The sequence below is a fragment of the Miniopterus natalensis genome, chromosome 7 (assembly GCF_054644295.1).
Source record: "Miniopterus natalensis isolate mMinNat1 chromosome 7, mMinNat1.hap1, whole genome shotgun sequence".
Classification (NCBI taxonomy): Eukaryota; Metazoa; Chordata; class Mammalia; order Chiroptera; family Miniopteridae; genus Miniopterus; species Miniopterus natalensis.
The window spans coordinates 41,361,922-41,434,010 of NC_142087.1; the positions used below are offsets into that span (position 1 = coordinate 41,361,922).

At 37.5% G+C, this 72,089-nt stretch overlaps 1 long non-coding RNA gene across 3 annotated transcripts; it reads left to right on the top strand.

The window, feature by feature from the left end:
* The first annotated feature begins 464 nt into the window (after positions 1–464).
* Positions 465–45,539, top strand: LOC107535898 (uncharacterized). 3 transcript variants are annotated; one of them, XR_015714774.1, is made up of 4 exons: positions 465–572; positions 4,408–4,526; positions 26,810–26,896; positions 28,927–29,555. It is a non-coding gene; the product is annotated as an uncharacterized LOC107535898 (long non-coding RNA). The 3 variants fall into 3 exon arrangements; XR_015714773.1 differs by lacking the exon at positions 465–572 and having other exon boundaries at positions 4,328–4,526; XR_001603085.2 differs by lacking the exons at positions 465–572; positions 4,408–4,526 and adding an exon at positions 45,225–45,539 and having other exon boundaries at positions 26,007–26,896; positions 28,927–29,010.
* The last annotated feature ends 26,550 nt before the right edge of the window (positions 45,540–72,089 follow it).

Here is a 72,089-nt window from a genome sequence, read left to right on the forward strand (position 1 = left end):
CCTAGAGCTCAGTTAGATTAAAAATGGAAACTTGTGTTTTATTGATTGTGATAGGTACCTTATTGCATAAATCATGATCTCCAGAGTTTATATAGTAGGTTGCATTACTTCTTTTGTTTAGAGTTGAAAGACAAGCAAGTTTCAGATGGTTTGCCAATAGGTCCAAAATAGAAGCAGCATTTCCAGTATATAAGTTTGATATGAACTACAAATAAGCAGAGCATAATAGCAAACATATATACACACATAATTCTTTCTAATTAGAATAATTTTAATGAAAATGCTCCTGTTATATAGGCTTTTTTTAGGTTAAAAGAAAAAAAAATGGTGATTTATATAGGCTCTTGCTATTAGTCAGCTTTTCAGTGTCTAATAAATGAGATTCATGCTATTGAATAAAAGTATTTTGATGTCTACAAATCATCACATTTCTTTGATTCCTCACCATAGGCTATTTGAATATATTAACGTAATGCTAAATTCACCGAGGCCTAAGCGTGAAATGGTCTGCCCTGCCTGACAAGAACATAAAACAAAGGATAACAACAAATTCAATCAAATTAAGGAATAAGGTAATACAAATTTCTCCTAAAAATCTTAAGTTAGTAATTTTAGAATCAATAATTTATTGTCAATAATGACAAAGGATGTATTTTATTTGGATGGTTACTTGATTTAAAACACAGGTGAGCAATATACAAAAAAGAGATGATTTTTTTGAGGAGTGATAACATAAAAGTATCTTGTAGTTTTTTGTTCACTGATCATTTTACATAAGATTATTTTGTTTTATGCTCAACATACTGTAATATAGCCTATATACACTTACATTTTTTATTTTTAATATGTTAAAACATATTGGGTAAGGCATGCCCTAAGTAGTTTTTTAAAAGGAAGGCAGCCTGTCCTAGTAAGTGAAGAACTGGGACTTCTTACTCATGCAGATCTGAGTTTGAAGTCCGGCTCTATCTAGTCTAGCTCTCTTACGTTAGTCTATTTAGTTAAGCTCCCTAAGCTTTTGTTTTCTCATCTATAAAATTGGATAATGATACCTACCTATAGGATTGCTGTAAGGATTAAATTGATATATAAGAAGTGCTTGGCACCAGAATATCATCTCTATATACTCATACTGGTATGGGAGTTATTATTATGATTTAGAGGTTTAAGTTGGGGCATTTGTTACCTAGGAAATGTCTTGGCTTTGTGCAAGAAGAGAGTCTATCTTCAAACATAATTCCAAGTTGGAAAGTAATTCTTTTACACATGCACTCAACAAATATTTATTGAATATGTACTTTGGGCCATGCACTGTTTCAATTAGGATAGTGAAAAAAGCATTTAAAAATTAGTTCCTTTACGGTACTTATGTAGATAAAGAACAAACAAACATTGAATTGAGACACTTGAGTAATATCTAAATTATGTTTGATGGTGACAAGTGCTAAAGAGAAAATAAGAGAAGAGGCATAGGCAATGTTGGGGGGAACTTGCAATTTTAGATGGCATGGCCAGGGAGATCTTCACTAAAAAGATAACACTTGAACAAATATCTAAAAGAGATGATGGAGAGAGTTGTAAGGATATTTGGGGAATAATTCCTTCAAGGCTTTGAGGTGATTATAAAGTTGGTGTGTTCAGGGAACAAGAAGGCCACTGTGGCTGGAGTAAGATGGGGCTGAGATCAGAGAGATAGATGGGCCCAGGTTGTACAGAACCTTGCAGCCATTGTAAGGACTTTGGCTTATATTTGAAATGATATAGGAAGCTATGAAAGTGTTTTTGAGTAGAATAGTGACATGATATGACTTACATTTTTAAAGGATCACTCAAGGCTGTTGTGTTAAATATGAAACAGAGAAACAGGAGAGGAGGAAACTTTTGTAATAATCTAAGGAAGAGAGGATAGTGGCTTAAACCAGAGTGATAGTAGCAGAGAAGATAAGCAGTGGTTGGATCCTGGACAGGGTTCGAAGGTGGAGTAGACTGGATTTGCCAATGGGTCACATGTATAGTGTGAGATAGAGAGGAATCAAAGAGGACTCTGAGAAATTTGACCAATGTAACTGAAAGGATGTAGTTGCTAATTAGTGAGATGCAGAAACCCATAGGGCAGAAGTTTGAAAGGAAAAACCAAGAACTCATTCACGAACATGCTAAGTTTGAAATGTCTTCTGGATATCAAAGAACTGGTCTAGGCTGGAGATGTACGCTTTGGATTTATAAGGGCATAGATGGTATTTAAAGCCAATAGACTGTGTAAGATTACCTAGGGAGTGAAGGTGGAAAGAAGAATGAAGGCCCAGAACTTAGACCTACTGTTTTCTTGTTGTGGCAGGAGCAATATTCTTTTATGATGTTCTATACTCTAAGTATAAATGGAGTTATAGAGTTTAGTTTGATACCTTTAATAATTAAAGAAGTTGATAAAGTCCTTTACTAAGATACTTTGACAGTACTTACACTCAGGGTGCTATTCAAATCAGTATAGTAGAGGACAATTAAGACAGACATTGGCTAGTGAGAGGATTTCATATTTTAAAGTAGTGCTCTTATGATGAAGACCATGAGTATAAAGATAGGTTGACTGTGAAAATCCCATGAAATAGTGAATGAAATAAGCATTTTACTTATTTATTTATTATTGAATTTTAGAGAGATAGAGAGATAGAAACATCGATGAGAGAGAAACATCTATCGGCTGCCTCCTGCACACCCCCTGCTGGGGATTGAGTCCAAAACCCAGGCATGTGCCCTAATCGGGAATCAGACCAGTGACCTCCTGGTGCATGGGGTCCATGTCCAACCACTGAACAACACTGGCTGGGTATGACCTAAGCATTTTAAACTTTGTTTTTCAAATGAAAGTTTAACGACTACGACTCTCATTCTGAATGGCATTAGCAATATTAGGTTCAAAGTAACAATTTTTTAGTGTGCCTATTACCTGTCTAGTATGTGAGAGAAGTCATGCCATGAACCTGTATTTCCTACCTTTTGACCAGTTATACTCTAAACCAGTTATAGAGGCCTTTCTGTTTTACAGGCTGAAGTAGTGCTCTTGAAAATTTTATCAGTTGGCACTGTGTAAAATGAGTGCCCTGGTGGAAAAATAGAGGCTCAGCTTCCTTCATAGATCTTGTTCATAATGGGAGGCAGGGCTGTGATCTCTATCCTGCTGGCAGCCCAGCAATATAAATCATCTCTTTCACTTCAGTCGACTTAACCTAAGGTGAATGAAATCCAGGTCTTTAAATAATATATGGCTGGGCTCTGGTTTCATTGCTCTTGCAGATCATGATCTAAGCTGTCCATTTCTAATCTAAGGAGAGATAGGGAAATGAGGAGAGGATGACAATGAAGCATTTCATTTCTTTTGGGAAGAAGACAGATAAAATGCTCCAATCAATAACTGAATAAATAAAAGGAATATATTTAGGGGTTGATTTTAGAGTCCTTGCCAATGTGGCCATACCTACAATCTCTGTTGCCCATTGGATTTTAGTATCTTTAGTCTAAACTTCAGGATATTCACCAGGAGATTGTACTGCCTTTTTCTTTTTAACATTTTATATTCATGAAAGTACACATTGTAGGGCAGAATTTTGATCCTAATATCATACTTGAGTGCATTTCTTAATCCATGCTTTGATAAAATATACTATATCTTCAAAAGAGCAACAACTACCTACTACCATTACTAACTTTATATACTTAGTGCTATGCTCTGTACTAATATCAAGTAGTTCAAGAAAATGCTGGATGGAAATCTAACACCGTTGGACAAGTTTTGATAAATAGACACATAAGACAAGAAAAAAATTGTACTATTGGCAAGCAGTAGAAATCAATAATAAAATTCTATTTTCAGGTCAAAACGGTACTTTTGGAGGAAATAGGTAAGCACTTAGATAAAAGAGGCTGCTATAGCTCAATTCCACAGACAGGCAGATTTTAAATATCCAAAAAGCGACAAAGAAATATGCTTATATTGCCAAAGGTTTTGATGTGTACATTTGCATACATGACACAAATCATGAAGCTATGTGTAAATTTTAAAGACTTTCTAAAGAATTCTAAATACTTTTTCTGACGTTAATTCCTAAAGTGTTCATTTACGGTTTTACTGAGTGCTTTAATTGTCTGTACTTTCTCTGTATTTGTTTCCCCAGTGTTCTAGAATTGCACTCATCTTTCAGATTTTTTGTGGCTATGCTAGGGGAAGATGGGGTTCGTTGATAGCTGTATACTTAGAAATTTAAATGGAAACCCAGAAAAAAATCATTCTCTGTGACAGGGGGGTGATGGAAAACATTTGGACACTAGAAAATGGACAAAGGTAGTCTTTTCTGGGCAGAAAAGCTTAAATGCGTGACTCTGAGCTAATATTTTCTATTCCCCCTCTAGATCTACTTTTCACCTTTCCCCACTCTGTACTCCACTCCAGAAGGCTGAATGGTATGGCTCCTATTCCCTTTGTCTTCAGATGGGTTTGGCCAGTGGTGAGTTCTGCTAAAAGATCAGAGGTAGGAAGGAGAGTGCTGACTGGTATTTATTTCCATGGGTTCCTTCCTGTGATTTTGGCTCAATGCCTGTCAACAGAAGTCTCTGGTCCTCTCAAGGCTTTCTTCTCTACTTGACTCTGTCCCTCCAGATTCCAGTAATCACTCCCTACCCTCATTCATTCTGGCATAGGGATGGTCACAGTCAGGCTACTACTATCAGCTCTCGGGGACTCTCCCGGGTATTGTGGTTCCCTAATAGCAGTGACTTTATAATTAATCCCTTCCTAAATAGACTCTTCTAAAATTAGCCTATTTCCAGTACTCCACTTGTTTTCTGTTGGGAGTCTGGTAAAGATTCTACTAATCCATTAGAAAGCAGAATTATTAAGGATCTGTATATTAAGCACACAATGTTGATAAATTTACATTGGACCAGTGTTTAATGCTTAACCTCAAAAAAAGGAAAAACATAAAATGAAGACTTTGGATTTCAAAGACCACATGACTATCACAGTTTTATGAATTCATTCCTAAGGAAAATAAAATTTTGCATATGCAGCCAACAGCTTGGTGCTTGGGTACAGCTTTTATATTTTTCTTCATGGAGGTATGTCTGCTCTCAAATTTTTCTTGATTTCTGTGCAGAGACAGCTTTAAAAAAGTTAACCTACTTATTTCGTGAAATACAATTATGATTTAAATGTAAACACAATGATTATGCGCCATATTTTAGGAAGACAAGTCTGCTTCACCATGGAAATGTTAAATTAGAGATTGTGGAATTTTATTTCTGAAGGCATAACAGTGAAAACAATTTATTTTTCACTCCTGAAGTTGCCTTGAGTAGGCTCAGAGGTAAAAAAAGACAAAGAGGTCTTTTCCCCCCAACTATCTTCTTTCTAGACATATAGGAATCACATCAAATCAACATGCTAATTTTAATTAAGGAGTATTTATGAAGCATCTAATGTATTGGGGCCTGTACCAGGTGATAGACGCAGTGGTAAGTACCCAGTGTTGTCCAGGACCTCTTACAGCTTATAGGCTAGCAGAAAAGACAGATGTGGCATTTCCAGGGTGATGAATACTATGAAGGAAGCATTAGAAAGTCTAGGGTTCTTTTCAGAAGGGAAGCCAATCATATTTCCTAGACCATTAACACCTAGTTATCTAGTTTAGAAACCTGAGATTCATTCTTGAATTTTGACACCCAATAGTCAGGATCCCCAATAAAAGGATGGGAATCCTCTCAAATCCCTTCCCAAACCCCACTGCATTTAGAAAAGAGAAAGTAAGGAGCATAAAAATATCTTGATGATGTGGATTTGCCCGATAGTACAGAAAAGCAAGTCTCATGGCAGGCAGCGTGTCCCATCACGCAAGAGGATTATACTGAGCCTCAGTATAGAGATTTTACATATATCTTTACCTAAATGCATACATATTTAGAGAACCTTTGTCCAGAACAGCTGGGCTTTTCTCTCCCATTCATTCCTCTTCCAGAGGGAAAGCCAGTCAAACTCATGAGATGGTCATGCCAAAGACTCAAGTCCACAAGGCAGGTTTTATTTAATAAGGGCAAATATTTGCAATTTGAAAGCACTTGCTGTAGAAATATGTAGAAAGAGAAAATCCCCTGTGGGGCAGAGGTTGAGCCAGACTGGATGTGCGAATGAGTTCTGCCCTGAGAGTAGCTCTGTTTTGGGGGGAATTGGCCACACTATTCCTGGAAACCAGGGAGTTTTCAAGCAGACCTTTACCGCCCTGACTTTGTAGGGCTCAGACTTCTCACTGCTGAGGTCTGTGTCACCTAAAAGATGCTGATGAAACAATCCTTCCTCTGCAGGAATACTTTGAGATAGAACTGGGGCCAGTATCCTGCCTTTCCTTGGGTTCTTTGAAGTGGCTGTTGTCTCTGGGAATTGTCCCAGACCTCAGTGGAGGCCGGGGGAGACAATGAGGCACTGCTGTTCAGTAGACTAGATACCTGAGTAAGAGGTTAATTATTGAATATGTAGGGAACAGAATTAGTCAGCTTTGTTTTGTTTTTTGAAGTCTGGTTGTTGAAAATGTAAATTCAGATCTTCCCTCTGCTCTGACTTGGTAATTATGCTACAAGATGTTCTTGTATAAGAAGGTTGCATGATCGCTTTTCATTGTCTTCCACTTCATCAAAAGGAATCTGGGAGGTCTTTGATAATGTCTTTTCCCTTTGTTCCCTCTTTCCAAATGTGATGTGGCCTTAAAGAATGAAGGAAAGCATCAATCCACATAAAGCTTTGTTTTGTTTTGTTATATATAAACCCAAACACTAATGTGTTTATTGTATAAAGAGCCTATTTCTGGAATCATTTGTGTATTTATCATCCTAGGGTTTTGACCAAAATGCTTTTTAAAAAAATAACTGCATGCTTTATTGATAACTGTTTACTGAAATATGCTTTTCAAAAAAATATTTTTTATTGTTGACAGTATTACAGATGTCTCCTATTCCCCGACCCCTTTGGGCCCCTCCACCCCCAGGCCTTCATCACTCTATTGCCTGTGTCCATGGGCTATATATATTTGCATATAAGTTCTTTGGTTAATCTCTTCTTAGGATTTCCTGAGAAGCATACTGTTGAGAACTCAGCTTTTTAAAAAGATCTCATTAGGCTTATTTTATAGCCATTTAAAAATGTTATAAATATTCCATAAGAAGTAATGAATGGAACCTGACTACTTTTGCACCTTCTCTTATTCTAGACCCTATGAACTATTCGTAATTTGTAAAAATGTTTTCCAGTAGTATTATAAGTGTTTTATAAGTAACTGCTAAGCCTCATATCTTTATTGAAAAAAGGGCTATTAATTTAATAAAATAATTTTATATCCTTACACATATATTTATAAGAATTTTAAGGGTAAACTGTACTGCATTAAGAGGTAATGCTTGAGAAATTCTTGTTATGTGTCAACCTCCATTTCAAGTGTTTTATTTTTATTTATTTTATTTTATTATTTTATTTTATTTTATTATTTTATTTTATTATTTTATTTTATTTTTTTATTTTATTTTATTATTATTATTTTATTTTATTTTATTTTTTTTATTTTATTTATATTGCTGACATTATTACAGATGTCCCCAGTTCCCCCAACCTTTGACCCCCTCCATCCGGACCCCACCCTCCCTCACCACATTGTTGTCTGTATCCATGGGTTATGCATAATATTCTTTGGCTATTCTCTTCCCCTTCTCTTATCCCATCTGCTCCACTCACCTCCCCTCTGACATCTGTCAGTCTGTACCACGTATCCATGCCTCTGGACCTATTTTGTTCATCAGTTTATTGTGTTCATTAGATTTCACATATAAGTGAGATAATGAGATATTTAACAAGGGCCAATGTGTTTGTGATATAATAATCTCCAGGTCCATCCTGCTGTCACAAAGGGTAAGAGCTCTTTTTTTACAGCTGCATAGTATTCCATTGTGTAAATGTCCCGCAGCTTTTCATCCACTCATCTACTGATGGGCACTTGGGCTGTTTCCAGATCTTAGCTATTGTAAATAATGCTGCTATGAACATAGGGGTGCATATATTCTTTCTGATTGGTGTTTCGAGATTCTTAGGATACATTACCAGAAGTGGGATCACTGGGTCAAATGGCAGTTCCATTCTTAATTTTTTGAGGAAACTCCATGCTGTTTTCCACAGTGGCTGCACCAGTCTGCATTCCCACCAACAGAGCACTAGGGTTCCCTTTTCTCCACATTCTCGACAGCACTTGTTTGTTGATTGTTGATAGTAACCATTCTGGAAGGTGTGAGGTGATACCTCATTGTAGTTTTAATTTGCATCTCTCTGATGATTAGTGACTTTGAGCATTTTTCATATATCTATTGGCCATCTGTATGTCCCCTTTGGAGAAGAGTCTATTCAGGTCCTTTGCCCATTTTTAATTGGATTGCTTGTTTTCCTGGTGTTGAGTTATAGAATTATTTATATTTTTTGGATAGTAACTCCTTATCAGATGTATCATTGGCAAATATGTTCTCCCATACAGTGGGTTCCCTTTTCATTTTGTTGATGGTTTCTTTTGCTGTGTGGAAACTTTTTAGTTTGATGTATGTCAGCAGGGCTTATGAAAACAGATCAAGGCAGTTTTTTCTTGGTGGTGGTGCTGGCCTGTGTGAGGGGAGAAAGCTGCATGTCTCCTCACTTAGGTTTATTGGGGTGATGCTCCAACCAACGGAGCCACTGGACCAGGGCACTGTTGGAGCTTTTTATATCCCTGTACTAACTAAGGGAAAGTTGTCAGGTGATGGCAAGTAGAGCATTTTCTATTCCCCTAACCCATTTCTAATGCAGACTGTTGACTGTGTGTGGTGAGACAGTGGGCCACCTGTTTAATGAGTCTATTGCCAATATCGGAGCAGCCAAGAAAAAAACAAAACAGGACAACCAACTCAACTCATTATTTGTAATAATAAGTCACAAGTTGGATTCCTAGCTTTATTATCACTAGCATCTGTGTGACCTTGGGAGCATCACTTGGTTCTCTGAGTTTCCTCATGTATGCAATGGGGATAATAGTAATAGCTATTTATTACTGGAATTACTTTGTGAATTATATTTATTAATGTGTATGTAAACTTGGCAGAGTGTACTGTTTATTTTTTATATGTTTAAAGTATTTAATATATTTTAAATAAGAATGAGTCCTACTGTTCTAATTAGTGAATTGAATTATTAAACATATATTAGGTGACTCTTTAGATTTAAGGCTAACATCATCTCAAGTGTGTAAATGTATAAAAGCAAAAGAAATCCAACCCTTCCTCTGCCAAAAAGAAAAACCTGTAGGAGGTTAATAACTGTGTGCTCTTTCACTGCCCCAGGTGCAAACATCAGCCCATTCGATGGGTAACACAGCTGGGCCAATTTAGCACTCAGCACCCGTCTTTATCTCTGCTCTGTTGGAACTCGCAACACAAAGAGTAGCTTCTGAAAAAACTGGTTTTAATGCTAAGATAATGTTCCCAAGAGTTTAGGTTCAGAAATAAATAACATTTTCCACCCTTTTAAAACAGCAAACAAGATTTCAATCTAGTTTTTTAAAAGTGTTTTCCTACTTTCTTTAAAGAAACAAAAAAGTGGCTACACACAGAACTCAGATTTTGCCCTCCAAAACCAAAAAGCAGATACAACCATTGAGACCTTCTTAGTACTCAAAAAGCAGAAAGTCAAATATGTTAGCTTCCTGATACAGGGGATTTAAGAAAATATTCTTATGTGCTGAATGTATAATGGATGTGCAATTAATAATGAGCTCATAAGGCAACCCCTATCAGCAGAGGCTTTGCCATTTCAAGATAAAAATGATTTAAATTCATTCACACCTAGAACAGGTCAAACGGTGAGATAATGGATCTTTTGGAGGATGAGTCCCTCTTATGATAGAACATGCTCAGGGCACGCTGCCCTGTGCTTCTAGGCAAAAAGCAAGTTGCCCCTACATTGTAGAAGTTGGACTTCAATTAGGCCTACAGAGGTAAATCGAGGGGAGAACCTTATATATTATGAATGACCACCGCAGGGAAAAATGGTGCAAAGAAATGACAGCCTTATTTTGTTTTATTTTTCCTGATGGCAGTGTTGTTTTATTGTTGTTGGTGGTGGTGGTGGTGTGTGTGTATGTGTGTAGAAATATGTTTTTTTGACCCTAGAGCCTGTTAAGCGGAGCCTGTTAAAGTCTGAAGGAAGAAATGTAGTAGAGCAAGTTTCAACAACACAGACGCACTTGCTGCTGCAGGTAAATTACATGATGAAGGATGCCGGCCATAAGGGCTGTGATGCATCGAACACGCATACTTTCTAAAGGCATTCAAAGCACATTTCTTTTTTAAAAACATCATGCAATCCGAACAAAACAGCTATATGGGCTCAAATCCATTTCCTGGATTGAAAATTAGGCAAAAGTTGAAAGAGTAGGGGCTGTGGAATCAGTTCTGTAGGTTCAGTTCCTGTTAACCAGCCTAGGTGGTAAGTTTCATAAGTTATTGAACATCTGAAAACCTCCTTTTTCTTAACTCTAAAATGTAAGTAATAGTACATTTACCTTATGGGATTATTGTGATAATGTGTATACATAACATGCTTAACAGAATGACTAGTATCTAGTAAGCACTTAATAAATATTAGCTGTGTACACACACACACACACACACACACACACAAGCTATATATACAAATGATCATTTTCTTCTTCGAATAGCCACCCAGGGAAGCTAGCTATACACTTTTAAAATGAAGTCTTGTGGCATATTCTTTTTTTAAAAATTGAATTTGTTGGGGTGACATTGGTTCATAAAATTATACAGGTTCAGGTATATCATTCTACAACACATCATCTGTATATTGTATTGTGAGGTCACCACCCCAAGTCAAGTCTCCTTCCATCACCACTGAGCCCCCCTTTGCCTTCTCCTACCTCGCACCATCCCCCTTTCCTCCGGCTACCATCATACTGTTGTCTGTGTCCATTGGTCTTGTTTTGTTTTCTTTGCTTAATCCCTTCATCCCTCTCACCCAGCCCCCCAGCCTCCCCCCCGGAGGCTGTCAGTCTGTGATCTGTATCCATGAGTCTGTCTCCACTTTGTTAGTTTATTTTGCTCATTAGATTCCACATATACGTGAAATCATATGGTGCCTGTCTTTCTCTGACTGGCTTATTTCACTTAGCATAACATTCCCCAGGTCCATCTACGCTGTCTCAAAAGATAAGATTTCTTTCTCTTTTACCACTGCTTTTTTTATCTACTCATCTACTGATGGGCATTTGGGCTGCTTCCAAATCTTGGCTATTGCAAATAATGCTGCAGTGAACATAGGCGTGCATATATTCTTTCAAATTAGTGTTTTGGCTTTTTAAAAAAATATTTCCAGAAGTGGACTTGGTGGGTCATAAGGCAGTTCCATTTCTGATTATTCGAGGTAACTCACACTGCTTTCCACAGGGGCTGCACCAGTCTGCATTCCCACCAACACTGCACGAGGGCTCCCCCTTTCCACATCCTCACCAGCACTTGTTGCCTGTTGGTTTATTGACGATACAGCCATTCTGACAGGTGTGAGGTGATTTCTTACTTTGGTTTTAATTTGCATTTCCCTGATGACTAGTGATGTTGAGCATCTTTTCATATATTTATCAACCTTCTGTATGTCCTCTTTGGAGAAGTGTCTATTCTGGTCCTTTGCCTGTTTCTTAATTGGATTGCTTGTTTTTTTGGTGTTGAGTTTTATAAGTTCCATATAAATTTTGGATATTAACCCCTTATAACATGTACTGGCCAATATATTCTCCCATCCAGTGGGTGGTCTTTTCATTTTGTTGATGGTTTCCTTTGCTGTGCAAAAACTTTTTAGTTCGATGTCGTCCCATTTGTTTATTTTTTCTTTTGTCTCTCTTGCTTGAGGCAATATAATCAAAAACAATATTGCTATGAGAAATGTCTAAGATTTTACTGCCTATGTTTTTTTCTATGTTTTTTGTGGTTTTGAGCATGGCCAATTTTCTCACTTCTTTCAGGTATTTACTTAAAAGTCACCTTCCCTGGTTGCCTCATTTAGAAGTTTTATTTCCTCCTGCCATACTTTCCTTCCCAGCTTTATTTATTTTTCCTTAGAAATTGTTTTATTGTCTCTTGCTGTAGAAGGTAAAGTCCATGAAGGCGGCAAATTTTGTCTATTTTATTTATTATATCCCCAGTATCTTTAATATGTCTGGCCTATATGATCATTCAATATATATTTGTTAAATGAATGAATAAATCAATTAATTGCCTTTTTTGTTACCTATTTTTAAATGATGGAGGAACAATGGAAGAGATAGGCATTGAGGTACAGCAACGCAAACATTGGACTAGGAATCCAAACACTTGGACTGTACTTTTAGCTGTGCTACTAAGTAGCAATGTAGTTTTGGGCCTGTTGCTTTACATGGGGTAAGCCTTGATAACCTCATCTGCAAAACGAGGCAGTTAATTGAGATAGATGGTTGCTAGAATCTCTTCCATCTCTGTGGTTATGTGACTTTGATTTAACAAGAAAGATGCTTATTACAACAAAGATCTACGCTGTATTTCAAACCAACTTAGAACTTTCTGTGATAGCCAATAAGGGTGTATTTTGAGGTTAGCTCTAACAGTCTCTGTCTTTGAGGGAGGACTGTGGCCAGATAGAGGGGAAAAGAGAGTTAATTCCCCAGTGTTGGTCCTCAGTTCTCATCTAGCATACACATAACTGGTTTAACACATTCCCTCACCAAGTTGACAACTTATTTTGTATTACTTGCAGTAATGCTGATGCCATAATATCAAGTTATATTTTTTCCTAAGTATTTCTACATGTACTTATTGCCATCACAATATCACCATGCAGAAGATGAGTTAGGTTTTATTAACATCTTAGTTTACAGACACTGGAAGCAGAGAACCAGAGGGTGATTAATTGGCGTTGTCACAGAGAAAGTTTGTAGCAAGTCAAGACCAAAATCACATAACAAGAAGTGTTCTTTTTAAATAATAGAGTGCTACCATAAGATGTTAAGGTCAGAACTGGTAGCATTCTTGCCAAAACATCTCAATCTGAAGTGGTAAGTTGTTTAGAAACACTTTATATACATGTTTTTGCAATTCATGGAGTACCAAGGATGCAAATAATTTTGTGAGTCTTGAAGATTTTCAATGCCATGTGGAGTTGAGATAACAGAGCTTCTTGACTCTGGGCTTTATAAGATAAATATCTTTTCCCTTCTCTCCACTCAAATCATATGAAGATAATAATCCTACCCAGGTATTTTACCAGAGCAACAATAAATTTCTGTCATTTGAATTTCTGGTAAAAAACTGCAAATATGTGGAGCAAAATGTGCTTCATTATTAAGCAACCCAATAAATTCCTCAGCTGAGAGTAGAAGTGAGCAATGACAGATATAACTATACAGATATTAACAAATGCAGAATTTTTAAAGACAAGAATCCATATTGACTTTGGAGAACTGGAAAGTTTATCATGGCATAGAAAGCATAATTAAAAGACTAAGTTTTTCAAGCTCAGTATTTAGAATACAGTTGAGTTCAAGTTCAGATATTTTTTAAAGACCAATTTGAAATAAGCCCATCCTGGGTAGATTTGGCTTCTGGTAAGATAGGACTTAGAGCCTGGGGCATACTCTATAGGGTTCCAAGATCCAGTATGTAGAAACTATAAGTTTGAACCATGCTTCTTTTCCTGGAAAAGCTGGAGAGTGTTTTCGAAGAGCTGGATTCCTTAGTTATGCTTTTAAAATACCACACTTTTTTATAACAAGGTCAAGTATATCACACTGAGGAGAAAGCTCAGAAATCTGAGTACAATAAATTAATGTATGCAGTAGTGTCTTGTACCTTAAGGTAGGAAGTGGCCAGGGCATATGCATTGTAGGACTGACTGTTTATAGCTGGAGCCCCAATACCATGGAGAATCTTCCTGGCAAGGAAGCAGATTAAATCTTCCTCTTGGCCCCAGCACCTGAGAGAGAGAGAATATGCTGTCAGAGCAGACTTCCACACATGCAGTTCATATTAGAGCTGCCTAGGCCGGCAGGAAGAGAAAAGCTATTCCAAAAGTTGAGCAAAACAGGCTGCAAACATTTTGCAAAGCATATTAGAGTGAAACAAAGCTTCAGTAAAAATCAATAGGTAAAGAAGAACTTTGAATATTTTCATATACCAAGACTGATCATACTGAAAGGAAGCAAAATCAGTCCTAGGGCAGCATAGCACAGAGATACTCAGCAGATCTGGAGCCAAACAGGAAGATGGTCCTAGCTGAACCAACTGAGGTTGTGCTCTTAGTCATAGTCACGTGTACTTTCCAGTGCATTCAGAGGGACTGAAACTCAATTTCAGAACATCATTGCTTATTATTTATATTTATATGTATTTTTTTCTATGAGTATGGGTTGAGTCATTCCCAGTGAGTATTTCTGGCCTACTCATGGTCCTCAGCTAAAAGAACTCCTCTAGGGATTGTTATATTTAGATACCTGGACAAGGTGGACCTTGAATGTCCTTGATAATTGTGGAGATTCTGACATTTTTGAATGCTATATTAGCAGGGCTGATATCTGTTTCAGTAGCAATTTATAGCTTACCATTCTCTGAGAGATACCGGTGAGATTTCCTCTTTCCATACATTGCATCTGAAATTATATGCTCCAGAATAATCATATAACATAACTTACAAAAGTTATTTGTGAACATTCTTATAAACTTTTTTTTATTTTTATAAAGGTGGTTTCCCAGAGCTATAAGATACAGATTAATATGTCTCTTTAGCACACACACACGGAAAAAAACAAACTCTTTTGGACAGGAGACCATGGTAACATACAAGCTCATGAGCCCGAGAGCGCATCCACAAATCTTTTCTCTTTATCAAGACCTAACTAAAACTGACACTAAGCTAGTTCTTCTGCCCAGGTGACTCATTGTCCAGTGAGTAACGCAAATCTGACTATGTCATTCATCGGCACAAAGCCTTCAGTGATTCCTCATCACCTGTGGGATAAAGCTTGACGTCCATTATAGACCATACAAAGCTTCATGTGCCCTGTCCCTGCTTCACATTTTATGCTTTAGTGGCAGTACACTGCTTCTGGGTCTTTGCCCACATCACACTGTTTATTCTCTCCTTTCTTCTTTTTTTGCTCTTCCCTCTGGAATATCCTAATCTCATTTCCTTTTGACTGTTCATATTAAAGCTGAATTCGAATGTCAAGCAAGCCCTCTAGGAAAATGCCTCTACTCTGTCCTTCCCCACCTCTTCCAGGCCTTCTGTTCTCAACTGTTCAGGTGAGGTCCCACTCTGAGTTCCCATTGGACTCAATGCAGATCACAGTAAAACAGATTTTATTTATTTATTTGTCTGTCTCCTCCAATAGACTCTAAGTTTCTTGAAGGCAGAGGCTCTTTATTTTTTATTAAATTGCTCAATTTGTCTAGCTCAATATTTGGTATATAGCAGCTAAAATAAATATTAACTTTATTTAATTGAAATGATATTGTTACTCAAAAAATAGCAACCAATCTTAAGAAGTCCAACAGAATTTGTTATGACAGAACACATATTACAGTCCAGTTTTGAAATCTAGCGAGAATGATAACTTGTATCTGGTTTAATTTCCATCCACGTGAGTTTACTATCAAATTGACAAGCAAGTAGTGCAAAAAAAGTAAGAAATAAGGAGTCAGATGAATGAATTATTCTCATATACCTCCTCAGGTTCTTGATGCCTCAGTATCTTCTCAGTTCTTCAAGGAATTGTACTCAAAGTTCACAGGTCAGGCTGAAGAGATGGGAGCTCTTCAAAGGCTTCTAGCATTTGACAGTGGGAGGCTGAGGAAGCAGCCATCAGCACACAGGGGTTTATCTACAAATAGCAATTCTGCTTTGCCACAGACACACACTTTTAGGTCCTATTTGTCAGTTTGTTATCAGGACAATAGCTGGCCTGGCCAAAGCTCAGTCATCAACATATCTCTTCAAATGTGGGCAGAATGTAGCCTCAGTGTGTCATCAAATTATAGACCAAATAATATCTGAAAAGAAGTCATTATGTCCAAAGTGTTCTGCTGCTGTGGGTCTGCCACCATCCACATAGATACTTCATTAAAGATGTTCCATTGCATTATTCATGTGATTTACCATATAAATAATTTTCCAGGATCATGTTTCAATTACAAAAATCTCGAATTAGTTTCAACTCCTGATTACAGCAACTAAGAGAACATTAATAAAGAAATAACCCCCCCAAGAATATAATAAAAGTTTAGGTTGTAATTACAGAGAATTTATTTGGATACTTTGCTAATAAAAGCCAGAAATATGAAGAAAGGATTATAGAAAGAATTTTCCACATGGCACCAGAGAGGGAACATTTTGCAGGTTAGGAAATGGTATTGTGCATTTGTCATTTTTTTTTTTCTTTTAAAAGGTGTGTGTGTGTGTTTGGGGAAGAAAAGTGGTGACTTCTGGTTTAAAAATCTGTGCCTTTTGAACATATAAATCATCCCTTTTGGGATACTTAAAATACAGTGGAGTGCATATTATAAATGGTACAGTGTGATTCATGCTGTCTCATTGGAATTATATAGGCTTTTCCTGTTTTTAGGCACTTAGTTCTGGTCTAGTCACTCACTAGACCATTAATAATTCTATTTTTGGACTTCTGGAAGGTTAGCAAGGTTGAACAAAGTTAGTTGGAGAACTTAGACTATAGGATATCATATGTATTTAAAAATCTATGTCATGGTGTGTTGGAATTTCAAATCTTTTCCCTGCCATCCTACCAGTTCTATTTCCTGTTCCTTCCTAAAGACTACCCTCTGCTCTACTGAGTTTCTTCTAATTTTTCCCCTTCTGTCCTGAGAACTTGCTGTACTCATTTTTACGTGTGTTTCTTTACTCATGTTCTTTTCCTACAACAGGGCTATTCCTTCCCGTTCTGTTTTCCCTATTTAAGGCCTGGGCATTCTTCAGGTTGCTGCTCATTTACCACCTCCTCTACCAATTTTCTTCAAATCCTCAAACATATTTATTTCTCTCTTCTTTAGCTATTTAACAGTTGTCCATTTTGTTTATTTCAACTATAACTTCTATAGTTATAATTATTAACTGTTTCAGGTGTATGTGTTGGTCTTAACAAATCGTCATAGTAACTTCTGTCCTTGAGATTCTGATTCTAGATGACCTCCTTAACCAAATAGCAAGCTCTATAGAGGGAGAGGTTCATTTTTTTGGAACCCCATATAATATCTAGAACAAAGAAAATAACCTAGATGCATAATAAGTATAGTATGAATTGCTGAAAGAATTGAAATTGAGATCTTAAAAATCTAATAAGACATCTACTTTCATGAAGAAGGCATAGATAGGTGTTCAGAATGAAACCATTTGTACTCAACTAATAAAATTGGTATTTATATCTAATTTTTTGCTAACCTACTTATGCTTTATGCCCATAAATAAGAAAGTGACTGATTAAATGGATTCACAAATTGAATTCTCATCAGCAGCCTACATGGAGGCTGAATTCTAAAACTTACATTAAATCATAGAACCATAAAACCAAAACTCTTAAACTAGGTACCACTCCTTTAGTTTGTTTTGCATATCTTCTCTTCTGAGGGAATTTATCTGAGAAAGGATACAAAAGTCATAAGGGCACAAGGGCAAGACATAATAAAGACAACATCATCAGCCATAGAAGATGAAACAGGACAACTATTAATTTCAGCCATTGGAAACTGACTCTAAAGTTTTTGACATGTTTGCAGGTCACAGTAAATGGGCTTTTGGTTCCTTCTCTGCATCATATCCTTTGTTAAGCTCAGGGGGGCTGAGATTTCTTGTTAGAGAAAGATAGCACATTAGTATAGGCTTAATGCTTAGATGTTATCTTTTATTACGTCCTCTCTGTCTTTCCCATGGCCTTCTTTCTCTAAATAGAGTGTCCCTGTGCAGACATCTGAGTAGCTGGACAAATGCACTATCAGTGACCAACTTTGTTTTTTCAGTGTTTATTGTAAAGGAGTTGACAGCCCAGGAATACATTACTTTGCATTGTTTCCCATCTTTCCAGCTCTACTTATAGTTTTCCTTCGTCTTGATCCCTGGGGATTATATGTCCCAAATAAATCTTCAGAGCTCTGTCTTGCTTCTGGCTGTTTTTCCAGGGAACTTTGCCAAGACAATATAATAATCACTTTATATGCTTGTCCCTTCTGAGAGACTGTAAACTCCTTGAAAGCAGGAACAATGTAATACTTTCTGTTAGATCTGCCTCAGTACCTGACGTACAATAGGCCAAAGTCCATGTTCACATGACAAACTTCTACATGAAAATAAAGGAAATTGTAGAATAAAAATGTTCATTGTAAAGTGGGTACCCTTAAATATTATTATTAAATAAGCCTTTAATCATATTGGCTAATATTTAAAAATCATCTCTTTTATATAGAAAACATAATGTGCTATTTGAATCATGGAGAAAGAAAAATAAAGTTTTACTAAGCAGATAATTCAAAGCTCCAGTGGTATTTTTGCCATTTTGCTGTTGTCCCTGTGAGACAAAAGTAAACCCTAAAAAATTAAAAATCTGTGCAATACATTTAAATATCTTATGATTTGGCTGTCTCTTAAAAGTAAAGGATAAATAAATATCAAGTAATATGCATCTAAGAGCTTTGACAGGAAATAAAGGCAGAAAGCCCATTATGTTCACACAAAAAAAGCCTAAATAAACCTACATAAAGCCAGACTGGGAATAAAGCCAATCTCAGCACCTTTGGTTGAATTAGCAATAAACCACAGATGCCAAACATTCATCTCATTTAACTTAGTCCAACTCTAAGCTTGAACAGAGTACTTTAAGTATTTTCCAAATTGGATTAATGATAGTGAAAGAAATCCTACAATTACAGATAAGAGGATGGTGGGAAGATTGCAAACCCAGTGTAACTTATGATTGGGAATATATCTTGATCATGAATGCTTTATGTCTGGGGCTGTAAGAACTGGTGTGAGCCCTGTGTGAGTGCATTCAAGTTTGGCACAGATTAAACAGCAAGCATGTTATAGGAATTTACGTCTCTAATCTGAACACTGTTTACCCTTTTAATTTTATTTCCAGCTTTGTTTCAAAGTATGTAGAATGCATATGGAGGTGTTTTAAATTTTAGAATCTCAAGTTTAAGCATTTCAGGAAATCTATTGTTTTAAGTAGAAAATGGAAGTTAGAGAGGTTCAGATGGGAAATAGGAGGAATGAAAGATACCAATTTTCATTGAGCTAGAAGCTTTGCATGTATTATCTCACTGCATTTTGATAACAATCACTCTTCTAGAGTAGTGTAATTATTTCCATTGCATACCTGAGGAACCAAGGCTCAGTCAGTTTTACTTTGAGGGCCACCCAGTCAGTAGGTGGTAGAGCTAGAATATAAACCCAGGCCAACTGATGCCAGAGCCCTTGTCCTATTGGCTACACGAGGGTGTCTGTTTATCACCACTGGCAGAATTTAAGTTCTTATTGTTTCTTATTAAATGCCCGATTCTTATCTGGGGCAGCTGCCAGCTTGCCAGCCTTTTACTCTCTTTCATTGGATGTTGGTTTTAAAATAAACTGGATTGGCTTGGAGGATTGCCCCAAAAGAGTGAGAAGTAGGACTTGGATACTGTGATATTCAGGGTTCTCTAGAGAAACAGAACAAAATGGATCATCATAGATACTGTAGTCTCTGTCATCACTGGGTGTTGTTGAATAAACCCTTGATGTCTTCAGTGTGATCATGAGCTTAGTAATAAAGATGAGAGCGATAATTGAAATGATCCCTTAAAATTCTGCCTTTTGTTTTTGCCTTTGGTCCTAGGTTTGGTACCCATATTCATGTGATTTTTATTTTGATACAGTATAATGTAAAGAACATAGGCCACTAGCTCAATGAAAAGACAGAGAGATATTTTGCTTGGAAAAATCGAATCAATTATTCTGCTTTTTGAATACTTGTTTTGTAAATGTATTGCTATCAAAATATTCTCGACCAATGCAATGTCCAGTCACCACTGATAAGCAAAGTGCTTTGTTTTCTAGCATGGGAGATGTTTTATATATAGGAAATGTAGAATCTCACAAGCAAACAAACACTGAGGTGCTATTAGTTACTGTGTGTGGGGTTTTTTTGTGTGTGTAAATGCCTTGACATTGAGTCAAAAATCAAGGTATTATTTTTTCTCTTTTATTTTAACATACTTTTTTTTTTTTTTACTCTTTCTATTTCTTCCTTTAGAAACTGGAAATATCATCATGTAGAAATTTTACTTCTGTTTCCTGAGCTCATAGGTCACATTGCTTTTTTTACTAGAATCTCTACCTGGCTCAGTAACCAAGGCAACAAATCCCTGGTTAATGATTCACTAGAAATTCACTGTGGAGGTGGCTTATTAGTTTTTTCCCCCACGAGCTGGAATAAAAAGCTTGCTTGTGATTTTTTTCATCAATTTCTCCTTTCTCTCTTGCTTGCAATTCCGACAACCTAAAGTAAATTTAATTAAAATCAACAGACAAAAATATCCAGTACTTTAAAATACTATTTTGGGACTCAAAGTATTTATGTAAATATAAAATATTCATAAGTTTAAGAATATTTTATGACTTTTTTTCAGTTTGAATTTTTGACATGCAGATAAAAATAAAAAATAATTTAAAAATGGGCGGGAGTGGGGTGGAGAGGGTCAACAGGGAAAAAAAGGGAACATCTGTAATAATTTCAACAATAAAGATAAATTTAAAAAAGTATACAATAAAATGGTGGTTTTATTGTAAAATAAATCTTCAAAAACTGAATAAGGAAGAATCGGAGAGTCTGAATAGATTACAACTAGTGAAATTGAAGCAGTAATCAAAACACTCCCAACAAACAAAAGTCCTGCACCAGATGGCTTCACAGGTGAATTTTACCAGACATTCAAAGAGAAGTAACACCTATCCTTCTCAAATTATTCCCAAAAATTCAAGAGGAGGAAACACTCCCAAACTCACTTTACAAGGCCAGCACAATCCTGATTTCAAAACCAGTTAAAGACACTACAAAGAAAGAAAATTGTAGGCTAATATCCATGATGAACATAGGTGTTGAAATCCTTAACACAAAATTAGTAAATTTGATCTAGAAATACATTAACAAGATTATAAACTACGTCCTAGTTGAATTTACTTTGGGGATGCAAGGTTGGTAAAATATCCACAAATCAATAAACATGATACACCACATAAACAAAATGAAAGATAAAAATCTTATGATCATATCAATAAATGCAGAAAAAGCATTTGATAAAATCCAGCACCTATTATAAAAACTTTCAGTAAAGTGGAAATAAAAGGAACATACCTTAACATAATAAAGTCCATATATGACAAATCCACAGCCAAAATCATACTCAATGGGCAAAAACTAAAAGCATTTCCTTTAATATAAGGAACAAGACATGATGTCCGCTTTTACCACTCTTATTCAACATAGTACTAGAAGTTCTAACCACAGCAATCAGACAAGAAAAAGAAATAAAAGCATCCAAATTGGAAAGGAAGAAGTAAAACTGTCATTATTTGCAGATGACATGATACTGTATATATATAACCCTAAAGATTCCTCCAAAAAAATTACTAGAACAGATAAAAGAATTCAGTAAGCTAGCAGGATACAAAATAAATATCCAGAAATCAGTTGCATTTTTATACACCAATAATGAACTATCAGAATGGGAAACTAAGAAAACAATCCAATTTATATTTGCATAAAAAATACCTAGGAATAAATTTAACCAAGGATGTAAAAGACCTGTACTTGGAAAATTATAAGATACTGACTGAAGAAAGAAATTGAAGAAGATGCAAATAAGTGGAGGCATATAGCATGCTCATAGATAGGAAAAATTAGCATCATTAAAACATCCATATTACCCAAAGCAATCTATAGACTCAGCACAATTCCTATCAAGATACCAATGGTGTATTTCACAGAACTATAACAAATATTCCAAAAATTTGTATGGAACTGCAAAATACCCCAAATAGCCACAGCAATCTTGAGAAAGGAAAACAAAGTTGCAGGAACCATGCTACCTGATGGCAAACTATACTACAAGGCCATAGTAATCAAAATAGCACAATACTGGCATAAAAACAGACATATAGACCAATGGAACTGAATAGAGAGCCCAGAAATAAATCCACATCTTCATAGTCAATTAATATTTTACAGAGAAGGCAAGAACATATAATGGTGTAAGGATAGTCTATTCAATAAATGCTGTTAGGAAGATTGAACAGGTATGTGCAAAAAATGATACTAGACCATCTTCTTATATCATACACAACAATAAACTCAAAATGAATTAAATACAAATGTTAGAGTCGAAACCATAACAATTTTAGAAGAGAATAATCAGTAAAATCTTGGACATTTCTTGTAACAATATTGTTTTTGATATATTGCCTCAGGCAAGGGAAACAAAAGAAAAAATAAACAAATGTGACTACATCAAACTAAAAAGTTTTTGCACAGTGAAGGAAACCATCAACAAAATGAAAAGACAACCCACTGGATGGGAGAACATATTCGTTGATACATGTGGCAATGGGTTATATACAACTCAGCACCAAAATAACAAACAATCCAGTTTAAAAATGGGCAAAAGCCTGGCCAGCATGGCTCAGAGGTTGAGCATCAACCTAGGATCCAAGAGATTTGGGTTCGATTCCTGGTCAGACCACATGCCTGGGTTGCGGGCTCAATCCCTGGTGGTGGGAGTCCAGGAGGTGGCTGATGATGACTCTCTTTCATCATTGATGTTTCTATCTCTCTCTCCCTCTTCCTTCCTCTCTATGAAATCAATAAAAACATATTAAAAAAAAAAAAAAGTAAAATGGAGAGACTCTTCTTTAAAAAAAAAAAAATTGGGCAAAGGACCTAAATAGACACTTCTCCAAAGAGGACAGACAGATGGCCAATAGACACATGAAGATGCTCCATGTCACTAATCATCAGAGAAATGCAAATTAAAACCATAAGGAGATATCACCTCACACCTGTCAGTATGGATCCATCAATAAATCTACAAACACCTATTGGAGTAGATGTGGAGAAAAGGAAACCATCATGCAATGTCGGTGGGAATGCAGACTAGTGCAGCCACTGTGGAAAGCAATATGGAATTATCTCAAAAAATTAAAAATGGAACTACCTGAAGACCCACTGATTCCACACTTGGAATATATATGAAGAAACCCAAAACAATGATTCGAAAGAATATGTGGACCCTTATCTTCATTTCAGGGTTATTTACAGCAGCCAAGATCTGGAAGCAGCCCAAGTACCCAGCTGTAGGTGAGTGGATGAAAAAAGCAGCGGTACATTTATGCAATGGAATACTTGGCCCTGAAAAAGAAGGAAATCTTAACTTTTGCAACAGCATTGATAGACCTGGAGAGTATTATGCTGAGTGAAATAAGGCAGTCAGAGAAAGACAAGCACCATATGATTTTACTTATATATGGAATCTAATGAACAAAATGAACAAACAAAATAGACCCATAGATACAGATTACACACTGACAGCTGTCAGAGGGGCGGGGGTAGGGAGCCTGGGTGAAAAAGGTGACGGGATTAAGCAAAAAATACCCACAAAAACCTCATAGACAGACAACAATATGGTGATTACCAGATAGAAAGGGGGGGTGGGGTGGGACGTAGGAAAGGGTAAAGGGGGGATAAATGGTAATGAAAGGAAACTGGGCTTGGAGTGGTGAACACACAAAACAATATGCACATGATGTATTATATAATTGTATCCCTGAAACCTATATAATTTTATTAACCAATGTCACCCCAATATACTCAAGAAAAAATACATATCAACTTTATGAAAATGAGTAAATGTGGAAAGAAGCTGAAAAGAGGCCAGAAACAAACAAATAAACAAAATACTAAACTAAAACAACCCCTTGTTGTTGCTTAAAAATATTTCACAGTATGCAAAGATACAGTTTTAATGGATGAATACATCCAAATGTATTCCTGGGGGAAAAATTTTTCTATCACAGTACTTAAAAGGAAGCAAGAGGGAGAAGAAATGATAAAATGCCATTTCACATGTTTCTCAAGTGTTTACAAAGGAGAAAAAGGCAGTAACACTGGTGAACATAGTTACCTGTCTTGAAAGTGCTAAAAGGAATGGACCTTTTAAGGAAGGCATCTTGGAACAGGGAAGGCATTAACTACAGACTTTTAACGTACTCCCCCTTGCCATAGGGAGCTTTTAGTGCCATGTTAAAAAGGGTAAAAATAACTAAAATCATGTCAAGAACTGTTAATTCAAGGAAATATTTTAGAACCCCCATTAAGAATTGGGTGGGTGGGTGGGGAGAGATTAACCAAAGAATTTATATACATATATGCATAACCCAAGGACACGGACAATGGTGTGGAGAGGGACTGGGAAGGGGGTAGGCGGGGGTGGAATGGGTCAATAGGGAGAAAAAGGGGCATCTGTAATATTTTGAACAAATTTTTTTTAAAAAGATACCTTTTGATATTTTCATCCATGAGTAAAGATTGAGTGCTTCCTTGTTTTGTTTTTGTTGTTAATCTTCACCTGAAGATATTTTTTCCATTGATTTTTAGAGAGAGCAAAAGGAAGGGAGAGCGGGAGGAGAGAGAAACATTGATGTGAAAGAGACACATTGATTGGTTGCCTCCTGCACTTGCCCCATCTGGGGCCAGGGATGAACCTGAAGCCCAGGTACATGCCTTTGGCTGGGAATCGAACCCTAGACCCTTCATTGTGCAGGTGATGCTCTAACCAAAGAGCTACACTGGCCAGGGTGAGTACTTCTTTGTTTTAAATTGAATAGGTGAGGCATGGGACACTTGGGTGACAAAAGGTAGTCGCAAGTTAATTAGGAAGGAATAGCGAGTTTTCTTTACTGGAGTACTGAAAGTATAAAGGATCCTAACATCATCAGTGATCTCAAGTGAAGAAACAGTGGTTGGATTTTTTTGGAGGTTAATAAAAATCAGTGAGGCATACATTGGAGAGACTATTGGGGTCAGTAGGCTAACTATAATTACAGAATTTAAGTCTGAATCTGGTGTGAGAAAGGATGTAATGAACAGTATCAAATAAACTAGCAGGTCTACCTTGGTATTAAGTAGTAGAATCTGCTTTATTCTTGATGATACTGTAATTAAATGTTTCTGTCAATAAAAATTATGTATAGAACTGAAACAAATAGAGGTCACGGAAAATATAGTGAACGGAGTAGCTTTTTTGTCAGTAAAGTAAATTTATTGTGTCTGTGTCATTTATGTGTCTTGTGAAAAGAACTCAGGACATCTTGGGTATTTAGAGTTCTTTAGAATAGAGCAAATAACTGTAAATCGAGTCTGTGTTTGAAATTGCAACTTAAGTGGAAATATGACATTATAGGAAAGATTACAGGACAAGATACTGAAGTTTGTTTTTTACAGCTGTCAAAGAAAAGTTCCAAAATAATGAAATATCTCCCCTTTTTTCCATAAAATAAGTGATTCTCAGAAAATAAGCAAAAAAGAAATGTATATCGTCCTGCTGCTTCGTGTTACAAAACACAGAGCTATGGTTATTATAGATATGATATGTCACAGCTGATGAACAAAATTAATGGATTGTCAAACAAGCTCAATCTCATGACATCATATATCTTTAAGAACTTTACCAGCAAGTTCTTCTTTAAGTTCTGAAATGGCAACCAATAAGCAAACACAGCCCTATAAAACAGCACAACTCCCAATCTAAAAAAAAAAAAAAAAAAAAATAGAAGACTGGAATACACTAGAGGCCAGTCTGGCCTTTCTGGGGTAGATTAGATGTTTCTTTTGATTACTATTATTACCCATTTCTAGTCATTGAACCTGTGTGGTTAAACACCCACTGGGTAATAAATATTATTATAAAACTAACAAGAGAATCTCTTATGGGTTTAGGAGTTAAATGCCTTTCAAAGATATTGTGTTTTAAGAGAACATGAAAGTCCTGACTGAATGAGTTTTAATCAGGGGTAATAAAAAATACTATGTAGTATTTAAAATACTCATTTAATTATTTAAAATACTTATTTTCATGCACACACTAAATCTGTGACCTGCTTTTATCTTTGGCCTACTTGCTGCTACTGCTGTCCCTCTTCAATTCATTTTCCATGTTGCAGCCTGGGTGGTCTTTATAAAATGAAGAACTTTTGTGTCTACTTCTCTTTCCCCAATACCCCCTTTAAGACTATGGCAACCATGCCAATGCACCTCACAGATCTAGGTTGCATAATTGATGTCGGGCCTCAGCACCTACACTCTTTTTGAAAAAAATCCATTTTAACTTTATTCTTGAATATGGTATAAGAATAGATCTGTCCAATTTTCCCAACTCTATTGAATAGACTGTCTTTATCCCATTGTATGTTCTTGCCTCCTTTGTCAAACATAAATTGAGCATATAGGAGAGGGTTTATTTCTGGGCTCTCTATTCTGTTCCATTGATCTGTACGTCTGTTTTTACGCCAGTACCGTACTGTTTTGATTACTATGATCTCAGGCTGCCTGGCTGTGAAGATTGACCCTGGCCAGAGTGTATGAGCTGCTGTGCTGGTGCTGACCAAATAAAATGAAATTCCCCTCAGCAGGGTCTGGAACCTGTCGAGATCTCCCTTTGGATATGCCACTTGTGAAGCTAATTGGATCCTGCTCTGATGTCTGAAGCTGGCCACTGGGTGAGTTGGTTCTGGGGCCTCTTGGGAGGGACTCTTGTGCAGGTCAGTGTCAGTCCCTGTGACTGGCACTGGGTAGCCTGTTTGGAGCTACAAAGCAACCCACAGTTTTTGGCTGTCTCTGCTGGGCTTAAGTTTGCATAGGAAGGACCAAATTGCTAGCCAAGGCTGGCTTCCACCAGCACTGAGCTTGGGGGCAAGTTGATAAGGCCCAAGGCACCCTGATTCTGCCTCTGCCTACCTCCAACTACCAGCTGCCTGTAGGCTCAGTCACTGAAAGAGCTCTGGTGGTACTCAAGTTGCATGAGATAGGTTCTCAGTGAGTCACCAACAGGGTGGAGCAGTGTTCACCAGATTGATACCTATTCTGTCTTGGTGCCAGTGCTGCGTCTGAGGCGACTCAGCAAATGTTCTGGGGTGTCACCAGTCTAGTTCTAACTGGCTTGGTGCTCAAATATCTTTGTTGTTGGGCAGGCTCTCAGGGAGTGTCAGGCTGAAGCCATCAGAGTTTATCAGGCCCAAACAGACCATGATTTGGCCATGTGAAGAGAGGACTGTGCACTGGTTGGGTGTGGGAGGGAAAAATGTCCCCTGTTCTAGAGCCACATAACTCAGTCTCTCCTAGATTCTGCCAGGAACCTGATCTCAGCAGGATGAGGCTGCCAGGAGTCAGGAAGATGGGGCTAATGGATCTCCCATGAGGGGAAGTGGCCAGTCAGGCTTGTGGGAAGGGGTGTGTGTGTGCAGCCCCTGCTCCAGAGCCACACAACTCAGCGTCTCCCGGATTCTGCCCAGGCCTGGGCAGGTTGTAGCTGGGTAGAAAGTACAGAGGTTTTCCATATACCCCATGCTCCACATATGCACAGCCTCCCCATTATAAACATCCTTCACTGGAATGCTTATATTGGTTACAATTGATGAACCTACATTGATTTATTATCACACAACATACATAGTTTATATTAACGTTCATTCTAGGTGATGTACATTCTATAGTTTCGACAAATATGTAATGACAGGTATCCACAATTATAGTATTACACAAGGTAGTTTTACAGCCCTGAAAGTCCTTTGTGTTTTGCTTACTCATTCCTCTGTCCCCTAACCCCTACCATTGTTTTATTTTTTTTAGGTCTCCTTGTGCTTGTGTTTATGCTTTCTTAAAAAAAATAAAAAATACCCTTTACAGTTTTGTTAATAGGGATTTGCAAGGGAGAAGAGATAAATGTGTGTGTTCAATCTGCCACATGATAACCAGACTAAAATATATATATATATATATATTTAAAACAAAGTGAGGTATATTTTATTTAGTTTCTCAAATCTTATGGTCTAAAAATAACAAATCAATATGTCATATTTAAAAGTCAGGTTTCAGGACATTTCATTTTTGCTTTGGATTATGCAGTGAAACACTTATTTTTCTTTGTCCTAAAAAGAAAGTATTAAAATTTTATGATGCCTTTCAGTAAAATCAATACAGTTTGTAGAACATTTCACCTTTACTCCTTAAAGACATATTTAAAACCTCAACACTTATAAATTTTAAAGGTTCAAAGTGATCATTTTGTCCTAATATTTAACTTATAGGAAATTGAGGCCTTGGTATTAGGCGGCATCTTGAAGCTGTACCTTCTGTTCCTAGAAGACATGAAACTAGAGCTTAGATATTTTGTGGGAAGAATGATGGTGATGTTAAAAAAGAGGAGAGGGAAGTTATGGCTTAGGAAAAAAAGGAGTGAAATGCCAGCCCATGGGAAAATTGTCTCTTAACTGAAGTGTGACTGGTTTTGGTGTCATTCATGCTCTTTAAACTCCCTCTTCTTCAGGAATCTAATGCTTCTCACTTGTTCAATTTTTCTCATGAGCAGCTCTTATAAATCACACACAGACTTTAATTATATGTGTTACTTCTCCTGGGAATATTTACATTTTCAAAGAGGGTATGAGAAGAGGTAGCTTTTGGTTACTCTAATGATAAAGTTTTATATGTCTTGATTATTTTATGAACAATGATTATTTTTCAACAATAGTTATTTGCAGGTGCTCCTCAAGTAATCGTCTATTTTGACCACTTTGTCAAACCACCCTGGACACCCCTCCCCACTCCCCAAAAGGTGAGATTTCTGAAACTCTTTCTCCTAATTAAATAGTTAGCTCTAGTTTTGAAACTCATACTATCTGTTGAAACTGGCAGGTTTTTTATCAAAATCTTTTTTTTTTTTTTTTTGGTAGCAATATTAGGAAATCCCTTATCCAACTCATGTAATCACAAGTTTCCCCTATCAATGCAGTGGTAAAAACCACAATTAAAAAAGTGACTAAAAAATAATGCCACTGTAAATCTGGAAATGATATAACTATTATCGTTTTTTACATACAAACTGCTTATGCAGTTATAAAGCCCAACGGTACAAATTAAATAATGATTATAATTCATTAACACTTAAGAAAGACTGGATATCAATAAATACATAAAGAAGATTTCTCCCTTATAACAAAAGGTGGTTATAAAAGTATATCAATAATGTGATTTTTTATAATAAAAAATAAGTAACTTTAGCAAAAAATGTGTGAGAAGCATAGAAGAAGATATATGAAGTCTCAGTTGTATTTGATTGAAATTTAATTAAATCTCTACATAAATTTGGGAAGAATTGATATCTAAAGAAAGAATGAACATTATAATGATATTAATTTTTCCTAATTTCATATATTGATTTTATACAGTTCCTTATGAGCAGGACACATTTTTTTCTGAAGTTTATATGAAAGAATAAACTGGCAAGATAAGCAAAGAAGTTTTAAAAAGAAGAATTTTGTATAATTACCAAAATTGCCATATAATAGGATATATTATTAAATAATAGTAACTAAAAGTGTACTTCTGGTACAAAAACAGACAAAGTCAATGGGAGAGGTTATACCAGAAACAGACTCATATCCAAATTGAATAGGTGATTAAGTAGGCATCATGAATAAATATAGAATTGATAAGTTTTTAATAACTAATTAAAGAAAACTGGCTAGAAAACTTTATAAATTTGGTTTAGATTTTTATAATTTCAGAAGAAATGTAAATGTCCTGAAGAGTTAAATTAAAACTATGAAGCTATAAAAAGTTAGAAGAATACATACAGAAATAGCTGATACCTATATATATAAAATACTTAGCTTAAATTGATTGAAGAAATTGCACAGAAAATTTAATGGGTTTTATCTAAAACAGAAAACCTTTCATGTAGGAAAAATTGAAACCCTAAAATAAAAAGCAAATAAAAAACTGGGTAAAACAACAGGCATATACATATATACAAGTGTATAAATGGGCAAAGGGCTCAAATAGACATTTCTTCAAAGAAGACATACAAATGGCCAATGGGCACATGAAAAGATGCTCAGCATCACTAATCATCCAGAAAATGCCATTCAAAACCACAATGAGATATCTTCTCACACTGGTTAGGATGGTTATTTTCAAAAAAGGAAAAGATAATAAATGTTGGCAAGGCTGTGAAGAAATTGAAACACTTGTGCAGTGCTGGTGGAAATGTAAATTGGTGTGGTCACTGTGGAAAACAGTGTGGAGGTTCCTCAAAAAATTAAAAAAAGAACTATCATATGATCCATCAATCTCACTTCCAGGTAAATATCCAAAAAAACTGAGATCAGTTACCTTGAAGAGATACATGCAATCCCATGTTCATAGCAGCACTATTCACAATAGCCAAGATATGGGAAAACCTTAAATGTCCCCCAGTGGATAAAGTGTGGTATATAAATGGAGAATTATTCAGCTTAAAAAAATAAGGAAATCTTGCCATAAGTGATAACATTGATGAACCCGGAGGACATTATCCTAAGTGAAATAAGCCAGTCACCAAAGGACAGATACTGCATGATTCCACTTATATAAAAATATCTAAAATTGTCAGACTTATAGAAGCAAAGAATAGAACTGTGATTGCCAGTGTCTGGGGGGAGGAGGAAATGGGGACTTGCTGTTCAACAGATATAAAGTTTTTGTCATGTAAGACAAGTAAGTTCCAGAAACCTATCAGTAAATTTTATGTCCAATAAAATGTTTTTTGTCGTTATTTCCCCAAATCAGTGTCATTCTTGTTAGTCATACTTTGAAGGTTGAAGAAACAAAATGAGTTTTTGAATTCTACAACTTTTTCCCTTTGTGTTTACTCTTTATAGTTTGTCTCCATAAGGAAATACCAAGAAGACCTACATAATCTTTGGTTCAGGCAGTCAGGGATTTTGGGAAAGAAGTTTCAGGCCTATAGAGTTGAAACCTGGAGATGATTATGCTAAGGGAAATAAGCCAGTCAGAGAAAGACAAATGCCACATGAACTCACTTATATGTGAAATCTAATGAACAAAATAAACTGATGAACAAAACAGAACCAGAGGCATGGATACATGCAGCAGACTGACAGCTGTCAGAGCAGAAAGGGGAGGCAGAGGCTGGATGAAAGAAGGTGGTGTGATTAGCTTATATGCGTAGATCCAGACAACAGTGTAGTGATGGCCAGACGCGGCTGGGTGGAGGTGTGCAAAGGGAGGGAAATGGGGACATTGGTAATAGTGTCAACAATCAAAATAAAGCTTAAAAAAAAAAGTGGCAAAACCTACCCCGAGGCTTGGCTCAGGATGTGAATGGAGTGCAGGAGTGTGATCCTTTAGGATGGACCCTTCAAAGATACTTGATCTGCCCTGGCACACATCAGCCCAGAGGTGGAAACTAATTGTCACTGTCCCCTCTGAAGGTCCCTCAGGACTGGTCCTTGGGACAGTGCAGGGCTAAGTGTTGGTGAAATTATTATTATTATTTTCTCTGTTTGGATTTGTTAATTGGAGGCTGGTGAAACATTAAGACATTTTCCAGCTTGGATTTACTGGCACACAGGCTATTTTCCCTAGAGGGATATATAGGTTAGGGGGGAAAATCTGAATTAAATTTATTTTGCTCCACATCTGCCAGTTTATAGCCACTGCTGTAAGAAAAACTTTGATAGATAATGGCTAGGAAAAATTCCTGTACCTTCAGGCTTCACTTTCAGCTGGTCTCTTGAGGGAGAGCTCTTAATAAATCCTTAGATGGGGGTGGTGGGGAGAGGACACTCCCTGTCGCATAAAATATTAATTTAAAAGTTGATCAAGGCAGTTCAGTAGCAAACCTTCTCGTCTCCTGAAATGTATTTTGTTGATTTTGCTTTTCCCGTCAGAGAACCACAATGGGTGCTGACAGAATTCCTTTTTGTTTATACTCAGTAGGGTTTCTGGCTTTTAAGGACCCATTCCTTCTGTCATCTATATCTTCTCATATACACATCACCATAAAATTAAATTTAAAAAATCAAAGCGCTAAACAGAATTTGTGACCATGCAGCCTTAGTGGAGATGCGAAGGCTGCTCCGGATTGGGCTTCCAGAGCTTGCTTTATTATCGGAACACTTGCTTAGGCGACATGGGCTGGTTGTGAATTGCCTAATTTTCTTTACCGATAGCCCCAAAAGCTCCCTGATCCCACGGGAGAGATCAGCTCTGAAAGAAGGAAAATGATCTTTGGCTTTCTACCATCCATCTTCTTTCCTTTCCTTTCTTATTTCTGTTTCTTAGTCCTCTTGAGGGTCTCTCCTGTACCCCCCACATCACACATGCACACAGACACCAGCCCCGCCCCCACAAGCACCATGCACACACACACATCACACACACAGCACCATGCACACATCATACACACAGGCACCACACACACACACATCACACACACACACACCATGCACACGCATACCATACACACACAGACACCACACACATATGCACACAGACACCATGTGCATACACAGATACCACTCACAGCTCACACAGACACACACATATGACACCAAGTGCACACACACACACATCAAACGCATACCTCATTTACATACATGTACATGCACATGAGTAAACCTTAGATTTAGATTTTTGCTATATATTAACGTCTTTTACTGATATTTTGTACGTTGTGTCATGAATGGAGCAATACTACTTGGCAATATTTGATATCATCTGAGAGCCACTGTGGGTGTGGATAGTATTCTGTTTTCTACAGACTTCTCCAGGTCTATATGACCTAATGCAAACTGCCACTCTGATTGGGCTGTTGTAATTAATCATGAGGCAGGACTATAAACAGACAAGCAAGTGGAAATACGGAAAGACTGAATAAGGAAGTCCTAATTATATGGAGACTATTTTGTTATGGTTAATGTCCAATAATCAGGGTTCTAGTGACTTTCCCAATTCTAGTTTAATTCAGTACAGGAAAACATATGCTGATCTTGAGTCTTCATTGCAAAGTGCAAGATATGTGGAATACAGGACCATTTGTGAAATTCAGACTGAGTGTTAACTCATTATCACAAATAACATTAATTAAAGAGGTTCATTTCATTTCAAATGTTATTATTGTTCTTGGTTAAGGAATGCTAAAAAGGAACCTGAGATTGTTAAACTGTAGGGAAAAGATATAATGTGATGTAAAATGAGATAGGTATAAATATTAACATCAGAGAAGAAAAACAATATGTGAAATTGAATTCACATATTGTTTTCCTCAGTCGTCCCTCAGTATCTGTGGGAGATTGGTTCCAGGACCCTGCCTGGATACCAAGATCCATGGATGCTCAAGTTTCTTATACAAGATGGTGTAGTATTTGCATATAACCTATGCACATCTTCCCATATACTTAAAATCATCTCTAGATTATTTATAATACCAAATATAATGTAAATATAATATAAATAGTTGTTATACTGTATTGTTTAGGGAATAATGACAAGGGAAAAAAGTCTACATATGTTTAGTACAGAAGCAACCATTTTAGGCCTAACCTATATAGTACATGTCAGCAGCACTGTAACTCCTTTTAGATAATTTTAATCCATGGTTGGTTGAATCCATGAAAGTGTAACCCTCAGATATGGAGAGACCGTTTGTATCACCTTTAGAAGAGCAAGAACTTACTTGGGATAATTGTTGATTTATATAAATAAAAGCAAACAATTTTGTAAGTCACCATTTCTTTTTAAAAAAATATTGTTTCAATTACAGTTTACATTCAATATTATTGTGTATTAGTTTCAGGTGTATAGCATGGTGGTTAGACAATCATATACTTTACAAAGTGTTCTCCCTGATATTTCCAGTACCCAACTGACACTATACATAGTTATTAAAATATTATTGACTATATTTCCTGTGTTGTACTTTACATCCCCACAACTGTTTTGTAACTACCAATCCCTTTACTTTTTTCATCCAATCTACCAACCCCCCAGTTACCTTTGGCAACCATCAGTCTCTTGTCTGTATCATGAGTCTGTTTTCATTTTATTTGTTTATTTATACTGTTCTTTAGATTCCACATTTAAAAAAATTGAATGGTAGTGGAATGAAGAACTTTTCAACTGGAATGATGAAGATTTTCCTAGATTTTATGAAAAAACAAGAAATAATGCTTTAATATAGTAAAATATTCTCAAAGAAATGTGAGAATTTTCTTTAAGAAAGAACTGGATAATTAAAAATTACTGCATTTTTACAGTTTATAAGTGTACAGTTTTCTAAACTTAAAAACATATTACAGGAAGTCTTTTGAATTTTCTTTTTTCCTAAAATGCTGAAATGTTAGGGTTTAATTTTTATTCTTGAATTATGCAAAGAAGCTGTTGACCTTGGTTGCTGTTCCACTAAAATTTACGTAGTTTGCCAAGTTGAATAATGATCGTCATTCAAATGATAATGTCGAGATTCTTCTATCTGGTCACAGTATTACAGAGTGAAAGAAACATTCAACAATTGGAGGTTCAAAGTTGAAATGTGACCTTCAACGAGATGGGTTTTATACAGCTTCAGGACATAAAGTCTTTCACTTGCTAGGTTTAAGTAGGTTTAAAAAAAATAAAAAGAGTTTTAATTATGAAGTAAATTGAAAACAGAATTTCTTACTATTAATGTACAATACTCTTAACATCACACAATGGCAAAAATCCACAAAGAAATGCCAGTTCCATATTGAACAGATTTCTCTATATGAGCACAAATGAGGAAATAATTCATTGTTGTTGAATTCTTTTATGTTTTGCAGTCTCTGACTCCATGTTTAGGACTTCGGATTACACTCAATTCTGTACTAAAATTGAGAGAAGCATGTATGACAATGATTAATAATATTTGTCACATGTAGTCCAAAGCAGACCTCACAAAACCCAGAAAATGGATTCCCACTTTGTTGGGAGTGTCCTTTTAATTAAGATTGGAAAAAAAAATAAAAGATAAAAACTTTCCAAAAAACCTTCCACTGATTCAAAAGAAGTTTGGAGCTTGGGGAGGAGGAGTGTCGAAGGGCGTGAATCCTATTTTGAATCCTGTATCATTACAAAGACATGCGAGCAGCTGGCTAGGACGTCGGCTGCTCTCTGAGAAATTAGGAAAGCTGTATCGAAATCCGAAACCCTTCACTGAGCTTTTTTGGGGGGAATAGTTAAGAAGTCTGTTAACCTTTCACTGTCTGAGTTGGGGATAGTAATGCTGGTGTTGGAAGGAGGGTGATTGAACGGTAACATTTACTGCTCCATTGATCACCAGGGTTTATTTGGAAGATGTGACAAACTGGTAGCTGTTCACTCTACTACATGTAGGCCCCTCAGAGTAGGTTTGCTGGTAATAAAAGAACACAGGCACACTTCAGTTAGAGAGAATGTGTATCAGCTCAGGTTGGCTCGGGCATGCTCTGGTAGGAAACAGCCCCAGATCGCAGCGGCCTAAGATGTCTCTAACCTGCTCCCTGGGCTGAGAGTGCTGAGCTGGTAAGTTCAGGTAGAAGGGGCGATAGACTCAGTCAGTGGCACCAGGACTTAAAGCAGCAGAGTGGCAGTGGACAGTGGCTGCACCTTTCTCCTGGTGTCATTGGGATGATATTCCGCTTCAATCTGGTGCTCAGCCTGAGGGTAAGTTTCATTGTCATTTTCCCAAAATATTTTCGGAGGAATGGACATATAATGATGATGGCTGGGGAAACTTGTTTATGATCACCATCACATACCTTTCGTTTTTTATCTTTGATTAAATTCTGAAACAACATCCATGGCATCCGCTATCTTCTAGGAGTGCGGTATTTTTCACCGTGATGTGAAAAAGCTTTCTCAATCATTTTGAGATTCTAGTCAGTGGTAAATGATTTCCTCTAAAGGACCAGTGAAAGCCAGATTTTAGCTCTTTCCCTTTTATATTTTATTCTATGAAATAACTCCCTTTGTGGCACTGTGAACTCAGCACAGGCGGCAGACATATCTCAGACTGTCAAGGGAGTAAAGTAACTAAGATCTTTACCAGACATATTATGCATATAGTTCCAAATGAGTTTATAAATACCCATAATAAAGATTATTATCTGGATTTTTCTCTCATTAGAAAACTAAACACAGCAACACATTGCTAATGCCTCCCGAGTTTCTCCTTTCCTATGCACTTATCATGGCTGGTGTTCACCTGGCTCTGATTAGAGTTTGCGTCAGAGAATTTGAATGTGCTTGGGAAGCTGCACCCCATGTTTTGTACTTAAGTGATGTCTCTGTGCAGTTGTCAAACTGAACTACAGCAATTTCTCCTTCTTTACATTCTAGGGGAGAAATACGTTTGAAGCATTAAAAAAGTCCTTGGATGCCTAGTACATGCTAGACAATTTAATCAGAGTCAGAAATTTGCATTCTCTAGTTGCCAGGAAATGATATTTCTGTACATTTGGCAAGGAGGAGGAACAGGAGTTGTCAGGCAAAACTGATTCTGACTACCTTCAATAAAAAGTGAAAGATCAGCCACACAGAGGCAGCATTACATTTATACCTTCATAGCTATTCCTTAGTTTTCCATTGTTTTCAGCACCTATTAAACTCAACAACTTGTTAGTATTTAACTGCAGTTCATTACAGTGTATAGAAAGATTAAAACACGGGCAGTCCATTTCAGTAAAAGAAATAATACGTTGTTTTAATTGTTGAATACAACAATTAATCACTTTAGTTCTTACAAAAGGAAAAAAATCAGTATAATTACGTAATAGCCAACATCCTACCTAGAATAACTGGTAAAATACATAAATGGTTAATAATGGTCTTCAATAAGTATTGAATGTTATTTTGTGATAATATTAAACAAACATAGAGTATTATTTTGAGTGATCCCTAGTGAGATTTAATTGAGAACTTGATGTTTTCCAAAGGACTGCCTAATAATCGCTATTTTTTTTTGAAACTAAACACCATTTATTGCCACATATTACTATATGTCTAATTTTTATGTAAGAAATATATCAACTCTGGGCAATATATATATATATATATTTTTAGTTTTAGAGAAGTATATAATTTACAAGTGGATTGATGGGGGAAGACAGTAAATAATTTTTCAATATTTACTTTAGATATACTGTCTTTATAAGAACTTACTGCTCAACTCTCTTTAATGCTGGTACAACCTTTTTATATGGCCTTATCAGTTCAGCTATTGAATTCCTCTATCAATATTCTCTGTCCATTGGTAGATGCTCAATCATGCTTGTTGAATAATTGATGAATATAAGACTATATTTACTAGGAGAAAGGATTTGAAATTTCCAATATCTGATGATTTTGACCATCAGTTTTGTAAAGTTCAGCCTAGAGCATATTAATTATGAACAAGCTTCAATCCTGCTTGGGTCCCTAAGCTTTTCCCTACAACTCATTCAAGAGGCTGGAACGTCCTTCATTAACTTTGCTTCCTTCTCATTTTCTCTTTCTCTCAGACGCTTATCTTTAATATGTAGCTTATCTTAGACCTTTGTACAAATACTCTTTCCCTAGGTATACATGGCTATAAAGTAAATTTTTTATAGTCTCACAACAGAAATTCAAACATTTACTTGAACACAATAATAATGTTTTTAAAAGCATCTTCTCTAGTGATTTTTAAAATATATATTTTAAACTAGTGCTATCTGTCTTAGATTTTACTTCCTTGAGTGGAGGGCCACTTCTGTTGACTCAGTCTACAATGTGACTAGTAAAATTAACCAATAACTTTAGTGTCTACCCAACACCCAGGAATATACCATGGGTAGAGAAAGAAGAAACCTGGCCCTGTCTCAATCTCAGGAGCTTAACATTTGTATAATCCAGTTGAAATAAAGTATGCACACATGTAATGACATAAGAATTTATATTCATATAAAAGTTTTTATGGATGAAGGACATTTTTAGAATTTTTTAAAGGATTGAATGCATTAAGAATATGTGTTTATAGGAAGGTACAGAAAGGAAGAGGTAGTTTTTCTTTTATGAAAAACTCAAGTCAGATTTCATGGAAAAGGAAGCTCCCGTAAACTCACTGGCCACCATCTGGTTCTGCTCATTAAAAGAGTAATCCAAGCAGAGGAACCTGCTGGTTGCAGCAAAGGTTAGAGCCCAGTAGGTTTCAGGTGCTTAGCAGGAGGTAAGCAGTCACAGTCCATGTTTCCAGACACTTGAGGTCAAAGAGGGACATGTCCTGTCTATATGCTCTGGAAGATGCCTGCGGCAATGGGGTCAGACTAATGCCCTTGGAATTTTTCTTTTCTTATCTTTTTTAAAAAATAGAGAATCAAATTTAAAAGAAGTTTTGTGAAAACACAGCTTTGACTGCAAGAGGCAGAAGATCAATATGAAGCTTGATCTGATCTGAGGAATTTATGGTGTTCTCATTTTTATTATTTTATAATTTATATGAGGAAACTTCATTTTGGTTTCTTGCTAGAAAAAAATTTTGTATATGTAAAAGTGTATGTGGTGTACTGAAAACAATGAAATTTTGAGTTGAATGATGAGTTTGAATTCTGGTTTCATTTATCAATAACTCTTCACTTTATACGTCAACAAATGTTTCTGAACTTTAGCTTTCTACATTTTTGAAAGGTCTTATTTACTTTACAGAGTTGAGTGAGATCAACTGAGATATGTATGTTAAAGGATTTCTTAAGCAATGAGAGATACAAGTATTAGTTTTCTTTAATATAATTCAGAGAATTTTGTTAGAGGTTTGTAGAAAATAGAATAAATTATCTGTTACTGTGCTCAAAAGTAGATGGTTATCTTTTTTAGTTATGTTGCTGTAATTCTTGGTGGTATGAAAATGAAAACTTAGTTATTGTAGATATGCTTAATTGGTTCATACTTTGACAGTCCTCACTTTCCCCAACACCATTCACTGAAAAATTATAGATAGGATAAGATATTTTCTTATTTGGTAATTGTAAAAGCACATAACACCAGTTTGGTTGAAATCAACATTTTTTGAGTCTCTAAGACAGTGTCACAAGCTACACTATTAGTGAGTTAGCATTTTGAAATGGTCTCATTTTGTATATACGTAAGTCTGATATTAAAATTCAAATAATGCCTCTTTCATTGATAATTAACATTTATATAAAAGAAGCAAGATTCAAGATGATATCATCCTTATAACTTAGAGACATATTTACCATTGTATCTAATGTTTATTAATCTAAACCCTAATTTTGATTATTGGATTCATTAAAATAGAATGATAACTCGCTACAACTCTAATTTGATCACTTTGGGTATCAAAGAATAATACATGATGTCTTTCTTTTAAATTGATTTGAGAGAGAGAGAGAGGAAGGGAGAGAAAGAGAGAGAGAGAAAGAGGGAGAGAGAGAGAAACCAATTTGTTGTCCCCTTTATTTATGCATTCAGTGTTGCTTCTTGTATGTGCCTTGGCTGGGGATCGAACCTGCAACCTTGGTGTATTGGGATGACACTCTAAGCAAATGAGCTACCTGGCCAGGGCACATGACATATAAATATAATTTTATCTTAACAGGTATTAGAGAAAAGTGGATCAATAGCAGCAACATCTAGAAAATATGTCACTAATTTTAAAGAAAGTTTTTTTAAAGTCTTCAATCCAAAGGTCTAATTTATAAACATTTTATTGTACTTTTCTCATATATTCTCTTAAAATAAGTAATAAAATTTTGTAAGATCACAAGCCGCAGAGCAGTAATAATTAAGAATCTGAAGATGTTTGGAAAGCAACCAAAATTAAATTTAGTATGATATTGACTGAACATGATAAACCATATTTTTCCCCAAACTGGAATATCACAAGAAGAGAGTTCCATTTAAATCTTTCTTATTTGAAATCTCCTTCTGTCAGCCTCATCTCCCTGCTTTATCTCTTTTGATAGCAAAAATACTTGAAAACTTGCCTACACCCATGTTATTCTTATCTCCTTTTTTCTCTTCAACCTACTGCAGTCAGGTTACTGGCCCCCTTAACTTATATTTATTAAGTGATTAATATTTGTTAGAAATGGTGCTAAGCAATTGACATATACTATTGTCTTTCCTTACAGCAATCTCATGGATAGGTATTAGGAATTTCATTTTGTTTATATTGAAGTTACTCCAGTAAAAGTCACTTTATTCCTCAGAACTATTTGGTTACTAATAAGAGAAACAAACTTAAATTTCTATAAGTAAAGCCAACTGAAAAGTGCAGGACTAAATGTTGATTTCAGGCAGGTCAGGAATTTCCCTCTCTCCCTCCCTTGGGTCTGCTTTTTATTTATTATTTTCATTCTCAAGCAGGAACTTTTCACACAGTAGTAAAGATCACCAATATTAGATGTAAGCTTTCATTTTACCAATTTATCAATCTCAGTGAAAATAGACTGCCTCGATCCCAGAAGAGAGTCCAGGCCTGACTTTTATTCATCAAGCTTATATTATGTGCTCTTCTGTGAAAACATAGGAGAAAACTTTTGTGACATGGGATTAAACATAGTTTCTTAAGATACCAAAAGCATGATCCACAAAAGAAAAAATGGACAAATTAGAGCTTTTGGTCTTCTCTTTATTCTACCTTACATCCATGTAACATTTGATGTTGATGACACTTTCTATTTGTTGTGACTTTCACTTACCAGTTCACTTTAAGGGGAGTTGTTTTGTATGTATGTATGTATGTATGTATGTATGTATGTATGTATGTATGTTTTAGGTGCCAGACACTGTACCAGATACTGGGTAGGCACTAATAGAACAGAGTTATGTTCCATTTCCAAGAGCTGATATAGTCAGTTTTTAAATTTTAGATTTTCTATGGTGCAGTCACTATGGAAAACAGTATGGAGGTTCCTCATAAAATTAAAAATGGAACTACCTTATGACCCTGCAATTCCACTTCTGGGTATATATCCAAAGAAACCCAAGACACTTTTTAAAAGGATATATGCACCCCTACACTCATTACTTATGATAGCCAAGACATGAAAACAACCCAAGTGCTCATCAATAGGTTGAGTGGATAAAAAAGTGGTGGTACATAGATATAGTGGAATATTACTTTGCCGTGAAAGAGAACAAAAGCTTACCATTTGCAACAGCATGGATGAACCTAGAGGGTGATACACTAAGTTAAATTAGTCAGACAGAGAAAGAAAAATACCACATGATTTCACATATATGTGGAAACTAAAGAAAAAAAGAAACTAACAAATATAAAAGAAACAGACTCATAGATGCAGAGAACAGACTGATTGATGCCATAGGGGAGAGGAGTTGGGGGGGCTGGGTGAAAAAGGTGAAAGTATTAAGTACAAATTGGTAGTTACAAAATAGTCATGGGGATGTAAAGTGAAGCATAAGGAATAGAGTCAGGAAACGAGAAACCAGACGGCGGCGTAGGTCACAGCTGCCCCCGCCACCTCCCGCAGCCACATCAAAATGACAGAACCACCATCACTCAGAGCCTCCTGAAATCAGGCTGAACAGACGCCCCACAACCAGGGAGCTGAAGCAGCACCGAGACCGGGAGGAGGGGCGGAGACTCGGACGGATCGGGGCTGAATCACAGAGACGCGGCCGCGGGCCCACACCCGGTGCCGCCAGTGAAACCCCGGAGGGACATCTCGGGGTGGGGGTTTCCCGGAGGAGTGAAACCCCTCCAGGAAACGTCCCAGCCCCACAGCAGGCCCCGGGCCCAGGGCTCCAGGGCTGGGAAGAGACGCCCCCACAACTCCGGGCTGTGGAACCAGCGGGGACTGTCCCTGAGGGTCGCGGAGGCTGCGGGAGCCCCAGCAGCTCCTCTAAAGGGCCCGGCACGGACTCACTCGGACGCTCCCTCTGAGCCCAGCGCCGGGCAGCGGCCTGAAAGGACCCGGGACACTCGGGGAGGAACTAACCTGCCTGAGATCCGGGCGAGAGGCGGAGGGGCGGCTGCCTCCCAGGCAGAAGGGCCGGCAGAGGCCATGGTTCCTGTGGCGAGTCCTCCCCGCACAGCCGGCAGGCAGGCGCCATGTTTGAATCGCCTGCACCTGACTCTCACCTTTGGCCCCGCCCCGTGATTCCCGGAGGCCCCGCCCCTCCCCACCTGCAGCTCATCCAGGCCATTTCCAGGGGCTTTTCTGTGCAAGTGGCCTCTCGAGCCTCATGCTTAGGACTCTCCTAAAATCTCTCAAACAAGTAGCCTCGGACCCCATATAGCTTGATAAGCAGCCCCAGGCCTGGCACTGGCGGCAGCCTGCATTGTCTCATAGCTGGGCCTCTCCTGGACACTTCCAAGCCCAGCACAAGTAGCAGCCAACTGCGGTTTGCTGTGTAGCTCATGCTGGGTGGCCCTGGGCAAGGCACTGACAGAGGCTGACTTTGCATCTCCCGGGAGGCCTCAGAGTCAGTGCACCTGGTGGTCAGACTCGACCAGGCTGGATTACAACCCTACCACATCCATGAGTGACACACTCAAGGGGCACACTTGGTGAACACCAAAGCTCCACTGAAGTAAATCCTGCTCCATAGGGGTGTCTCCAGCACAGCAGCTCTTTGGCTGTAGTTGCAGCTGGTCCTCACAGCTGATTGGCCTGGGGGTCAGTTCCTCCCAGGGACCCCGACAGCAACCAAGGCTCAACTATAGCAGGACAGTGCACACAGCCCACACAGGGGAGCACCTAGAAGGCCCAGCTCAGGTGACTGTGAGGCTGAGCCACTGGAACCTACAGGACACCTACTACACAAAGCCACTCTACAAATTCCAGGAGACATAGCATCTCTACCTAATACATAGAAACAAACACCTGGAAGCAGCCAAAATGCAGAGGCAAGGAAACATGTCACAAAGGAAAGAACAGAAGAAATCTCTAGAAGAGGAACTAAATGAAATACATCCAAGCAAGCTAACAGATACGGAGTTCAGAATTTTGTTTATAAGGATGTTTAAGCAGACTATTAGGGAAATAACTGAGAAAATTGATAACATAATAAAGTACCAATTTGAAATGAAGGCTACACGAACTGAAATGAAGAATAATTTACAGGGAATCAACAGTAGAGTAGAGGCTGCTGAGAATCAAATCAGCAATTTGGAACATGAGGAAACAAAAAACACCCAACCAGAAGAGCAAAAAGAAAAAAGAATCCAGAAATATGAAAATCGTATAAGGAGCCTCTGGGACAACTTCAAGAGGCCCAACATTTGTATTATTGGGTTGTCAGAAAGGGAAGAAAAAGACCAAGGAATTGAAAACCTATTTGAAAAAATAATTACAGAAAACTTCCCCTACCTGGGGAAAGAAATCGACTTACAAGTCCAGGAAGCACAGAGGATCCCAAACAAGAGGAACCCGAAGAGGCCCACACCAAGACACATCATAATTAAAATGCCAAAGGTTAAAGACAAAGAGAGAATCTTAAAAGCAGCAAGAGAAAGGCAATTAGTTACCTACAAGGGAGCCCCCATACGACTGTCACCTGATTTCTCTAAAGAATCTTTGCAGGCCAGAAGGGAGTGGCAAGAAATATTCAAAGTGATGAAAAACATGGAGCTACAACCAAGATTGCTCTACCCAGCAAAGCTACCATTTAGAATTAAAGGTCAGATAAAGAGCTTCACAGATAAGAAAAAGCTGAAGGAGTTCATCACCACCAGACCAGCACTACAGGAAAAGTTGAAGGGTCTTCTTTAAGAGGAAGCTAATGAACAAAAGAATCTGACGAACTAAATAGATCCAGAGACATTGATGCGTGTAACAGATGATCATATTTCAGTGGAAAGAGGGAAGGAGGATAGAGGGTGGGAAGAGATTAACCAAAGAAGTTATATGCATATATGCCTAATCCATGGACACAGTCAATAACAGGGTGAAGGCCTGGGGAGAGGGTGGGAGCGAAGTGGAGAGGGTCAATTGGGGGGAAAAAAATGGGACACCTGTAATACTCTCAACAATTAAGATAAATTAAAAAAAAACACACCAACCAACCAAAAAAAAAAAAAGCAGTACTGTGCAACCGGGCAGAAGAATGTAGAGTGACATGGCCATGATGAAATTAAATTATTAGCTGAAAAAAAAAAAAAAAAAAAAGGAATATAGTCAGTATTATTGTACTAACTATGCATGATGCCAGGTGGGTACTTGACATATCAGGGGGATCACTGTGTAAAATATATGATTGTCTAATCACTATTCGGTACACCTGAAACTAATACAAAATAATGTTGAATACAAGCTGTAATTGAAAAATAAAAAATAGCCACTTTAATAGGTGCAAAGTTTTCCTATTATGGTCTCAATTTGCCTTTCCCTAATGACTAATGATATTGACCATCTTCTCATATGCTTATCTGACAACAACATATTATCTTCGGTGATGTATCTGTCAAATCTCTTAACTATTAAAAAATTGGTTTGTTTGTTTTCTTAGTGAGTTTTGAAAGTTCTTTATATATTCTGAATATTTCTTTTACTAGATATGTGATTTGAAAATAATTTTTTCACAGTCTATTGCTTGTTTTTTCATTTTATAAACAATACCTTTGGAATTTCTTTAATTTTAGGCCTTCTATTTAGGTCTGTAATTAGCTTTTGAATTAATTTTTGTATATGGTATAATCTTTGGATTCAGGTTTGTTTTTTCCCCTTTGGGTGTGCATATCCAATTGTTCAACTATTTGTTGAGGACTCTATCTTTTCTCCATTGACTTTCCTTTACAACTTTGTAAAAAAATGAATTATTTACTGTTATAAATTATACAACCCCCCAGTTTCATAGTTGAAGCCCTAATCCCAATGCGACACGTGACTGTATTTGTAGATAGGGCTTTTAAGGAGTTAATTAGGAGATTAAATGTCGTCATAAGGATGGGGCCTTAGTCTGATTGGACCTTATAAAAAGAGGAAGATATACCTGAGCTCCAAATCATTCATTCTCTCTCCCTCTTTCCCCCCCAAACCCCTTCATCAGAGGACATAGAAGGAAGGCAGACATCTACCAGCCAGGAAGAGAGGCCTCACAGAAGCCAGCTCTGGTGCACCTTAACCTTGGACTTCCAGCCCCCAGGACTGTGTGAAAATAAAGAATTGCTGTTTAAACCACCCAGTATGTGGTATTTTGTAATGGCAGCCTGCTAATATAATCATCTATGTGTGGGCTTATTTCTGCCTCAGAAATAGTCTGTTGAGTTTCATTTATTTGTTTATCTATTTTGATACCAGTTACCACACTGCCTTGATGAATGGAGCTTTGTAGTAAGTTTCTTTTCAAAATTGCTTCACCCTTCTAGATTCTTTGCATTTCTATGTAAATTTTATAATACCTGCCAATTTTAAAAAGTGTTTAAATAAAGAAAATTATTAGGGGATAAAATCTAAATAGTAGAAAACAAAACCAAATTTAAGGGTAACTAATAAAACAAGTTCAAGGTAAATACTTGAAAAATCTAACTTAAAGAGTATCTTTTGTGTTCTTAAGATATAGCCAAAGCTATTCTATCAACTCTATCAACTTCGTAAGTGTATATCATTAAGGAAAACTATTATAGACTTCTAAAATTTCAGTAATAAAATTTTGTGCATTCTTGTAGAATACATATGTGTGTGTGTGTGTGTGTGTGAGAATGAAAACCTGCCTAAAAAGTCTGAAAAAGAAAATCTGTTCACATGAGGAGAGTACTCCTTTGTACATGACTGGATAGGTCTTATCATCTCATAATTTGCTAATAGCTAATTTGCTACTAAATGTGGCTTCTCCTCCAGTGGCCCAGTTCAGACTCCATTTATACCTTATTCTTACTTATTAGTATGACATTCCTCTGAGAAAATGTTGGAATAGATTTTATTATGCTTATTTTGTTTTCTGATCTATTGACAGTTAAAACATGATATTAAGTGATAATAAGCATTTTAACAGCATTTGCTATGTTCCAGGCATGTGCTAGGAGAATATCTCATTTAATTTTAATAATAATTGCTTGAGGTACATATTTTTTTTCTATTATTACCCTAATTTACAACTGAAGAAACTGAGACTTAGTTTCTTAAGATAAGTGTATGTAGCAAGCAAAGGGGGAAGCTAGTATTCAAGCCCAGGTTTGTACATTAAGCCATTATACTATATTGCTGTTCTTTATGTCCAATGATAATTTTATTGCTCTTCCACCAATAGGATGCAAATTCTAAATATAACTTCTTGGTGGTAACGAATGATTTGTACCCTTGATTTATATTCGCTGCCTAATTTACCTTTTGGCCAACTGCACCCATTTTCTGTGATCATGTAACAATGTAACAGAGGGGTGTTAATAGTGTCTTAGTTTCCTTGAGCTGCTGTAACAAACTGCCACAATCTGGGTGGTTTAAAACAGCAGAAACCTATTTTCTCACAGGTCAGTAGGCCAAAAGTCCAAAATCGGTTGTCCTTACAATTGGTTTCTCCTGGAGGCTCTGAAGGAGAATCCATTCTATGCCCCTCTGCCCGCTTCTGGTGATTGCCGGCAATCCTTGGCGTTCCTTGGCGTTCCTTGGCGTTCCTTGGAGTACAGACATCTCACTCCAGCCTCTGCCTCCTTCACATCACCTCCTGTCTTTCTCCTTATGTCTCTGTACCTCAGATCCCTCTCTCCTTTCTCTTAGAAGGACATCGGTCATTGGATTTAGGACCCACCCTGAATCCAGTATGATTTGATTTTGAGAACCTTAACTTATTCCACGTAAGTGTACATTCTGAGGTTCTGGGTGAAGCAGGGATTTTTTGAGGGGAACATTATTCAGTCCACTGCATAGGCCTATATGGGACAAAATGCTTTAACCAGGCTTTCACTAGCGTTTTCCTTTCTCCCTTTTCCTGCTTCTTCCCCCAGATAAGATAAGGCCAATTTGCTTGCTCAGAGTTTGGTAGGGTTGCTTTGGCTATGCACGCATGTGGTCAGGGCAACTGGGTACCAACCGAGCGTGCACCACACACGCTCTTTTTCTCTTTTACTCCAGGAGGCAGAATTGCTGGGCTGCGTGAGTCCCGCTTCCCCCCTTCTATTTCCATGCATAGCAGAGAGTTTGGGTCATCGCCTTGGTTTCCTGCAGGCTGGCAGGTGAAAGAGTCACCAGTTCCGATTCAACGGAAGGGCAGTAGGTGGTCTTACTCAGACACAAAGGTGTGTCCTGCAGTCACCCCCAGAGACTCCCGCCGTCTCCAGCAGCGATCAAGGGGCCCTGCGGTTTCTTCGTTGCTCCCTGCATATGCCTCTCTCAAGAATTCCACAGGGAAGGACGATGAATGACACAGCGCGGTTTGGGCATTTCTAGCAACTGCTTTGCCGTATACCAACAAATGGCCCCTGAGGTTGACCTGTCACCCCCACAGCCTCTCTGCAGCGGCGACGTGGAGGAAGCCGCCCTCAGCCCGGGTGCATGGGTGGGCGGGGGCACCTGCGTGCCACCCAGCGGGCGCAGCCCGGACCCGTGGCTCAGGAGCGGGCTTTGTCGGCACTGCTGAGAGAGCCTACCTACAAACTCACCTAAAAATATCATTCGCGATACATTTGGTTTAAAGCAACACATGGTCTAATTAGATCTCTGTTGTCAAATCCCAGTTTTCCTCTGAGAAATAGCAGCTATAACTGTTAGGAAAGGGGTTATGGCACTTTTAGAAGGATAAAGAACTAATGCTATTTCATATTACAAGAGGGGTTTAAAAATTTAAACATAAGAGCACATACCTGTGAATATGATGTTTTGAAGATCAATCATACAGAAGAAAAAAGGAACATGGTCTAGGGGGGAAAGGAACAGAAGTCTGAGTTTGTAAATGGAAGAAAGGCCATAGGTGGATTTTTAAAAGAGACTCTTAGTAAATATTTTGTTAGAAAGCTGGAAGTGTAATAAGGAAAAATGTACATATATTTAGGTGTCTTTCTCTGTTGGTTAAGTAATAATAAAAGGCAGAATCTCCTTGTCTCTAAATCTCCTTTTGAAGTGAATATTGAACCAATGGTTTTTGATGGCAGATACTTGCTTTTCTGAGGGCAAGGGATAGATTCACAAAATACCCTGGGTTGTCTTTTGGCTCTAATTTCTATGTCTCGAGTGTAGCAAAGAGTATTGGAAAGCCTGTAGAAATAAAATAAGAGCAGAGATGGGTGCTTAAGGGCAGGTTCTAGGAAAGAAAAAAATTGGGAACTCAAGCTTCATAGAACTGTCCATACTTTCAAGTCTGTATTTCAGGATTTATTTTGTAATATTACAAAGTTCCAGTGGAGCTTGAGGTAAGTTCAGCCCAGGGCTCCTGCATTTATATTTTATTTCCATAGTAATAAGATTGAAAAAAGTAGTAATGATGAAAAGTAACAAAGTCCAATAAATGAGTCAGTGATATTTAGGGAAGAAGTGAATGAAATAATAATGAGAAAGATATTTTCCAAATCTGAAGCACCTTTGTTTTATTGCATCAAAGATACTCAGTTTTCAAAACAAGAGAGATCACCTGAGAGCCTAAATAATTCTCTGATTTGTATCCTTCGTACATGTTTGACCTTGGAGGATAGTATTAGAGAATACCCTCTGGTGAAACAAATATCAGATCTGTCAGAACATCTCCCACGAAAGTTACCCTTCTTTATCCTGTTGTGTTTGTTGAGGATATTGAGGAGCTTTCTCTACAATTTGTAATAATGTAATTATAATTTCCATCAGGTGCATACTGACTGGAATGCAGGATCTTAGAATACCTTTCTGACTCTCAATTCTTTATGAAACAGAAAAAGCTGATCTCAGCCTAAAATTCAAGTGAATTTTGGAAAATTTGTTTCTAAGAACAGGTATGTGGAGAGAGTAATAGTGTTCCTGCCACTGTCACCCAAATTAGCTACCTAGAAACTGCAGTAGAGACCATGAGGAAGATTTTAGGAGGGCAATAGCACCTTCTTCCAGCATTCTCCTCATCTCTATCAAGTCAGTGGCTAGGAAAATAGTTACTTTAAAAGTCATTCATCATTGCTTATACTATTTCACTGAATATTAATTAAAAAAATAGAACATTTATTTTATTCTCTTTGTAATTTTTTTTAAAGGAAGCAAACGTTTAAGACCGTATATTTCACGATTGTCTTTATTACATTTTTTTGACTTCTGAATTATAAACTATATGTGATTTAAGTTGTTTACTTAAGTTGTTACCAATGATGTAAATTGCATCTGGTCAAAAACACTTCTAGCACATTGATGTTATATAGCTTCTAATAAGGGGCAAAGACTGCATCTCTTTTAAATGAGACCTGTCTTTTGATTATAAAGAAGGCTATATCAGAAGTGCCCATCTTTGGACATGAGCTATATATAACAGGAAATAGTAATAGCAAGGAGGTGAACTGGAAGGCTTGGTAATTGAAGAAGCTATGTAGTTGGTGGGGCTGGGAGGTTCCTTCTGAAGAGTTCTTCTGTTAGGTAGCAGCAATTTAGCTAGCTCCTCCAGGGGTCACAACTGGTCATGGATCTACATGGACAATGGAGATCAAAACTATTCAGTGTCCATGAACAATTTGCTACTGGCTTATGGCAAGATAAATACAGAAATAAAGAATAAACATTTAGAAAACTCTGTAGCAACTTGATGTTGCCATGACATTCAAGCTTGCCATTCAAGCTTGAATTAGTGGCCTTGCCTTATGGAATGGGTATAGACCAGTTTGTGTATTTGCAAACTTGCATGTGTGAACTGTGTACCAGCCATGTGTAGTGACAGATTAGAAATAATAATAAATTCTTCCCCCCAAATAGCTGTAGAGCACTGACGTCGAGGACACTGTCCCTGCTTTGCAGGTTTTTCTATGTGGATAAGCCAAAGACACAAATATATCTGAATCCACATTCAAATAAGTGGCTTGAGGAGCACTGCTAAGGAAACAGGATCACGTTTTGTTGATAAACCAGTACACAAATAGAGTACTTAAATGGTCATTGAGTTCCCAGAGAAGAAGAAATGAGGCTCTTAATAAGTACTTCCTGAATCAGTGGTGTTATCAATGCATCGTTAACGTAGCAAAAAGAACCCTGGGACTTAGTTTAGGTTTCCAGGCTCAACACTGCCACTTGCTGGTACTGTGACCTTGGGCTGTACTTAACCTCTTTGAACTTTACTTTTATAATTTTATAAAAACATGTAACAATTCCCGCCTTACTTGACACAGGATTGCTTGAAGAGTCAAGTTGCTTAACATTAAAATAGTTGTTAAATTATAAAATATTATAAAAAATTAAGGAAAAAAGTATGGGCAGATATTTTTAAAATAATTTCGTAATGTTCCTCTGAAACAATGAAGTTAAACGGTTGCATTCCAAAACAACTGGAGCTAAACTGAATGTAAGATAAAAAATACAAAACAACTATAATCTTTGCTAAACTTCTTTATTTCAGGGCTTAATTACTTCAGGAGTGTTTTTTGTTTGTTTATTTTGTTTTTTGGATAATTAGAGATCTTATAGTAGGATGTTTCATCCTGGTTTGATGAAGTATATGTCATAAAACCTTCCAGGATGAAAGTAATAAGAATTCTTATTTTGGGTCATGGTGGGATTAAAACAATGAACTGGCTTCAATAGAGAAGCTTTGAAATAGAAAGATATTTATTTTTGACAGTCTGGAATAAAATCCTTCCTAGTGTAAATACAGCCTCTACCTCAGAAGGGAGTTGGAAGATTAAAAGATAAACCTAATGTTTACAAACTAGTCTGAGTTTCTCTAGAAAGAAACATTTTCTTTAGCAAGTTTATAGAGTAATTTTGGCTCACAATTTGAACTCTGGTATAGCTTACATGAGAAACTAGGAGAAACCATGAAGGTGACAGTTTTAAAATGCCTATTTCCTTTTCTCATCTCGTAAAACTCTAGCACTTCAAGGTAAGAGAGATATTTACATATGTTTAAAGTTAGTGTGATGCTGTTAGTCAAATATGAAAGCGGAGCTTTACGCTTTTCTAAGGAAGAGCATCCAGAAATGCTACCTTCTAAACGTAACTTTATATTTTTCTGTCCAAAGGTAAGGTACTGCCTTCCATGGACCTAAGGTAGCTGTATAAAATAAAGAAAATGCATACAAAAGAAGTATAAAAATTGTATAGCAGACAATGAGATTATTATAGGAAGTGCGAATACTTTTATTTGTCTCACTATCTGTAGCACTAAAATGAGCTCATTTTGAGCATGTTCTTAATTCAGTATCTGCAATAATGGAAAATGATTGCCTTTCCTACAAGAACTCTAGCTATTAAGAAACTTATGTAAAAAAAAGCTCCCACTTGAAGTGTTGAAACAGGAAGGACATTATTCCTTTGATTTGGGAATGGGGTAAGTTTATTAGTTGAAGTTTTTGGTTAGCTAAATTTGAAAATTTGGACAAGGAAAATTATTTGTCCATTTTCAATAGAAGAAAAGGAGGAGGGAGGGTGGAGAGCAAGATTGAGAGGACAGGACATTTAGCTGAGTCTCGTGAGGCTAAATTTCCAAAGGCTTCTGGTTGATCCTCAGGCGTGTCCTCCCGCAGACCCAGGTTCCTTGTTGTGTTACAAAGCCATTGCTTTTTGCTTTGTTATTATCTTGTTGCTTCACTAGGGCTCGATTCTCCTTTAGTCTCCATTTTTAAAAATATAGGGTATAATGGGAAAAAAGGTGGATCAGGTCAGAAATGTGGAATAGGGCTGTGAAAAAGTCTTGGTGTCATGCAGAACCTAGAGGAATACTTACAGATGCACCTCATCTAATTGTGCTTCATTTTATTGCATGTCTTCTAACTGAAGATTTGTGGCAACCCTACATCCTGGAAGCCTATTGGCGTTTCTTTTCCGATGGCACATTTAGGTAATTCTAAATGTGACTTCGCAGCTATGTCACATTTAGGTAATTCTCACACAGTTTCTGTTATGTCCGAGAATCAGATCCCCTATGCGGCGGAAAGACAATCACTCCAGAGCTGATAATGTAACAGCAAAGGGACTTTTATTCCAGCTAGCTGGGGTTCGGTCGTATCCAATGCAGTGGAATTCTGACTCGAACCCCGATCCAAATTTACAACAGGCTTATATAGGGTTACAGTGAGCAAGCAATCATTGTCCTTGCAAGGGTTGTAAATTCTTTAGGAAGGGTGGGCTCAGGATGTTTCTCAACCACAGGCGCCTGAAGCTTGAGTGTACCTGGTATTTGTCAAACCCACCAATTTAAGTTAATTCCTGGAACTGCCTCCACCCTCTGCAGTTTACTGAGTCACTCATGTATGCCTCTTGTCCTGCCCCGGGGCCTAGGGGCCTGCCTCTGTCTTGGTGGGTCCTCACATTTCAAATTTATTATTTATTTATTTATTTATTTAAATTTATTATTATTTTAAGTTTCTTTATCTTTATTGTTGAAAGTATTACAGATGTCCCCTTTTTAACCCCACTGATCTCCTCCACCCCTCATCCACACCACCCCCAGGCTTTCCCCATACCAATGTCTGTATCCATGGGTTATGCTTATAAACATATAAGTTCTTTGATTAATCTCTCCCCACCCATTCCTCCACCCCCGCCTTCCCTCTGAGATCCCTCAGTCTATTTCCTGCTTCTGTGTCTATGGATCCACTTTGTTCATCAGTTTGTTTTGTTTATTATATTCCACATATAAGTGAGATCATGTGGTATTTGTCTTTCTCTGGCTGGCTTATTTCACTTAGCATAATACTTTCTAGTTCCCTCCATGCTGTGCCAAAGGATAAAAGATCCTTCTTTTTTTTACAGCTGCATAGTATTCCATGGTGTAAATGTGCCACAGCTTTTTTATCCACTCATCTACTGATGGGCCCTTGGGCTGTTTCCAGATCTTAGCTATTGTAAATTGCACTGCTATGAACATAGGGGTTCATAAGTTCTTTGTGATTGGTGTTTAGGGTTCCTTAGAATATATTCCTAGAAGTGGGATCACTGGGTCAAATCGCAGGTCAATTTTTAATCTTTTGAGAAAACTCAGTACTGCTTTCCACAGTGGCTGCACCAGTCTGCATTCCCACCAGTGGTGTACTAGGGTGCCCTTTTCTCCACACCCTCGCCAGCACATGTCATTTATTGATTTGTTGATGGAGCCATTCTGACAGGTGTGAGGTGATATCTCATTGTGGTTTTAATTTGCATCTCTCTGATGATTAGTGACATTGAGCATTTTTTCATATGTCTCTTAGCCATTTGTATGTCCTCTTTGGAGAAGTAAAAAGAGTTTGGAAGTGTTCCTTCCTCTTGGGTTTTTTGAAATAGTTTGAGGGGGATAGGTGTTAATTCTTCTTTGAATGTTTGGTAAAACTCCCCTGTGAAACCATCTGGGCCAAGACTTTTGTGTGCTGGGAGCCTTTTGATTACTGCTTCAACTTCATCAGCAGTTATTGGCCTATTTAGGCTTTCTGACTCTTTTGAGTTTTGGAAGGTTATATTTTTCTAGGAATTTATCTATTTCATTTAGGTTGTCCAGCTTGGTGGCATATAGTTGTTCATGGTATTTTCTTACAGTCCTTTGTATTTCTGTTGGGTCAGTTGTTATTTCACCTCTTTTGTTTCTGATTTTGTTTATCTGGGTCCTCTCTCTCTGTTTCTTGATAAGTCTGGCTAAAGGTTCATCAATCTTGTTTCAAAGAACCAGCTCTTAGTTTCATTGATCTTTTGTATTTTTAGTTTCTATGTCATTTATTTCTTCTCTGATCTTTATCATTTCTTTCCTTCTACTTACTCTGGGCTTTTCTTGTTGTTTTCTTTCTAAGCTTTTAAGTTGTAGGGTTAGAGAGTCTATTAGAAGTTTTTCTTGTTTTTTGAGGTAGGCTTGTAGTGCTATGAACTTCTGTCTCGGGACTGCTTTCATTGTATCCCATAGGTTTGGAGTTGTGTGTTCATTTTCATTTGTTTCCAGGAAGTTTTTTATTTCTTTCTTGATCTCTTTGGTAACCCACTCATTGTTTAAAAGGATGCTTTTCAGCCTCCATGTGTTTAAATGCTTTTTAGTGTTTTTATTGTAGTTGATTTCTAATTTCATGCCACTATTGTCCGAGAAGATGCTTGATATGATTTCAATCTTCTTGAACTTGTAGAGACTTGTTTTGTGTCCTAATCTGTGGTCGATCTTTGAGAACGTCCTATGTGCACTTGAGAAGAATGTATATTCTGCAGCTTTGGGGTAGAATGTTCTGTAAATGTTGATTAAATCCATCTGATCTAGTGTGTCATTTAGGGTCACTGTTTCCGTGTTGATTTTTTTTGTCTGGAAGACCTATCCAGTGAAGTCAATGGGGTGTTAAAGTCTCTGAGTATGACTGTATTGCTGTCGATCTCTCCCTTAAATTCTTCTAGAACTTTTAAAATAAATGTATGTGCTCTTATATTGGGTGCATATATCTTTATCAGGGTTATATTCTCTTGTTGGATTGATCCCATTAGTATTAAGTAATGACCTTTCTTGTCTCTCGTTATGGTCTTCATTTTGAAGTCTATTTTGTCCGATATGAGTATTGCTAACCCAGCTTTTTTTTCATTTCCATTTGCATGGAAAATTTTTTCCCATCTCTTCACTCTCATCCTGTGTGAGTCTTTTGTTCTTAGGTGGGTCTCTTGTAGACAGCATATATTTGGGTGATGTTTTCTTATCCATTCAGCCACTCTATATCTTTTTATTGGGGCATTTCATCCATTTACATTTAAGGTTATTATCAAAAGATACTTATCTACTGACATTTTGTTTCTTTATGCCTATGTTTCTCATTCTCTTTGTTTCTACTTCTAATTATAGCAGTCCCGTTAACATTTCCTGTAATGCTGGTTTTGTAGTGATAAAGTCTTTTAGCCTTTTTTTGTCTGGGAAGCTCTTTATTTCACCATCCAGCTTGATAATCTTGCTGGATAGAGTAGCTTGGTTTCAGATCCTTGTTTTGCATTGCCTTGAATACTTCATGCCATTCTCTTCTGGCCTATAGAGTTTCTGATGAGAATTCAGCTGACAGCCTTATGGGGACTCCTTTGTAGGTAACAGATTGCTTTTCTCTACTTTCCTTTAAGATTCTCTCTTTGTCTTGGATTCTTGGCATTTTAATTATGATGTGTCTGGGCGTGGGCCTCTTTGGATTCTTCTTGCTTAGGCCTCTCTGTGCCTCCAGAACTTGTGTGCCTTTTTCCTTGACCAGGTTAGGGAAGTTTTCTGCCATTATTTCATCAAACAGGTTCTCTAACCCCTGCTTACTTTTGACCTCCTCTGGAATTCCTATAATATTAATATTGTTACGCTTCATGCTGTCCCACAGCTCCCTTAGACTGTCCTTGTGTTTTTTAATTGTTTTTTGGTTTTGGGTCTCTGATTGAGTGATTTCTTTCTATCCTGTCTTCTAATTCACTGATCCGATCCTCAGCTTTCTCTAATCTGTTTATTCCTTCCAATGTATTCTTTATTTCTGCTGTGTTGTTCTTCATTTCTGACTGGTTATTTTTCATAGTTTCCATTATCTTTTTTCATGCTGTTGACATCCTTACAATCAGTATTCTGAACTCTATATCTGAGAGATTGCTTATCTCCATTTCATTTGGCTCTTCTTCTGGAGACTTCTCTTGTTTTTTCATTTGGGGCTTGTTCTTTGGTCTCCCCATTTTGGCTACTTTTTTGGGTTTGTTTTTAAGTGTTAGGTAGATCTGCTAGGACTCTCAGTCTTTTTGGAGGGTCTCTGGTTCAGGCCATTGTCAGACACAGTTTGTGACTGGCCCCGAGTACCCTGTTTGGGGCTATCAACAACCCCAGGCTTGAGGTCTCTACTGCTGGGGCTGGGTGCATTTGCACAGGACTAAGATGCACACCAAAGTCTGCTTTTCTAAGGCCTGGGTTCCGAAGCAGATCAGGCACAGACTCAAAGCACCCTGAGGTCTGCCTCTGCCAGCAGACTGATTAATCTGATTCTCTTAATGAGCTTTAGGCTGTAGAAGCTCCACAGGGTGGGGCGGCTGGTTGTTATCAGTCTCTTAACAAGCCTCTGGCTGTAAAAACTCCTCTGGGCAGGGTGATAGACTTTCTAGCAGGGTGAGACAATTGCTTCCTCCCTCAGGCAAAAGCCGGAAATTCAAAAATTTGCAGCCCAAGAAAGATGTCCCCCACAGTCTAGGGGAATGACTCAGCACAGGAATCCAGATGGGGGTCCTCTGATATCACTCTCCAGAGCTCACAACCTCAGACTCTCCCCACACAGCTCCAGTCCACTCTGCCCTCCCTCTGCCGGAGCCCAAGGTGAGTGGCTGCACATGAAACGTTGTGTGTTGGCTCTTTATGAGGGTGCCTGCATTTCCAGCTGTCTCTCCCTGGCAGGCAGAAACTCAGCTGCTTTTCACAGCCAGATGTTATGTGGTCACCTTTCTCAGTTCTGGTGCTCTTGGCTGGGAAGCTCAGCCTGGGGGTTCAGGACCCAGAGTCCTCACTGGGAGCCCCCCACAGCTGAGATCTCCCTCCAGACCTTCAGCTGCAGCCTGTGGTAGTCCAGCCTGGAGTTTAGGCTCCAGAGTCCTCAGTGGGAACCCCCACAGCTAAGATATCCCTCAGGACCTTCAGCTGCTGCCTGTGGGAGCCCAGCCAGCCCTCTTGTGTCCGCACTTTTTGCCAGTCTCTATGGGGTCTCCACTTTTCCTCCTTGGTTATGAGGGTGCTCTCCAGCTCGTCTTCAGTTGGTTTTCAGGATGGTTTTTCTATGTTTTAGTTGTAAATCCAGATTGGTTCCATGCAAGTTTCAGTGTAGCATCCACTCAGTTTGCCGCCATCTGGGATTGAAAAATTTTATCATTATTATATTTGTTATGGTGATCTGTGATCATTGATTTTTTTTTTTAAATTTATCTTTATTGTTGAGAGTATTACAGGTATCCCATTTTCCCCCCCAATTGATCCCCTCCACTTTGCTCCCACCCCCTTCCCAGCCCTTCACCCCGTTATTAACTGTGTCCATGGGTTATGCATATATGCATATAACTTCTTTGGTTAATCTCTTCCTACCCTCCACCCTTCTTCCCTCTTTCCTCTGAGATATGATCGTCTGTTGCATGTGTCAATGTCACTGGATCTATTTAGTTAATCAGATTCTTTTGTTCATTAGCTTCTTCTTAAAGAAGACCCTTCAACTTTTCCTGTAGTGCAGGTCTGGTGGTGATGAGCTCCTTTAGCTTCTTCTTATCTGTGAAGCTTTTTATTTGACCTTCAATTCTAAATGATAGCTTTGGTGGGTAGAGCAATCTTGGTTGTAGTTCCATGTTTTTCATTACTTTGAATATTTCTTGCCACTCCCTTCTGGCCTGCAGAGTCTCTGTTGAGAAATTGGCTGACAATCATATGGGTGCTCCCTTGTAGGTAACTAATTGCCTTTCTCTTGCTGCTTTTAAGATTCTCTCTGTCTTTAACCTTTGGCATTTTAATTATGATGTGTCTTGGTGTGGGCCTCTTTGGGTTCCTCTTGTTTGGGATCCTCTGTGCTTCCTGGTCTTGTAAGTCGATTTCTTTCCCCAGGTAGGGGAAGTTTTCTGTAATTATTTTTTCAAATAGGTTTTCAATTCCTTGGTCTCTTTCTTCCCTTTCTGACACCCTAATAATACAAATGTTGGGTCTCTTGAAGTTGTCCCAGAGGCTCCTTATACGATTTTCATATTTCTGGATTCTTTTTTCTTTTTGCTCTTCTGGTAGGGTGTTTTTTGTTTCCTCATGTTCCAAATTGCTGATTTGATTCTCAGCAGCCTCTACTCTACTGTTGATTCCCTGTAAATTATTCTTCATTTCAGTTCGTGTAGCCTTCATTTCAAATTGGTGCTTTATTATGTTATTGATTTTCTCATTTATTTCCCTAATAGTCTGCTTAAACATCCTTATACACAAAATTCCAAACTCTCTATCTGCTAGCTTGCTTGGATCTATTTCATTTAGTTCCTCTTCTAGAGATTTCTCCTGTTCTTTCCTTTGTGACATGTTTCTTTGCCTCCACATTTTGGCTGCTTCCAGGTGTTTGTTTCTATGTATTAGGTAGAGCTTCTATGTCTCCTGGAATTTGTAGAGTGGCTTTGTGTAGTAGGTGTCCTGTAGGTTCCAGTGGCTCAGCCTCACAGTCACCTGAGCTGGGCCTTCTAGGTGCTCTCCTGTGTGGGCTGTGTGCACTGTCCTGTTGTAGTTGGGCCTTGGTTGCTGTTGGTGTCCCTGGGAGGAATTGACCCCCAGGCCAATCAGCTGTGAGGACCAGCTGCAACTACAGCCAAAGAGCTGCTGTGCTGGAGACACCCCTATGGAGCAGGATTTACTTCAGTGGAGCTTTGGTGTTGACCCAGAGTGCCCCTTGAGTGTGTCACTCATGGATGTGGTAGGGTTGTAGTCCAGCCTGGTAAAGTCTGACCACCAGGTGCACTGTCTCTGGGGCCTCCCCGGAGATGCAAAGTCAGCTTCTGCCAGTGCCTTGCCCAGGGCCACCCAGCATGAGCTACACAGCAAACTGTAGTTGGCTGCTACTTGTGCTGGTCATGGAGGTGTCCAGGAGAGGCCAAGCTATGAGCCACTTCAGGCTACCACTAGTGCCAGGCCTGGGGCCACTTATCAAGCTGTATGGAGCCTGATGCTACTTGTTTGAGAGATTTTAGGAGAGTCCTAATCATGAGGCTCGAGAGGCCACTTGCACAGAAAAGCCCCTGGAAATGGCCTGGATGAGCTGCAGGTGGGGAGGGGCGGGGCCTCCGGGAATCACGGGGCGGGGCCAAAGGTGGGAGTCAGGTGTTGGCGATTCAAATATGGCGCCTGCCTGCCCGCTGTGTGTGGGAGGACTCGCCAAAGGAGCCATGGCTTCTGCCAGCCCTTCTGCCTGGGAGGAAGCCGCCCCTCCACCTCTCGCCCGGATCTCAGGCAGGTTAGTTCCCCCCCAAGTGTCCCAGGTCCTTTCAGGCTGCTGCCCGGCGCTGGGCTCAGAGGGAGCGTCCGAGTGAGTCCGTGCCGGGCCCTTTAGAGGAGCTGCTGGGGCTCCCTCAGCCTTCGTGACCCTCAGTGACAGTTTCGGCTGGTTCCACAGCCCGGAGTTGTGGGGACATCTCTTCCAGGCCCTGGAGCCCTGGGCTGGGGGCCTGCTGTGGGGCTGGGACCCCTCCCTCCTCCGGGAAACCCCCACCGCCGAGATTCCCTCCGGGGTTTCAACTGCGGCACCGGGTGTGGGCCCGGGGCACATTTCAGATTCAGTCCCGATCCGCCCGCGTCTCCGCCCCTCCTGCCGGTCCCGGTGCTTCTTCAGCTCCCTGGTTGTGGGGCTTCTGTGCAGCCAGATCTCAGGAGGCTCTGAGTGATGGTGGTTCTGTATTTTAGCTGTAAATTTGATGTGGTTGCGGGAGGCGGCGGGTGCAGCTGTTACCTACGCGCCATCTTGTTTCCTCCTGATCAGTGATTTTTGATGTTATTATTGTAATGGTTTTGGGGCACCACAGACTGCACCATATAACATGAGAAACTTAACTGATAACAGTTATATGTGTTCTGACTGTTCCACCAACCAGCCATTTCTCCATCTCTCTCCCTTTTCTTGGGCCCTGAGACACAGCAATATTGAAATTAGGCCACTTAATAACCCTACAATGGCTGCTAAGTGTTCAAGTGAAAGGAAGAAGCAATCCATGCGGCAAACTTTGTTGTTGTTTTATTTTAAGAAATTGCCACATCCACCCCAACCTTCAGCAGCCACCACCCTGATCAGTCAACATCCAGGCAAGACCCTCCACCAGCAAAAAGATTATGGCTCTCGGAAGGCTCAGATGATGGTTAGCATTTTTTTTTTATCATCAATAAAATAGTTTTTAAATGAAAATAGGTACATTGTTCTTTTCTAAACATAATGCTATTACACACTTAAGAGACTACAGTATAGTGCATGACTTTTATATGCACTTGTAAACTAAAAATTTCATGTGACTTGATTTATTGTGATATTTGCTTTATTGCAATGGTTGGTCTGGAACCAAATCCACATTATCTTCCCCGTATGTCTGTAAAAATAAATTTATTTGAATGTGTCATAAAGTTTTCATTTTCAGTTATATTTTTAGGTATAGCAGAACCCAATCATTATATAAAATGGCATCCAACACACACTAAATATTTCCTACCAAGTCAATAAAAATTTGAACTTGAATGAGATTGATCAGCCATTAGGCCATGAAAACAGAAAATATCTCAAAAGTCTAAAATCAATCCCTAAGATGAAAAAAAACACAAAAACCCAAACAGAACCAAATTCAGCTGTTGTTTTATCTCGTAGTACAAACCATTCAGAATCCATGGGTGACTAAATATAATTATTAAAAAACTTTGAAGCTTAATGAAGGTAAAAGAATAGTGTATGAACTCATGATGGAACAGTAGGGAAGTATTAGAGGTATTTTGGAATAACCTCTTGGGATCTCATTAGTGTTAAAAGAGGCTGAAATTCCTTAGTCTAAAGAAATCATGTAACAGAGTTTGAAACAGCTTAACTGAGGCTAAAATACGAATTATCAAAGCTTTGATAGGATTATTTTCTGCTGAACTGAAGACCCTGAGAAAGAGCTTTCTGTTTCATGATTTCAAAATAGTCTCACATCATACATATTTTCTACATAGTATACATTATTACTGGTTAGTGCCCAGAGGTTTCACCATAGCATATAAAAGTGTTTTGAGAAAGACTGCTAAGAATTCATCTGTAGGATGGAATTGGGGGTCACTCAGTGCCTAGGGCTGTGAGGAAAGAAGCTTCATCTGGTATTTGTACATCAGCAAAATTGGGAGGCAGTGATACGCTGAAGTTCAGTAGATACAGGTCTGTAAACAGCACAAACTTTTTATTTGGCTATTGCTTTCCTAGTATTTTTTCTTCCTTTAAATTGTGTTGGACCATGGATTCTTTTGTTGATTTCTGGAGGGAGAGAGAACTCTTTTCTCAAATCTATGAATTTTGTTGTGAGCTAAGACTATTTCCATACTTTCTGGTAGTCAGGATGCAAAGATGAAAACTGGGCTCTCCTGACAATCTGAGCTATTAAATAGCATAACATTTCTGGGTCCTTGAAAATAATGTCTATCCTAATAGGTTGTGTAAGAGGAATATATGTTTTTTTCCTTCTCTACTGTTTCTGTATCATCTACAATTGCTATCAGAATGATGCAATGTAAATTTATGATGCTGTATTGAAATAGCCTGGTGACTTTGTAATAACCACCACCCCCTATTTGAAATTTATAAAATCATAGAGTCAGTAGAAACAGCAGTGAAATTTTATTTTTTTTGAGTATGTCTATTTACTTTTAGGTTTCATTATAATATATCCACTAAAATTTTTCAAGTTTTATTAGTCTCTGTCTCAAGGCTTCTGCTGCATCTATTTTATCTTGGCTTGGATCTACATATAGAAAACAAGGGACGTTTGCTTTGAGTTTTCTTTTTGTAGGCAGCAAAATATTCACTATGTAATGTAAGTATAATGAAAGATAAAAATCAGTTACACATTTGTTCAGTATGGTCATAAACCTGTAAGGAAATGTTTGATTCAAATGTCTCAATATTCTGTACAGTCAAAAAAAGAATTATAGTTATACAGCTTTTTTTTTTTCTTTTCAATTTGATGTTTTTCTTCCATTTTTGATTCAATTTCCTCTAGTGCTTTCTAGTGGTTTTTTTCCCTTGTAGGAAATTGCTTTAAATGTTGCTTTGTGGGAATAAAATATCTTTTAAATTATATTTGTTCCAGTTGAAAAAGTAATACATTCCAATACCTTTGCAAAAGCCAGAATTTAAGAAGAAAACTATAATTACACTCCTTCCACTAGCTAGAGGTTATCTTTGTAGTATTTTACACTCTAGGCTTTTTCATTTATAAGTAAAATATAAATCTATATATACTATCCTTTTTTATTCATACACCATATAAATATGTATGGCTATTACATATCAGAGTTGAGTTTATACTGGTATATATATTTTAATCCTTTTTGTTTACTAAATGTCATATTACTATGGTGGATTTAAATGATCACATATTCTTTGCCACTCCTCCCGCTGAGAGGTGCAACCTATTTTCCTTTCCTTGAATTGGGGACTGGCCCTGGGATTTGTTTTGGCCAATAAGATGAGGCAGAAGTGACGCTAACTTCTGAGGCTGGGCCTTAAGAGATCCGTTGCTTCCACTTTTGCTGCTGGGAGCCTTTCTTTTTGGATTCCAGCCCCAGCTCTTTGAGGAAGTCTAAGGGACCCTTTGGTGCAGCTCGTGGGGAGGAGAACCAGGGGCTAGGGGTGTAAGGGTGGCCACTTTGGCCCTTCCAGCTATCCCAGGACTCCAGTCAAATTTAACCCATAGAAATGTGAAAAATATAAACTATTGTTTTAAGGCATTAAGTTTGGGGTGGTTTGTTATATGACATCCTAATTGAAATGATCATACATATTTTGATGTTATTAAAAACTTTATAAACATAATTGTGATGGTTTCATAATATTACATTATATATATGTTATAGTTTACCATTTTCCTATTGCTAGACATTTAAGGAATTCTTATTTTTTTCTATTATAAATAATGCTATGAAATATTTTTTTGCATAAATCTGAGGAAGCAATTAGGGTTTATTTCCTTTAACTGAATGTCTGGAAAAGGAATGATTACTTCAAATAATATTAATTTTTCTAAAACCATCATGGAAGATTTCTAAGTTGTTTTCCATTAACTCTGAACTAATTGACATCAGTTTAAAGAGAGTGCTACACCTTATCAGCACTATACCTTATCAGCCCTGAAAATAAGAATTTAAGAAGCAAAACAATAAAAATAAAGCACTAAAATTGAAACACTTTGCTAATTTGTTAGGCAAAAGTCATATTTTGTTTTAAACTGCAATTCTTTTTCAGTAGGATTAAACTATCTAAATATTTAATAGCTCCTTTCAATTGAATTATTAGTGAATTGCATATTGATATCATTTACCATTAAGATAGTAGTATTAGTATTTTTCTCACCAATTTGTAAGAGCTCTTTGTTTTTAAGGGTATTAATTTTTTATGTTTCTGGAAAATATTTTTCAAGAGCTTATTGCTTACCTTTTAATTTTGTTTATTGTGTTTATTTATTTATTTAACTTTAAAATTGTATTTACTGACATTTATCCATTTGCTTTTATTTGACTTCCATTGTCTTTAAATTTAAATGTGCCTTCTAGAAAAGCATTTTAATAATGTAGGAAGATATGATTTATAGTTCAATTGGTTGGGTATTTTAAAACTTATTTCTCTCCATTTTTTCCTCCTTTTTTGTTTTTGGATTTCCTTCAGAAAATTATATCATTTGTGCTTTGTGGGGTAAGTTGAAGTTTTCTTTGTGGCCTAGTCATGATCCATTTTTGTAAATGTTTGATTTATAGAAGCCTTTTCCATTTCTGGGGTTACAAAGTTCAGCATATATTAATGTAACCTTGTTATATAGTTCAACTCTTTTATGCCCTTATTTATTTTTTATTGAATTGAGTTGTCATAGATTGATAGTGGTGTGCTAAAATATGTCATGATTGCATACCTGTCATTTCTGCTTTCATTTATAATAGTTTTTACTTTATATATTTTGATGCCATGTTATTTAGTGTAAAAGATTTGTGTCTTTGTCTCATTCATTCATTTTATCAAGGCCTGGAGATAAAAGAATAAATAAGATGTGGTCACTCCTCTTGAAGAACTCAGAGAGTAGTGAGGTAAACATAGCCAGGGACATGATGGCAATACAGTCAGGTTTGCAATAGAGGTAAAAGGTTCGGGAGAAATCTCATCCAGACTGGATGGAGGGAGGATTCAGAGCATCGTTTAGTTGAACAAAGTGATCCTCTGCTTTCTCTAATGATTTCACCTTAAATTCTACTTCATTTCATAATTGTGCCACTTCTACATTTCCATTGCTTTATAAGCTGCTATAATTGGATTTTACTTTTAATTCCTTTTTGTTGAATATATTGGAGTGACATTGGTTAACAAAATTGCACAGGTTTCAGGTGCACAATTTACAACACATCATCTGTACACTGTATTGTGTGTATGACTTCAATTTTTTACTGAAAGCCACTATTTGACATGTGCTATTGTAGACTCTGGGTTCACAGAGGCAAATCATCAAACAGGTTGTTCTTTGCTTTCAGACAATTACAAGCCTGTCTCCAGCTGGGTAGTCTCATCTGAGTCATATCTTTATCTTAAGCTGCCTATATAATATCCCATGTTAGGGAATGCTCCGGAATCTGAAATTCAGTATATATAAAATTGAAGATAACATACTAACCCCAAACCTATTTTTCTCATATATTCCATATCCTGGTGACTGGAACCATTATCTTCACCTCAGTCATGTAGTCCAGAAATCTGGTAATTTTCTTAGATTGCCTCCTCTCTCTCTTCCGCACCTACTGGTACTCTGTGGATTCTATCTCCTTGATATCTCTTGAATCTGACTATCTCTATTCTCTGCCACTCTTTAGGCCTTATTTACTTTTAAGCTAGGCTATTGCAATAGCTTTCTAATGTCTCTTTTTTTTCTCCACTGCCCTCCCCTTTCCTATTACTCAAACCAAACTGCACACTGCTAAAATACAAGCCTGACAATGACATTTCCCTCTTGAACTGGTCCAAAAATACTCCATCCTTATCAAGACAAAGTGTCTATTCAGTTTAGCATGCAAGTGTCTTTACTACCCGGCTCCTGGTTCCTATTCTTGCCCCATCTTTAGATATATGGAACCATTAGCATTGTTGGGGTTAGGTCATGCTCTGTCATGCTCTCATGACTTCCCATATGCTCCTCCCTCTGTTTAGAATGTCTTCCCACCACCTGTTTTTCTAATTAATGTCTACTCTACTATCAAATTCCAGCTCACTCTACATCCCTTGAAAGGAGTCCTGGGGCTCCCATTCTGATGTACATACCCTTTGCTACCCTAGAAAGGACTGAAATAATTATCTTATCTATCTGCCTACCTCTTGAAGTCAGGGAATCTATCTGGTTTCAACTTTGTACTGAATAAATTGGTAAGGTTTCGTCACCAATGGTCTTGTACTTGACACTTATCAACTAAAATATCTTAAAAAGAATTTTTAAATTTCATAATTCAAAACAAATGCGTTAAATATATGCCTCTTAGTTGTTCAAATATAGTGCTTTGTTGTAAATAATTTACAGTTATTTCTAAATTGTTAATCTCTGCCTCACTTGGTGGTGGTTCCCTGGTTGCTCAATTCGTTTTGTAGACATTGTCCTTTTGTGGACTGATAACGTCTATTGGAACAAATGCCAGACATCTTGGAAACAGAAACCAATGCTATAAAAACACAGGATAAATGACAACACCAATAAATCATCTTATTTGCCTCCTATTGCTGTTGTAAAATTATTACCAACTGGGGAACTAAAGGATTGCAAATGAATCATAACCTCCTTGAGCAAAAGATAATACACTAAAGGCTGTTTTCTTTTACATTTCTGTTGTTTTTTAGGGTTAGAGTCACTATAATATTTCTAATATTCTTTATCATAAAATTTTAATCAAGTAATTTGCACCAATTTGGAAGTATATCTTAATAGCCCTCTCAAAGTCTTAGGATTATCGGTAGGGTTGCAAGAAATTTATTTCTGAGTTATGACTTGTTTTTTTGGTGAGGTGAGCAAAATGAAATCTCTTCTCTTAGTTGTCTTTACCAGAGGTGCAGTGAATGACACATAAATTATATATTCACATACTGCTGCTGGAAGAGCAAAGGAAATGAGAAGGGGAGAATAACAGGAAATATAAACTAAAAATGGAAATTTTTTGATATACCAGAATCCCTTCGTTTTCCCAGAAAAATGTACCTACCAATCTTCATGTAAAATAAACAAGAATCATTGTAAATGCATTACTTCTATTTATGTCAATAAATAACTCACACATCACTGATAAAAATGTACATATTCTTTCCCATTAAAAAATGGAAAATATATTGATACCATTTTTTATAAAGCTCTCTTGACAGAAAAAGAGTGATAATATCACAAAATGTTTAGATTTCTGGAAAAAGAATGAAATAAAAATTAAAAAAAATATATATGGTTTTCCTTGAGAGAATGAGAAATTACAGGTGTCTTCCTTAGCCAATGTAACCCTAGTACCATTAATATGCTTTATCTAACAGCACTGTATCAGAAATTGACCGACTCGCAATGCTAGGTGGATCACATTTTGGCAAAGCATTGAGCAATGTGTCAAATATTAAAATAGAAACAAAATAATCACTTTTTAATTTAATTAAATTTTTTTTTCTTTGAGGCTTAATTGGATAGATAGAGAAAAGAAAGACTTTATTATTTATCATTTTTTTCATGTGTGGCACTATTTATTTTAAATTTATTTTTCCCATCTCCACTCCCCTTCCTTTTTGGTAGCCATCATCTTGTTTTCTGTATCTACGGGTCTGTTTCTGTTTTTGTTTTGCTTATTCATTTATTTTGATACTCATTTGATAAACCCACTGTAAGTCGAAAATATTGTAAATCCAAAATGTATTCTTTATGAGCATCATAGCTTAGCCTAGCTGATTTCTATGGAATACACATTGCTTTTCCACTATTGTAAAGTCAAAAAATCATAAGTCAAACCGTCATAAGTTGGGATCATCTGTGTATAAATATATCTTTCTTGGCAAGGTATCTTCAGATATTTGTTTATTTTCTACACTGAGATTTTTGTTGAGTTTTGAGAGTTGTTTGAATATTTTGGATAATGGTCCCTTATCAAATGTGTCTTTTGCAGATATTGCCTCCCATTCTGTGGCTTGTCTTCCCACTCTCTTGATAGTGCATTTTGCTGAGCATGAACAGCCTGTATTTTAAGAATTAGAGTTCTACTTTAAGGCAGCCACAGAATAGAGTAAATTTACTACACATTTAGCTTCCCAAAGATTGGTATTCTGTATACATGAATAATAGATGCCTTGCAGGTCTCCCCCAAAGAGAAGAGGTAAAGGAAGAGAGAATAAGTGATGTGGACTTTTACCTTTATTTCATGCAAGTGACTTATGTATGTAGCACGTAGCAGACTTTTAAGTACTTAGGTTTGATAAGGGAGAAGATCTGCAGAACAAGGCACCAGCCACAGTGTAGTTAGTTCAAACCCAGTATTATTGTTACTTTACTGTGTGATCTTGAGCAAGTCACTTTTTCTTTGTTTTAGCCAAAACTTTTCTTTTTTAAAAAATATGTTTTTGTTGATTTCAGAGGAAGTAAGGGAGAGGGAGAGAGAGATAGAAACATCAATGATGAGAGTCATTGATCGGCTGCCTCCTTCATGCCCTCTACTGGGGATGGAGCCTGTAACCTGGGCATGTGCCCTGACCGGGAACTGAACCATGACCTCCTTGTTCACGGGTTGACACTCAACCACTGAGCAACACAAGCTGGGCAAAGCCACAACTTTGTCTCTGAAATAGGTGGAGTATTACCTATTTTTGGAGGGTTACTGTAAGGATTAAACGACCTAGCATATGTGTGGCACCTAGTACAGGGCCTCGTTTGTGATATGTGCTCCCCACATTAGCCACTGCTCATCTTTTTTCTTCCCTTAGCACTCCCTGTGGTAGAGGGATTCGAGGCTAAAACATGAATAGCTATTAAAAAAGTTTACGAGTGATTCAATACCAATATTAAACATATATAGTGACTCTCAGTGACCATTTATATTACACACTTGTGTGTCTTTATGAAAGACAAATTCGACCATATATCTCTTCTATTAAATAGTGTTTAGGCCAAGAGGCCATTTGAAAAGAACCACTGAGGGTGCAGAACCTAGTTTTAATAAAACAAGATTCTGAATGACTGGAAGGCGAAAGCCAAACTAATAGTTCCAAAGGTCATGATGCATTAGGAAAGTAATCAAAATGGCTTAGCAAAGCAATGCTGTCATTCCTCATCTTAATGAATCTCTTAAAGAGTAAATAAAAGGAGAAAGATGAAAGTAATTATTGACTGTACCTAGTTATTGGAGCTGCTGGTATCTCCAAAGAAAACAGTTCATAAAGCTGAGGTTGTAGGTGTATATACATCTATATCCAGTAGCTGCCTCGGAGCTGGGGAACTATATATCATTGTTTGCGTAGTGAGTGTATACCTACTTATTTTAATGAACATGTTATGTAGAACTCTATCCCTCTGGCACACCCTGCAAATTTGTAAAGTGTCTTGAGAGTTAGAAGGGCTAGAGAGAGCATGGCAATAGATGTTGGAGGCTTGAGTCTACCATTCCTTGCTGAATAGAGAAGATATTAAATTTCCTGACCTGCCATCAAACAACAGAAGAGATGGAGGAGAAAATTGAGGGAAAAATGTTTTCAGAAAGAGTTTTAGAAAAGGAAGATGAATGATGCACAATATTATTATTGCAATGAGAAATGTAATAAACACTCTTTCCATGTATATTGTATTAGAAGATGGTTTACTGGTGCAGATTTTATTTGTATCAACCCAATAGGACACTATTAAAGCTGGGATATTTCTCTTCATTTTAATGGTTGGTGAGGAATATGCAGATTAGCCCTTGTAATTTTTACTGAAGCAGGTATTATATCATCTTTTTCAGTAAGTTGCAACTCATTATATAATAATTTATTACTTTACATTATGAATTTAAAGGCACTTATAAACTCTGTCATGAAAATGTTGTAAAGATAGTATGGAAGCACTATTCTATATTTTATACAAGAATGATTTATATAATGTGTATATAAATTAGATTATATAGAAAGTATTTATATATGTATATATAATTTTTAAAAACAAAATGAAAATATTATACATACTGTTTGTTGCCAGATTTATTTTACTTAGCAGTAAACTATGAATAAAATTCATGTTATTACATATTCTTCCACATTATTCTTAAAGGTTGTATAGATTCTGGAATGTGGATATACCATAGTTTATTTAACTAAACTCTATACCTGTGTTATTGTCATAATTAGCTAGTTAATATTAATAATAAGAAGAGAGCAAAGGAGAAGCCAGGCATTATAAACATAGTCATATGGGCAACTTCATCAGGAAGCTACAGCTTCATGCTCCCCGGGGAACCTCCTGTCCAAACCCCGTAGATTACTGGGGGAAGGGATCAAACAAAGGAGGAGATAGGCACATAGTCAGTAGAATTTGGGGTGATGTAGGGAAGATGCTTGCCTATCAGTCTAGCCGGGGGAATAATGGATTGGCTAGGGAGTAGACCCCAATGCAAGCCCATGAAATTTTGGAAGGTTGAAATCCCCAAAAAGTTTCCCCTTTCTCTCTCTCTTGCTCCCTGACCCAGGCTTGCCTGCGTGTTCGCTTGTTCTCTCTCCATAGACATGTGGCCTTAAGCAACCTATGGCCACGTGGACCCCACGCACAATGGACTGCAGCTGGGAACACAAGCTAAGCTATCCAGATGCTGAACTGGACTATACTTTAATATGGAGCAGAAATTCTGGACACTGGTTTTTATTTTGGCCTCGCTGAAGACAAGATTGGACTTTTTCCATGGTGAAACAGACAGAAATGAGACCTTGGAGGGAACCCCCTTAATTTTACATTATCAATAAAGCTTTCCACAAAACCCCATCCTCCCATGAAGGGGCCTCAGGAAATTCTCTTCCTTAGGACACCCCAAGAACTCCACCTCTACCAATAACACCTGGACTTTTAAGTCATTTTCATTCTTGAATAAACCTGAAACTGAAATTTATTTTAGAAATAATCAAGAAATTAACAACAAGAACAATGAAAAATTTCTTGAAGCAGGGACAGCTCAGGATCAGGCCAGGGCATCACATGCCCAGAGAAGGGCATTATTAATACAATCCATGGGAATTACTCAGGGTTTTGGTTGTAAAAGGAGCATTTTTAAAAATCCACTTGATATTAAGGGAGTAAATTTAAGACTAAAGAAAGAATGTGCTTTTCCCAGTGATTAAGCAACTAGATGTAGCTTACATGCTGGACTGGAGGGCTAAAGAGGACATGGTTTGGAAAGTTTCCTAGAAATCGTGGGGCAACATTTTGCTGTTGTGGATAGTATAATGGTTCTGACTCATGGGAAAGCCACAGGAAGAGGCAGGTTTTCCTAGTGACCGCGACTGAAAATTATTCTTTGGAACAGAGAATTTTGAGAGAGAGATTTCAGGCCTTGACAGTGCAACAGAATTGACCTTTTTCAGAATGAGTCTTTTTTTTTTTAAGGATCATCTTAGGATTGGTTTAGACTTACTGTATTCATTGGATTATAGTTTATTCAATTTTGTTCTCAAAATGTTAAGTTTCGGATTGACTGTTCTTCAGGCATATTTTTCTGTCTAGACATAACCTAAATAGCAGACAGGAAGAGGCTTTGTAAATATCAGTTTTTATCTGCAAACCCAAAGGCAATCTGGGGCCACATACCTGTTTCTATCACACACGGAGAGTATGCCAATCTCAGCTTCCCTTAGCTCTGTTCAGCGTCAAGCCTAAAAAATTTCTGCTGGAAAAAGTAGTTATTCAGTCTTTATGTCAATACTAACCAAATCTGCGAGGATATTTAGCACCTTACCTTCTCTAGGCAATGAGGTGAGGAAATAGTCAAATGTCTGCAGTTTGAACTCCTTGAGAAGCTATAGCCCCCCAATATTCTCAAACCTGTAAGTATATCCGTACTGTATCATTGGACTGGAACTTGAGTTCTCTTTGACTGGGACCCTAGCAACCTCCCCGTGACAGCCACTTCTTGTTCCAGAGCTGTTAGCTGTTGGCTGGTGTCTTGCTTCATCCTGGGAACATTGTTTTACTGAGAACTTGCCCCTTAGAACCTGCTTCCAGGTGTTGCATGGTTTCCTGCTGTCTGATTTCCATTTACCTATCCAGTATAGGTGAATCCTGACATCCACCTCTATTGGATCCAAGGCACCATGTTGATTTGTGTCTGCTAGGAGATCATAAGACATTTACATGGTTTCCTCTTGGCCTTTGCCCCACTCCTCTTAATAGATTCTCATTTTTCCTTCTCTTTGCTTTTAAGATCTTACACCCATAACAGAGGCTGTACGAGTTATTCAAGCTGTACTAAAAGCGCTGTTAATTGCCACATCTTTAAGTACGAAAATGAGGGGTAACTTTATTTATTGTAAATAATGCAGTATTCAATATAAATGACTGCTTTTGGTGTATTATTTTCTACTGCCAATTTCCCTTTCTGTCAATTTTGGACACACAATGCAAGAATTGTTTTTTTTTCTTCTGTATGATTATTTTTTGGTAGGTATGTTCTTCACAGCAGCAGTCTGAATAGACTCTTCTCCAAAGAGGACATACAAATGGCCAAGAGACATATTAAAAAATGCTCACCATCACTAATGATCAGAGAGATGAAAATTAAATTTTAAATTTAAGATAAATATATTGAAATTCCAACCATTTTCAATGAACATTATATACATCCATGCACCTTGATTAGGTAACACTCTGTCTATGATATGAGCAAAGTTTGGTTTAGTGGAAAGGGTGCTGATTTTGAAGTTGGAATATTTAGATTTAATCTAAATGGCTCTACCTATTAGCTGTGCAAATTTACATGAGGCAAGTTATTTAATTTTGATATCTCTCAGTTTATTTATCTGTAAAACAAAAGCAAAAATAGTCACCTCACCAGGTTATTATGAGGACGGAATTTGAAAGCAACTAGACTAACATTAATACATGGTAGGTACAGTGTACACATTTCTTTCTTTTTACAGTTTTTAGAAAATTTTAAGCATGG